The sequence below is a fragment of the Rhinoderma darwinii genome, chromosome 9 (genome assembly GCF_050947455.1).
Source record: "Rhinoderma darwinii isolate aRhiDar2 chromosome 9, aRhiDar2.hap1, whole genome shotgun sequence".
In the NCBI taxonomy this organism is placed as follows: Eukaryota; Metazoa; Chordata; class Amphibia; order Anura; family Rhinodermatidae; genus Rhinoderma; species Rhinoderma darwinii.
In genome coordinates, this window is record NC_134695.1 from 62,181,156 (window position 1) to 62,249,020 (window position 67,865).

At 41.7% G+C, this 67,865-nt stretch overlaps 1 protein-coding gene across 2 annotated transcripts; it reads left to right on the plus strand.

Moving 5' to 3' along the window:
• Positions 1 to 18,813: 18,813 nt before the first annotated feature.
• CHST1 (carbohydrate sulfotransferase 1) lies at positions 18,814 to 58,399 on the plus strand. Of its 2 annotated transcripts, XM_075837027.1 has the most exons (4): positions 18,814 to 19,300; positions 53,227 to 53,340; positions 53,885 to 53,997; positions 56,483 to 58,399. In XM_075837027.1, the coding sequence occupies exon 4, from the start codon at positions 56,534 to 56,536 to the stop codon at positions 57,794 to 57,796; it is 1,263 nt and encodes a 420-aa protein (XP_075693142.1). In that variant the 5' UTR covers positions 18,814 to 19,300; positions 53,227 to 53,340; positions 53,885 to 53,997; positions 56,483 to 56,533; the 3' UTR covers positions 57,797 to 58,399. The 2 variants fall into 2 exon arrangements, with proteins under 2 accessions (XP_075693142.1, XP_075693141.1); XM_075837026.1 differs by lacking the exon at positions 53,227 to 53,340.
• Positions 58,400 to 67,865: the final 9,466 nt, after the last annotated feature.

Sequence of the window (67,865 nt, forward strand, 5' to 3'; positions counted from 1 at the left end):
GCAGCGGAGATGGGGCATCTCGCAAACGGCCCTACATATATACTAAGCAGCTGATGTTCCTGAAGGACATCATGGATATGCGCACGTAAGCGTTTATGCCGTTGCATGAGTGTAATGTGTGTTTGCAAGGTCCTGTCTGCCAACGTGTTGTTGTGGGCAATGTTAGATATTGTAGTCATACTTTTTTTGCTCCTTGTAGAACCACCGACAATTTGGAGGACACCGCAGAGGAGACTGACGTGGGGGAGTCTGTGGCCGAACCCCCTGCTCCCAATATCCTGCCACCCAGCCCCGAGCCGACACCCCAGGAGCCCGCACCAGGCCAGTCAGAACGGCCGGTTGCCTCTCCAGCCCAGGAGCGGCCCGTGCGAGCCCGCAGTCGGCGTGTTCGTGCCCCACAGCCCTCCACAGCTGCCCAGGTGGATACGCGGGTACTGGACTATCTCAGGCGAGCCGCAGAGGAGGATGGGAATGATGCCTTCGGCCGCAGCATTGTCCCCCTCCTACGCCTGGTGCCGATGGACCTTATGGGCCGTCTGCAGGCGTCGATCGTCACATTGATCGACGCTTGCAGACCGCCACACAATCCCCATATGTGTTTCACGGCAATAGAGCAGTGGCGAAATAATTACATGCCGCCACCCACGGCCCAGGTGCCTGGGCAATTCCACCCTGTTCCCCAGATGGTACGGCCGTATCCCTACATGCGCCCTATGGCTCACCAGCTGCCAGGGCACACATTCCACCCACCACATCAGCACCACTATGCTGGCGAGGGACAACCTACCCAGCTCCAGGTCCAGCATAGTGGTGCTGATATGCAGGAATATGCCTCCCCAGGACAAAGATACCAACACCTGTGAGTGTGTTGGTGGGAATATCTTTGGACGGCAATGTTGTGTGTGGTGCAAGGCTGCCCACGTTTGTTGTGTGCGCACGCTGTTGTTTTTTTGTTCGTTACACCATGTTCTTCGTGTGTATGTTCAGGTGCAAAACGTTTTAGTTGGCTCCAAAGCCATCAAGAAAAATAATCATGGTTAATGGTTTGCTTTCATGTTATTATTCATTTAGACCACACAACACAAGGTTTGCCACAATGTTCCTTTGCCTACACTCTCACACACCTCTGGCCTTTTGGACCAATGCATGGCCATGTGATATAAGGTTTTAGTTCATCTGTCGGGGTTTGACATAGCTTGAAAGCGATTGCAAAGTTTAGGTCCTGCCATGGGCCCCGAGGCAAACGAACTACACTTGCACTTGGACGGTCCTAAAGTGTAGTCGGCACAACAGGATATATGGGGAAAGTAACTCAGCAACTGTATAAAGTCCTGCTGAACCCCTGAGAGATGTAAGCTCGCAACGCGCGTCAAGGGTCCTCTGGTTTTGCGCGTCCCTAACCCAACCCCAAACCCACAAATACACACAATAGTTACATGGTCACATGACACGTGGGTAGTGAAGCCGCCAAAGAACATACACCCCTTCAAAGGTCTTCTGGCCCCCACGGTGCTGGTCCAGATGGGCACGCAAAATATGCTGCCAACGTATCACGCACGCGAAGGCCAGAAGAGACAGAACGCCCTTGAGGATTCACCGGGACATTGTCAGTGGTGCCTGCATGTGTCAGGATATATTCTGCATCAAAGTTAGCATCATTAATGCGGCAGAAGTTATGCAGAACTACACCCGCTTGTATAACACGTGTGACATTCGGCATGGACAATTGCATGGTTGAGAGAAATACACGCCACCTGTTTGACATAATGCCAAAGGCACATTCCACACAGCGCCGAGCTCGTCCCAGGCGGAGATTGAACATGCGCCGACGGTCATCCAAGCCCCTTCTTGCAAAGGGACGCATGACTTGCCTAGTGAGTGCAAAGCCCTCATCCGCAACGATAACATACGGGATAGGGGGGCCACTGGAGCCCGGGAGGATGGAAGGTTCCGGCACCGCCAGTCGCCTATTGAGGAGTCGTTTTCCCATTCTTGAAGAACGGAATATGCGTGCATCAGCGGAGCTTCCATACGAGCCAATGTCAACAATAGTGAAACTATAATTGGTGTCCGCCAAGGCTAACAAGACCATAGAAAAAAACTGCTTGTAGTTAAAGTATTGGGAGCCACTGCGTGGGGGCTTTCTCACACGAATGTGTTTGCCGTCTAAGGCACCAATGCAATTCGGAAATTCTGTCGCTCTAAGAAATCCCTCCGAAATACTTAGCCACTGTTCTGTGGTGGGCTGCGGCATGACCGTGCTCTTTAACCTCTGCCACAACACGACACAGGTAGATGTGATAATGAACGAAATGGTGGTCACTCCCAAAAGAAATTCAAAATGCAACGAATGATAGCTATTGCCTGTGGCCAGAAATCTAAGAAAAAACGAGAAAGAAATACAAAGGCAGAACATATGTTAGTGGAGGGCTGGATAAGCAGACAGCGGCATGGTCTAAGTGCAATCCGTTTCACACATACCTCAAGGTCACAAGCAGCCGTTCTTCGGCCGAAATGCAGCGTCTCATGTTGGTATTCTGGTAGGTGAGACCAGAGCGAGTTTGCGCAAGAAGAAGGTCAAACGCGGCCACAGACATGCGGCAGAAGGCACGAAATTTTTCGGGATGCCGCCTTAACTCCTCATACAGGGTATGGAAATGGCCTTTTATAGTACGTTGCGCCACAAGTGGATGAACCCAAATGCGAGTTCTTACAGACGTCCGGTGCTGCAGCATGTGTCGCCGCTCGCCAAACCGACGTGAGATCATCCAGAGAAGAAGCACACGTGCCAGCGATGGCGAAGCCATAATAGTTGGATGTCAAGGCAATTGCAACGTAAAGGGAAAAACACACGCTTGTTTCTGCAGAGGCGGAAAGAAGGTTCAAAACTGGGTTCTACCAGCAAGCAGGGGTTGGGCCAGCTGGCCTATTTGTAGGCAGGCGTCCCAATAATCCCCTCAGCGTTTTTTATGCGCGATGCAAACGCTAGTCCTGCGCGCGTAAAAAACGCAACAAGCCTGCGTATACGCAGACCATACGCAGACCAAACGCAGCGTTTTTTGCGCGCGCAAAACGCACACGCTCGTCTAAATGAGGCCTTAGAATGATGGAAACCGTTGGATCCCCCAGGCTGCTTGTGGTTGCCGGGCCAGGATACAAAGTTTGATGCCCAGCTTAGACATCATTTATATGCCACATTGCCAACCAAATATATATTCATTGCCCTCAACTTGTCACAATGTTGTTCTGTTGATAGAACAAGACTCAATGAAGTTTTAAATAGGGGTTGTCTTCTGCTGGAACTGTGGTGACCATTACTGTTTTAGAACCTGGGCCCATCAGAAGATCCTCTAGTACTCCGGGGGGCCAGTCTGACCCTTCCTGGCACAGACATAAGAATTCATATCATGTTCCTTGTTGTTCAACAAAGCTAATAGACTAAAGTACTAGTAAACCCTGAAACTAGACTACTGAGAAGAAGAAAAGGGTCATCCGGTCTGATCATTCTTGGTAGAAGTACAACATGGACTCATCTAGGATGTTAACATGTCACCGGGTAGTCAGAGCCAGAACCAGGCAAATTAGATTAATTAGCAGCTGCACCATGTAAGGTAAGTATCATAATACATATACTCTTATCTATCTATCTATCTATCTATCTATCTATCTATCTATCTATCTATCTATCTATCTATCTATCTATCTATCTATCTATCTATCTATCTATCTATCTCTCATATCTATCTATCTCATATCTATCTATCTCATATCTATCTATCTATCTATCTATCTATCTATCTATCTATCTATCTATCTATCTATCTATCTATCTATCTATCTATCTATCTATCTATCCATCCATCCATCCATCCATCCATCCATCTAATATCCGTGTCATATAGTGATTATCTGTCTGTCTGTCTGTCTGTCTGTCTGTCTGTCTATCTGTCTGTCTATCTATCTATCTCTCATATCTATCTATCTATCTATCTATCTATCTATCTATCTATCTATCTATCTATCTATCTATCTATCTATCTATCTATCTATCTATCTATCTATCTATCATCTATCTAATCAATACTATCTATCTATCTATCTATCTATCTATCTATCTATCTATCTATCTATCTATCTATCTATCTATCTATCTATCTATCTATCTATCTATCTATCTATCTATCTATCTCTCATATCTATCTATCTCATATCTATCTATCTATCTATCTATCTCATATCTATCTATCTATCTATCCATCCATCCATCCATCCATCCATCCATCCATCTAATATCCGTGTCATATAGTGATTATCTATCTATCTATCTGTCTGTCTGTCTGTCTGTCTGTCTGTCTATCTATCTATCTATCTATCTATCTATCTATCTATCTATCCATCCATCCATCCATCCATCTATCTATCTATCTATCTAATATCCGTGTCATATAGTGATTATCTATCTATCTATCTATCTATCTATCTATCTATCTATCTATCTATCTATCTGTCTGTCTGTCTGTCTGTCTGTCTATCTATCTATCTATCATCTATCTAATCAATACTATCTATCTATCTATCTATCTATCTATCTATCATCTATCTAATCAATACTATCCTATCTATCTATCTATCTATCTATCTATCTATCTATCTATCTATCTATCTATCTATCTATCTATCTATCTATCTATCTATCATATATCTAATCAATACTATCTATCTATCTATCTATCTATCTATCTATCTATCTATCTATCTATCTATCTATCTATCTATCTATCTATCCATTCTAACAATTTAATTTAAAGAAATATAGGACCATTCGGTTATCATGTCATAAAACTTGTGATATCTCCCCTCCATTCTCAGGTCTCTGTCTTTCTTTCCGTTAACCTTGGCCCAATTCTCTGGATTAGATACAGAATCTGGCTGCAGAGATGCAGGAACTGGAGCGTGGAGTTCCTGGCAATGCACAGACAGCCATATAGTGGGTGCCTGTTGCTTAACCCATCGCAGACGTACATGATACTTTGCCGAATGGGTTCCCTACTGAGCTATAACTGACATAAATTAACATATGTAAGCCAACCAGTCATGCTAGAGTCATATCCACTGAACTGTTAAAGGACAGCTTGCTCTATAAAGCAATCTAATAACGGCAAGTAAAAGCCTCAAGAATATATGTGGAGGAGGCTACATTCACTCCATGCATGAAACAAATGATGAGACCCCCAGCTCCCAACCCCAGTATTCCAGATACAATATCTACGATGCCCCCGGATTCTCCAAATTTGACAAATATAAATGGAATGACCAGCCCTCCAACATCCATAAAGTCTTCTTTCAGCAGAAAATACACCAATAACTTCATGTATTGTTGAGGAGTTGTCATATCTAACATTGAAGACCACTCCTCTAAACATCAGCTATCAATAGTAGAAGATAGCTGTCATATTCTTACCTTGTCACTCCTATCTTCCGGATTGGCTTAATAAAGTTCCAGTTGATACCAATATTTTATAACTGGTGCCAAACTGGTCTTGCATTAAAACCACGTAAATACAATTATGGGAGCAGCCATATTGGAGACACACACACTCTGTATAGACAGCGCAGCAGGATGTGTGTGCTTTATGGCAGCTGCAATTGATAGGAGTTAATAGTTAAAACGTGTCTGCAAACTAACGCAGTATTCAGAAAGAGATGGAGTACATCCACCTCCCCCAGAGACTGAAAGGGGGGCTGCATATAGAAACTGTGAGCAGAGATGTAACTTAAAGCTAACTAGAGGTGTATATTGGCCCAATGCAAAATATATATCAGGAACCCGACCACCATATATTATTTTTAATACTGGTGTATTTTTATGCAGCTGAGTGGCTTTAAGGCCCCCTCAAGATCCAGGGCCCGGGTGCGACTGCTACCACTGGACCCTCTATAGCTATGCCCATGCCTGTGAGTATAATGTATAGTGTGTCTGTCCAGCCATGCTTAGACCCTGAGCTGTCCAATACAGCTGTTATTAAATCCCCTGCCCTCTGATATGACTCTGCTCATCATGCACCAGTCTACACAGCAAAGCTGAAAAGCAGGCTTCAGCAAAAAGGTAATGTCAGTCTATTGTGTGTGCTCCAGTGGCCAGTTTGAAAACGGCAATCTTTCAAGATTTTTTTTTAAATATTAATCGCCACATAAAAAAAATATGTTTATAATAAAAACCTGAAGGAAAAAAACCCCAAAAATGATGTCATTTTCTCGGTATACATTTCCTTTAAAATTCCACATGAGTAACATCTACTCATATAACCAGCATATGTAACACTAACACATGCCGCTCTGCATTTCGTCATTGCTTGTTGACCTTGGAATAGTCATATTTCTTCCCTATGTCCCAGACAACAAAGTTCGGGCATAAATAACATCATTATTTCACTTTGGTGATTACGTGGAACATTAAGTTGTCAGTTCTGGTTACCCGTATATTTGGACCTGGGGCACCGGGAAGGTATATAAAGCTCTGACTAATAGAGAGGAGATGTGTACATGGTCTACATGGGAGACGAGAGCTGCCTGCAGCCGAACCGCCGTGTGTTTGTGCTGATTCATACGGATGAAATGCCGCTGATTCCAGACGAGCCTTTTCCCCCTCTACCATGTACACACACTGTGCCCCATTGTATACCTGCAGCCTGATAAAACGTATTTATATGCGCTGCCCTTACATCGGAGCTCTGGAACGAGACAAAATAACTATAGTGGAAAAGTTTCTGACATCACTTCAACTAGAAAAGTTAAGAATGTCGCTCTCTGCGGAGTCCTAACTGCACGTTGACAAATACACTCAGCCCCGGTGCTACATGAATCCCAGTATATACATTATACATGGAGCTTAGAGGCAAATGCTGTGATTTATCTACTCGCAAACATCAATACTTATTTAGTTTTAGGCCTCCGCTACTTGGCCGATTTTATTCTAATGATGAACAATCGCCTTTTATAGAAGTATTGTGAGTAAGGGGGTCACCCTACAACTAGAATGTTAGTAGTAATAATAATAATAGTCCTTTAAAGGAGTTGTATGGGATTACAAAAACATGACTACTTTTTTTTCCAAAAACAGCACCTCTCCTGGTTATAGTTTGGGTCTGGTATTACAACTCAGTCCCATTCAAGTGGGACAAGAGGGGCACTGTTTCTGGAGGAAATCAGCTGTTTCTTTTACAACCCTTTTAAACCCCTCATACCTGGAGTATTTTTTGGTGACAGACACTTTTAACAATTTTCCATACCCTTTAGCGGCCACCAAAAAAAAAAGAGCCCCCCCCCCCCAAAAAAAAAAAAAAGTCACACCACCCTAACCAAAACCAAGCTTGGTAGACCCAAAGCTTTGGGTAACATATCAAAATGACCCTAATGGAAACAAAAATTCAGTTATGTTAGGGCAAGTTCATGCAAAATGGTCAAAAACTATTTTTTTGCCATTCACACAATTTACTACTGATAACGCCAAGAAAGAAAATATTGCTATAAAAATGTTACAAAAATGATATATATAACAGTTTTATTTAGACATTGTATATCACTGTTATTAGATTATGTTTGGAGCTTTTATTTGGACACTGTATGTTGGTATTATGTGAGCACTGTATGGTGGCATTGTGTGGCATTGTGTGGCGCTGATACTTTTAGTTTTGCAGTACATAGCATTATTATTTAGGTGCCTACATGGAAATGTTATTTGGTCAATGTATGGCATCGTTATGTGGGCACTATACTGTATGGCACTTATAATTAGGCAGTTTATGGCATTTTTTTGGTACACTGTATGACTGTACACCATATGAGGGGGCACCAACACAAGGTACTGCACAGAACATCATCCAACATAGGGATGATACCAGGTATGGAAATAGTTATTCAATTTCTATACTTTTTTTTCATAATTCACTATCTAGGTTATATGTTTTATGAATTGTTTGTGTGTGATTTGTTAGTGTATTTGCTGTTATGAGCTCAATTCCTCCACCAACTGAGATTGTTATATACTTTATAATCCTTTGATTTCTCTTCCAGCCAACATTGTTCCGAGACAAGGTGGGAGTCATTGATCGGAAGTCTATCAATACGTCTAGCTTTGTGAAGTGTGTACCTTTTTAGCTTACTTTTACCTCCTATTTCAGCAAAAAAACACATTCGGTTTAGCAGTACAAATGGTAACTATTTAACTTTTTAGTGTGGACGTGCAGTTTTAAGGTCCTCGTACACCGGCCAAGGATAGAATGATCATTTTGCAGTAGGGGTGGTCTCATCATGACTTTTCCTTTTTAAATCTGCTGACCACCACAGAACAAAATTCAGAAAACCCTGAGTAATTAGCTGTTATTGATGTGGTAAATGTCTATCCCTACATCAAATGAATGGCCTACCCTGTTATACTTGGATGTTCAAGTCTGATAGACAACAAGATGCTCTTTGTTAGCTGCAGAGGTATAACTAAAGGGGGTGCAGAGGTTGCGGTCGCACCCTAGCCCATGAGCCTAAGGTGGTGCAAAAGGTTCCTCTGTCCTCTGTTGGCCAGCACCACCGGGTAGTACTGTCACACGGCTTATTTTCGGCCATTTGTCGGGCCATAAACGGCCGAAAACTCGGAAGCAGAACGCCTCCAAACATCTGCCTATTGATTTAAATGGGAAAAACGGCGATGGTCCGTTTTTTTACGTGGCCGTTTTGAAAAACGCCCGCGTAAAAAACGGCTGCGAAAAAGAAGTACCGGTTACTTCTTGGGACGTTTTTGAAGCCGTTTTTCATTGACTGTATAGAAATACATCTCCAAAAATGGCCGTCAAAAACGCAGCGAAAATCGCAAGTGGATTAAAAAAAATTTAAAATCAGGAGCTGTTTTCCATTGAAAACAGCTCCGTATTTTCAGACATTTTTGAGTTCGCGTGTGAACATACTCTTACATTTTGCATTGGGGAGCTTTATGTTATGCCTCTCTTAGCAGGTCTCCCCTCTGGCTAATAGAGGGAGTCCCAAGCGGGGGAAAAAATAAAATCAGAAATTCACATTAAAAAAAAAACAATAGAAAAGCACATAAATAGTCTACACACAATATGGATTATATAAAATACGAACACTGCTGTATTTCACTGTATGCAAACCTTTCCACTGTTATGGCTGTGTTATATGTGGATTTTATAGTCCAACGTATGATCATAAATATTAGTAAATATATTCGGTATTTGCACAACATGAATCAACGTGGTCCACAAATATGTGATATGTAGGACTGGCCCCTGTGCTAGGGCAGGTCGGTATTATTCACACATGGATGTTGTATACTGTATATCTGAGAAGACATCTGAGTTTGAGTTTGTTTGAGGAATCTTAGGGGGATAGATGAAGTGGGGATGAGAAGCAGTAAAAAAGTTTAAGGAACTGAGAGAATGGAGGAGATGACAGAGAACACCCACTGAACCCAGAACTTGCAGCCAGCTCCATAAGCAGACATAAGCTGAAAATAATAGATTCAATGCAGAAATCAGCCAACAGCCCAGCGCATCTTAAACTTCTTCAGGTACACAAAGGTTCACATACCCTTTAAAAAGAAGTGCTTACCCAGTTTAAGTGGACTTAAACTTTAACGGGGGTTATCCAGTTTAGAAAAGAACATTTTCATACACCCTATTAGGGAATTCGGAGTTAATAGAGGGGGTTCATTTGTTCAGGATCCTCATCTCTTGGCCAGAGTATAGGGCGGTTACAAAGAGCGTCTTTCTCTCTGGAGGACCTGTCCTGTCCTGCATTACACATACAAACCATTGATATGAATAGGCACTGTGTAATGCTTATTTTCCCCTGTGGTGGCGCTGCAGGGAAATTAAACACTTACTGACAGGTTTCCCCAGAGATTACAGCTGATCGCTGGTGGTCCCAGCAGGGGGACACTTTGTGATCTTCTTATTGTCATGGGACCTTTCCAACAAGTAAGGATTGTACAAAGCAGACAACCCCTTTAAGGTTAACATCCCAATAGACCATATAACGGTAGAGGGTATTGGTAGTCATAATCCATGCTGCTCTACACAACCACTGGAGAAAACCAGTTTATAATGGGGAATATTTAAGCGATAAATTTTGCTAATGGAAGAAACATATTTAACAAATGTGTCCCTCTAAGGACCACGGAATATTAATGACAGTGCCACGCTTAATGGATTACTCCCTTCAAGGAATGGGGTATATTAATGGATGTGACATGCTTAACGGATTAGTTCCTCATAGGAGCAAAGTATATTAATGGCAATGACATGTTTAACTGATTACTATCTCTAAGGAGTAGAATGCGGTACTAATAGCAAAGTCAAGAAGCACTGCCTACCAACGTAGGCAAATGACATGACGGCACCTCTCTGTAGACTGCTGTCAACATATGTCTGCTGGATGTTCAGTCAAAAACTTCATTATTTGACACGGCTCATGGATCTTTCAAAAATGTTGCCAAAACTGCATACAAATAGTTCTCCGCAGCCTCCATGCAATATTAACAAGTGTCTTTGCCATTCATGTGAAGTTTAGGAGAAGAGATAATGCTCTTCCAGTCCTTCCATTAAGTAGAAATGGAAGGGGGTGTATGACATTACAAAAAAAAGCTGCCCCAGAAACAGTGCCACTCTTTTCCACAGGTTGTATCTGGTATTGCAGCTCAGCCCCATTCACTGTACAAGAGTGGGGTTGTTTTTTTGAAGAAATACGGTACGTTTTTTGTAGTCTCACACACCCATTTTAATTTTCAGTTATTGGAGTTGTAGAATAAATTCATTAAAAATAAAGTTTGGTCAGATATAGAAATTCTCCTTTCAGTTCACATTGATTTTCTTGTCCATAGGGGGCAGTATTGAAGTAGATAGTGGCAAATTAAGATATCAGCTAAGTTTGTTAGACCAATGGTCTTAACAGATCATTTAAGGTGTATTGAACAGCAGTGGGAAACAATGAGGGGGTACATTAATCTTACTAATGCAAACCTCAACTGCTGCAGAACATCTTCTTGAAGAGTTTTGAACAGGAATCCTTCCATCATTCATTGATATAAAATGTCCTCAAATTTTTCAAAAAGAAGAGAGGGAGAAAGAACTACATGTCAGTAACTCTGTGGTTATTACAGGAGATGGAACTTCCTGCAAAAGTGTTCTATGACAGGTAGAGATAAGGAGCGCCTATGTAGTGCCGCTCATCTCTGTATAAATATCAGGTTGTGATATCAGAATGTATTGTTTATACAAATAAAGTTTACCGACAGGTCATTGGAAAATTTCCATTGATGTTTAATATGAAAAACAATTATATTATTATTGATTATTGTACCATGTATATAAAACAGAAACTGTAGGAGTTTAACTTAGGCCTCATGGACACGACCGTATTTTCATCCGTAATTACGGATCAGATAATTACGAATGAAATTGCAGACCTATTCATTTCTCTAGGCCACGGACACCTTTCCGTATATTTACGGATGTTTGTCAGGGCCGTAGAAATTATCCGCAAAATATGGACCATGTCCTATTCTCGTCTGCAATTGCAGCACGAACTTGCCCATAGAAGTCTATGGACACTTACGGGTGGAGTAGCACTAGGCTTGTGCATATACAGAGTTGGCAATGTAAACGAGCAGTGGTGCAGTGTAAAGCATGGAGAATGGGATATCCTCAGAAATAAATTGTAATAACTAGAATCTAATTCAATAGTTCTTCATTGAATAAGTGGAAAATATTATCCACTCATCTCCCTCCCGATGATAATTGGATATTAGAGCACTATGCTGATATATTGCGGTTATTGGGCGGTCAATAATAATATTTCCTCCCAAGACTGATACTGTATTATCGTAAGTGGGAAACAATACAGCGCACGACTCCACCAGCTCATACATGGAGAAGAATTCTGCTCTCATCCATTCTGGTTAATAATTGGACAGAAATGTCACTGGACTCATTACTTATCGGTCGTAATCAATGGTTAATAATGTGTTCATGTCAAGTTACCTAACCTGTAATAAATGGAGATTATATTCATCAAGCCAAGATTAAAGGGGCTGATCTCAGGCTAATACCGACCATTACCTGGGATCTGATTCTCCACATTATGTGCTGGAAATTTGTAATATGTCTATTAGTATTGCTTAGATTATTGGCTGGTTCCAGCGAAAACAATGGGGTCTACTAACAAATGTGTATGTGCAGCTTGAGGGTTTGTTCCCACGGGCCACATAAGCTGCGGATTTTCCGCAACTGAAAATCTGCAGCGTACTCAAAGAAATCCGCTGGTAAATTGCGGCACATATAGCTGCGGAATGCAATGTAGATGCGGTTTTAAGTGCAGAATCACTTGCTATTATTACAATGGATTTCATTCTCCCCATACAAGTCTATAGGGAAAGAACTAAGGGGGAAATTTTTAAGACTGGTGTTTGTAGGTATAGGTGTAAAAATTGTCTAAAAATTACGTTTTTAACCACATGAAACCGCAAAAATCAGATCAAGTGGTGTGGGATGATTGTGCGATGCCTTCTGATCATCGACGTGCCATTTATCAGCACTTGTCGAAAACAGAGAGGAACAGAATCCTTGAATTCAGAGACCTTGGTTTATCACTTCACAACGCGCCTAGGCTGATATGTCAGCGCTGTTCAACGTTGCATGTCCTGGAGGATGGGAGAAGAACAACGAACGGGAATGACAGCAAGAGGTGCGCGGAGGTGAACCTCTGCACGTACGGATCGTCTGATTGGAAGAATGGCGCGCAGTGATCCATTCTGTACTGCAAGTGAAATTGGACGTCACATCCCATGCCTAGGGCGGCTACCAGTGTCGACACAAACCATCAGAAGGCATTTGCAGACATTGGGCTACGAGCCAGACGCCCAGCTACAGGTGTTCCATTAACCACACGCCACCGCTCTCAAAGGCTATCATGGTGCACAGCAAGATGGCAATGAAGGCTGGAATGGAAGTCTATCTTCTTCAGGGATGAGTCCCGCTATTGTCTCGGAAGCAATGATAGCCGGAGATTGGGCTGGAGACCACGTGGGCAACGCCATGAAGAGACTTTCACAAGGGAACGTAACACCTGTGCTACTCCTGGGATTATGGTGTTGGGTGGCATAATGTACGATAGTCGGTCCCTCTAGTCTTAATTTCAGGAACACTAACAGTTCGGCGTTACATTGATTTGGTGGTGGAACCAGTGGTACGGCCATTTCTCCAACAGGACAACGCCAGGCCGCATGTTTCTTGTGCTACTGTGAGCAGCCTGTGTGGCCTAAACTTGCTACCATGGCCTGCAGCGTCTACGGACTTGTCTCCCATCGAGCACATCCGGAACGAGATTGGTTGGCGATTGCAAAAGGAGCTGCCAGCAGCCAATCTTGATGATTTGCGTGCCCAAGTGCATTCAGCGTGGCATAACATTCCTCAAACAACTATTAATGACCTCATTGATAGCACGCCAAGGTGTGTAAGTGCCTGTATTTCTGTGCATGGCGCTCATACTCAATACTGAATAAATCAAGATGTTTTGAATATTTTGTTTCTATTTTTTTATCATTTGTCTATCCATCCTGTGATTTCCACAATTCCAAAACTTTTACTTCTTGGTGTTGCAATTTCAATGTTGAGTGTATATGTCCAATAATAACCCAGTTGGTGTAATTTTGATCACTGTGAATATTGGGGTTTCTGATTCCTGCACCAATTCCGTACTCATTTTGTCCCTTTAAATATGGAGATCGGTTTGATTTGTCTATAAGAAGGTGACTTTACTCTCCTGCTTAAATATTGAAATTGCCCATAATTGTTTATCCAAACTGTGTGCACTACGGAGAGATAGGAGGCCGTGTACATAGCAGATCCCTGTGCAAGCTCCGGCTGATGAGATAGACAGTCAACACACAACTTGTCCGACTGTCACACAGATAAGAAGGGATTTTGTCAGTAGATCTTCATAAAGTGAATTAAAACCCGGCCATCACCTTCCGTGGCAGTAATAGAAATTGCGCTTTGTAGTTCTGATCCGCAAAAACGTATCTGACCTGCTGTATAAAATGGCAGCACTGACAATTTTTTAGGGTCATCGGCCACTAAGCCAGGCACCTTTAATTTAGGGCACCTATAAGAAAGGACTTAGATGGACCATCCGCACCCACTAAGTCCCAATTGAGTAAAAGGTGGCACACAATATATACAAATGCACCACCTCTCACCAAACCCTCTGAAGCATGAAGACGTGCTGATAGCGCTCATATGTAAACCTTTGCATTTTTTTTATTAATGTATTATATGTACATTTTGTATAAAAACATTTGTCTGACTTTTATGAAAGATTTTCTTTACTTTTTGCAGCTTCTATGTGTGCTCTATACAAAGAAGCTGCATAGCTCCGCTGTAAGCCGAGTACCTCAGCTGAGCCGTCGGTCCAGCAGACTGATAGATTTGGCTTACAGTGGAGTATTGCAGCTTCTATGTATAGTGCACACATAGAAGCTGCATCGCAAAAAGTTTAATAATTTTTTTAATAAAAAACAATTTGAAAAATGTTTTTAAAGGGTAACTAAAAGTTCAACAAACTTCTGACATGTCATGTGACATGTCAGTAGATTTCATTGGTGGGGGTCCAAGAACTGAGACCCTCACTAATCACTAAAACGAAGCGGCAGAAGTGCTCGTGTGAACGCTCAACCGCTTCGTTTCTGTTCGGCTTTTTCCAGAAATCAATGTATTGGAGTACAAGAAAGTCTATGAGCCCGTACTCTGATACTTTGGCTTTCCGGAAAAAGCTGAACAGAAACGAAGCGGCTCAGCGCTCACACGAGCACTTCTGCCGCTTCTTTTTAGCGATTGATGTGGGTCTAAGTGCTCAGACCACCACCAATCAAAACTTCTGACATGTCAGAAGTTTGTTGAACGTTTAGTTACCCGTTAAGCACAAAATACATACATATAATAATAATAATAATAATAATAATAATAATAATAATAATAATAAAAAGCTACAAAAGTCTACATAGCGGACTTTCTGGTTTGAACATATCATCAGCCAAAGACGTTGCCTGCATGCTCTAGAGGGCATGCTCTAAGTGTAGAGGCTGCGGCATCACAAAAATAACCCCTTTTTCTGATGGAAGCCGCTAGTCCAGCTTCTGCAAACACCTGACTTTACCAGGGGTAATGATCTCTTGTAGGAGAAGTGTGTAGACAATTTGACTTTGAATGTCTGTCTGGAGTTGAAGATAAATGCACATTCTAGGCGCTCAAGCAATTTGTTGTGTTTTTACTCAGAGTAAATTGAGCAGGATGTGTGACAACCCCGGGTAACATCACATAATGTTTTAAGAGACAGTGGGACTTATCTGAGTAAATCATGTTGTGCTCATATCCAATCTTCAGACAACATACAAGTACAATATCTCCAACCATGTCAAGTTCTTCACTTTTCTCATATCATCCCGGCATTCACAATCCCCTTCCCTTTAGACCATCCCAATCAATCATATTACCTTTTGCCAAGATAAGCGGCGCCAGAGATATCCGGAGCAATTCTTCTATCTATCTATCTATCTATCTATCTATCTATCTATCTATCTATCTATCTATCTATCTATCTATCTATCTATCTATCTATCTATCTATCACAAAAAATAGGCAGCACTCCGTTCAGATAGAGGTGAAAAAAGAGGGTACTTTTATTGTCCCATAAACAGTGGCATTGTGGTCTTATCCCGTTGGCTTGCACCCATAGCATACCGGTGCGGCTGGATCCATTTGTTTTTCTTCTATCTATCTATCTATCTATCTATCTATCTATCTATCTAATTGTGTGAGCCCACCTGCCACGACAAGGCGACCTCTATGAGTTGGGAACCTACGCCGCACATACACCCAGAACTGGGACTAAGCCTACATATACCTGGGGATGGCAGGAAACAGCATCTATCTATCTATCTATCTATCTATCTATCTATCTATCTATCTATCTATCTATCTATCTATCTATCTATCTATCTATCTATCTATCATGAATACATATCACAGTGATGAACACACAATGTATCCAGCCTTTAGTGTTCGCACTCTATCTCTCCTTTCCCAGGCAGACAAACCTGCTGGAGACCTCTGTAAAGGAAGACCGTTATTCCACAAGTTTGTTTTAAGGTGTGGGAGGAAAATATTTCAATGAAAATGCCTAACAATGTTATAATAAAATCCCACAAAACAAAGCATTAACATACAACAGGTAATTTGTAGATTGACCCTTTAATGTTTGTATAAAGATTAGGTAATAAAAAGCTGGCGGATACATAATATTCTGGAAACTGTAATTTACAACCTTATTACCACAAATACTGCTTAAAATTATACAGTATTCATATCAATAACAGCAAATAAAAACCACAGCGCAGAAGAATAGCTTTATTCACTTAAAGGGGCCATATCATGAAGACAACCCCTGTCCATGTGACCTATTAGCACTTACGGAGGTCATAGAGGGGGGGGATTTCTTGCTCAGGACGGCCCTCTATGAGTGATCGTTACTATGATCACTGGTCCTCATGTATTTCCATCATGTCGGCAGCGCGTCTCCCTGTTTACACAGGAAGATGTGCTGCCGACAACGATAATATTTACTTCTGCATAAACTATACGATCAGTCGATGAACCAGCGTTTGCTTGTTCATCGGCTAATCGTTGCCCTGTTTACACAGGGCAATGATCGGGAACGAGCGTTCATATGAACGCTCGTTTGCCTATTCATTGGCCCGTGTAAAAGGGCCTTTAAAATATAGATCTGAAGAGCTAGGACTGTAGTAGGTCTTCATTGTACTTAAAGGGGTTGTCCACTTTGGACAATCCTTTTTTGTTACTAGGGTCCCCCAACTATAAGCTGATCGCAATGTATCTCACCGCAGAGACTTCAGCATGAAGCTATAATCTGTGGGAGAATCTGGTAGCAAGTGCTCAAATTCTCTGCAGCGCCACCACAGGGGTAATGAAGCATTACACAGCACTAACTAAAGTCAATAGGTTAGCTGTGTAATCCACGCTCTTTGTAGCCGCTCTATGCTCTAGATGATAAATGAGGATAGTGAACAGGCAATCCCCCATCGATTTACTCTGGATTCCTATTTAAAAATGGGTTTTCTTAACCAGAGGTAGGAGACGGGGTGGTGGGTGAGTAGGACATGGTGGCTAACTTGTATTTTAGGGTGTGCTCCTAACTGTTGGGCAATGCCAATTGACGCCTCGGAAGTGTTTGTTGGATGGGGGTTTATAGGAAACAGTGTGGTCATGTTCAGTTGAGGTCTTCATCACTTCTTATATACATAGAAAAGGGAAAGGGTCATGCGTGAGGTCCGGTTAGAGCCAAGATGATGTGCTTTTCTTCACGCTCAACAAAAATCCTCCCTTGCAGACTAAATACATTTCAAATGAAGGCATAAAGCCAGACCCCAAGGTGGTAAGAGAGAGACTGACAGAAGTGTAAGGAGATCAGACAATGCCAAACATACAAACCAAGTAAGTAAGAGCACAGGGTTATGTCCCCATCGTACATAGCCCGGGGCTACCGCACAGAGGGACCATCTAAAGTCAACCATAAAACGCAGTATTTAAAAGGGCAAACTTGCTCTGAGGCACAAAACCACTTTAAAGAACAGCAGAAGGTTTAATAATCAATCGAGAACTAAAGTACAAAAAACATAAAATACTTCAACTAGAACTGACCGTGACGTAAGCTAGTTCATGAGGAAAAGCCACCGTATTCTTTGTATACTTCTAGACCACCAATATACATGGAAGGTGAGAGAATTTTCTTCTCAAGTGATCCGTCTAGAAGTTAATTAAGACTATTTTGGAAATCATACTGTCCACACTTAGCCAATCACACTGTCCAACTGGCGCTACCCGATGACATCATCACAGGTGACCTAATTGAATGCTCCATGGCCCTCTAGACCACGTCTGAACCGCAAATTAGTGTTTCTGGTTGCTAACCAGACTTTCTGATATTGAACCCGTCTCCATAGTCTGGATATATCTTGAAGCTTTAGTCTATCTTGAAGCTCCTGGTCCCCAATGCAACGTATCTACCAGGGCTCCCTAACTGTCATGTGCCATTTAAAGTGCTGCTGTCTTCTTATGTGGCAGAGGAGCCAATAATCGCCCTTAGACACCAGGGACCAGGTACGATTGCAACCACAGCAACCCCTAAAGATGTGTCCCTGTTCCTTGGTTCTTCTGACCACCTTCCTAGTATTGACTTTTGGCTATCCTGACCTATGCATCTGTATTTTTCGTTACATCCTTGACTGACAACTTCAGGAGCACATCTGCTGCCAATCTATCCAGCCGCAATCTGGCCGGAAAAGTCCATAACTCAACGAGAGGGTTAAGCGTGAGGAACGGGAGGGTTCCTTCGACTCCTCTCCTTGGTTAGTCGGTGCCAAACCAGTGGTGCTACTTGAGGTTCTACTTTCGATGATCATCGTATTACATAATGGTTACCTTTTCCACCGATCAGATTATCCTGGTGTTTTTGAACCTGCAAATTGGTAATCTGACGAATTATTTCTGAGCTAAATCAAGAACGAGGAATCCAGAACCTGATGAAGCAACATGCGAGAACAGCTGTGTGTTATTTTTGTTTGTCTCCATATTGCTCATAGCCTTTCTCTACTTTTGAACACCTCTTCTCCCTCGCACCTCGCTCCTTTACATCCCTCCATGTGACACTTTCTCACATCCCTCCTCCCTTCCCTTCCCCTCTTTTTTTCCTCCCTGATGTCTCTCGCTCCCTCCCTCCCTTCTTCCTCCCTCCTGTCTCCTTCTCTCTCAGCTGCTCTGCTGTAGCTGTAATATCTCAGTGCCCTGGAAGGAGACGCACATACATTTCAGCAGGACTGCAGTGAGATAGCTGTGGTGCGCTGCATCTCTCTGCTTCCTTTGCCCTCCCTTCCTCTCACCCCCATCACAAGTCACTCTGTGATTTGCAGTGGATACCAGGAGCCATACTTGGGGGGAGGGGGGTCTCCCTGAGAGGGACACTTGACTGGAGCATGATATTCCCAACATATTAAACAAGAGACTAAGGGGCTTGAGGATGGATGAGATTGGTGTAACAGGCTGGGGGTCCAACACTGGCGATGGTGGACAAAATTCTGAGAAGCTGCCACGGTTTTTACTGCAAGCTCAATAAGGATCCCCCTGGTCTTATCCCCCAGCATTCTGCAGCAGAGCCTGGGAAGGTAAGTGGACTGCAGTCCCTGGTGTCTCACTATCTCAGGTCTTGGGGTGGGACATAGGGCAGGACACTTTTTGGCTTCTTAGGTCACCAGGGCCATACGTAGATGTAAGGCGAAAGTCTAGATGCAACAAGCTGATATTGTGCACAGAGCAGTCGTGTTATTATATTACATCTAATTGTCTTTTATGAAATGATAGAAAAAGTAAAAATTTAGAATAAAGGGATTATATATAATTTATCCTATCTATCTATCTATCTATCTATCTATCTATCTATCTATCTATCTATCTATCTATCTATCTATCTATCTATCTATCTATCTATCTATCTATCTATCTCATATCTATCTATCTATCTATCTATCTATCTATCTATCTATCTATCTATCTATCTATCTATCTATCTATCTATCTATCTATCTATCTATCTATCTATCTCTGTAATATATTATCTATCTATCTATCTATCTATCTATCTATCTATCTATCTATCTATCTATCTATCTATCTATCTATCTATCTATCTATCTATCTATCTATCTATCTATCTATCTAGTCTCTGGAATGTTTATCACCCTTTCAGGGTAACACTATCCATAGTTGCAGACCCCATTTACAGACACCCTCCCTGGACACATAACTGTTCCACAAATCCCATTTATTTCATGCTGTTTGCCCTTTGACACATGTAACCACTAAATAGGCGGCCGGAGAGCAATTAAGACAAACCACATTAAGTGATAAATATTTGCAATGACCACAATACATAAGATGCCGGTAGCCGGACTGATAGATAGTCCAAGGAACAATTACATGACAACTGCAGGTCCAATCAGTTCAGTGTCTGTGTTGTCTGGATGACTGAGGTGCATGAATAATATAGGTGAGCTCTATGTATACAACACGCTCCCGCATGGGCTCAGAATAGAATGCCTTTATTATAGCAGCGTATGGACATGTATTATATAGAGTATTGTACATATAAATGGCCTGAACATTCCTAATTCCAGTTGTAAATTCTTGTAAATTTCACAGATGTAGCAGAGTTAATCAATTGTAGCAAAGCTGAATTTGACATTTAAAAATCAAACAAATCACTGCAAATTGTGTTATCCGTAGGTTTACATAGGACTGCAGGTAAACCTACTATAACATCTCAACTCAAAGACTTGCCTTTAGGCATTATGAACAATGTAGAGTTTTATGACAAATTCAACTCTGCTACCTCTGGTTTATGTACAGTTGACTTAATATTAGCTACTCATGACATCCAGTTCAAGCTATGGATTATCCAAAAGGCTTCTTGACATAACAGATGGACTTCTAGGCACAGGCCACCTGCTTTTGGTGCAGTATGTTAAATTAGGGGTGGGCCGGACCCCTGATGTGGTCTGTTAGAAGACCGAGCCTGCAGAAATTGTAATCACAAATGATCTGTTTTATGTCCTGAATGCACCTACTGCAATGGCGATGACAGCGCTGAAAAGTTTGGCTTTGCAGTGGACTTAAACAGAACTTTGTGGTGTAGTATGGATGTAGCAGTGCTGAATATGCCGGTGAACTTTTTTAAGGGCGGTTGCAGTGTTTGGGCATCATGATAACTCTTGTAAAGTTACGTTCTACTAGCAGTTTTGAGTAGAAACACAATGTGACATTACGATGAGTTGTGCCAATTGACATGCTCAGCTCTGCTACATCTACAGCAATGAAGCTAAATCCATCAGAATCATGCAAATTACAATAAAAAGGACATTGTAGTTAATACCAGGGATCACCATGAAAGGATTGGGACTATGAAAAGAATGTGGTAATCGGAGAGATGAACTGGTTTAGGAGTGAGAAGGAGATTTTCTAAGCAGGTAATGGAGATATCATTTTGGATTGTACGAGGGGATAAGCGGTCGGTGTCTGTGGCTTAACAGTAATTGCAGTAAGAATGAAGAGAATGTAGCTGGGGGGGGGGGTCAAATAAAGTCCTTGGCCGACTGATACATTGGAACGAGACTAGTGCTCATGCACACGGCGCCCTATTCCGTACAAGTTCCCACTTGTACGGGACTGTAATGTGGCCCCCATGGAGGTGTATGAGGCCGTACTGTATCTCCGTATGATCCTGACTTCATACGGATTCTGCCGCGTTATATCGGGTGCCATACCTCCGTAATCCGGTGCCATATGGAGCCCCATATGGCGGTACATGGCATGCCTATGGCTCCGTACTACGAGCAGAACATAGTGAAGAGTCTCCGTGCCCATAGTGTCATTACATAGGGAAGTTATAGGTACCGGAGAGTGTTCACGTTACATTGGACAAGGTCCCACAATACTAATAGGCACCTTACACCCGTTTGTATTGCCGCTCGGTGCCCATATGAAGGATGCACCAAGCTCATATTTCGGGCACACATACAATATATACGTTACATTATAGATCTTAAGAGATGAGCGAAGCTTTTATTATCTTCTTGATGAAACTTAATGTCTCGCTTCTTTAAGCCAAACCCTTAGTATATGAAAGATACTTGAGTCACATCATGTAATATCGCCCGGCATGTTATAATATATGTGATAATAATCATCTGATAGTGTATGCAGCGTCGCTGGATATAGAATAATATTTATTACCACGGGCTGAGGAATCTGGAAGCAGCACTTCATCCCTGTCCAAAATAATGCACGAGGGCTGGAGATGAACTTCACACTGTTCTGTCTGTACCCAAGTGGGAAATCAATATTTCCATGTGAGAAGGTTTTATAGGTGGGCGGTTGGGCATGCTTTTTTTAAAGTTTGCTTCATATGGTCCTTCAGTGAGTAAATTAGTAAAGTCTATCTATCTATCTATCTATCTATCTATCTATCTATCTATCTATCTATCTATCTATCTATCTATCTATCTATCTATCTATCTATCTATCTATCTATCTATCTATCTCATATCTATCTATCTATCTATCTATCTATCTATCTATCTATCTATCTATCTCATATCTCTCCATCTATCTATCTATCTATCTATCTATCTATCTATCTATCTATCTATCTATCTATCTATCTATCTATCTATCTATCTATCTCATATCTATCTATCTATCTATCTATCTCATATCTATCTATCTATCTATCTATCTATCTATCTATCTATCTATCTATCTATCTATCTATCTATCTATCTATCTATCTATCTATCTATCTATCTATCTATCTATCTATCTATCTATCTATCTATCTATCTATCTATCTATCTATCTATCTATCTATCTATCTATCTATCTATCTCATATCTATCTATCTATCTATCTATCTATCTATCTATCTATCTATCTATCTATCTATCTATCTATCTATCTATCTATCTACACCACGTTCCAAATTATTATGCAAATGTTATTTTTCGCTGATTTTCCTAAATAGTCGATACAAATGACAGTCAGTATAATCTTCAAGCCATCAACTGTTGGAGTGTAATGCAAATGTTATTGAATAAATCTCCTAATGATAACAGATTTTTTTTTAGAAGTAAAAAACTCAAAATGCACTGTTTCACATTATTATGCACAACAGAGATCAAAACATTGTAAAGGTTGTAAAGAGAAGTAAAATGGTAATTTGTAGAATTTGCAGCATCAGGAGGTCATATTTACAGAAATCAAAAGCTCTTTCAATCAAAAAAGACTTAACAGGCCAAGTTACATGTTAACATAGGACCCCTTCTTTGATATCACCTTCACAATTCTTGCATCCATTGAATTTGTGAGTATTTGGACAGTTTCTGCTTGAATATCTTTGCAGGATGTCAGAATAGCCTCCCAGAGCTTCTGTTTTGATGTGAACTGCCTCCCACCCTCATAGATATTTTGCTTGAGGATGCTCCAAAGGTTCTCAATAGGGTTGAGGTCAGGGGAACATGGGGACCACACCATGAGTTTCTCTCCTTTTAGGCCCATAGCAGCCAATGACACAGAGGTATTCTTTGCAGCATGAGATGGTGCATTGTCATGCATTAAGATAATTTTGCTACGGAAGGCACGGTTCTTCTTTTTGTACCACGGAAGAAAGTGGTCAGTCATAAACTCTACGTACTTTGCAGAGGTCATTTTCACACCGTCAGGGACCCTAAAGGGGCCTACCAGCTCTCTCCCCATGACTCCATCCCAAAACATGACTCCGCCACCTCCTTGCTGACGTCGAAGCCTTGTTGGGACATGGTGGCCATTCACCAACCATCCACTACTCCATCCATCTGGACCATCCAGGGTTGCACGGCACTCATCAGTAAACAACACGGTTTGAAAATCAGTCTTCATGTACTTCTGAGCCCACTGCAACCGTTTCTGCTTGTGAGCATTGTTTAGAGGTGGCCGAATAATAGCTTTATGCACACTTGCAAACCTCTGGAGGATCCTACACCTTGAGGTTCGCGGGACTCCAGGGGCACCAGCGGCTTCAAAAACCTGTTTGCTGCTTTGCAATGGCATTTTAGCAACTGCTCTCCTAATCCTATTAATTTGTCTGGCAGAAACCTTCCTCATTATGCCTTTATCTGAACGAACCTGTCTGTGCTCTGAATCAGCCACAAATCTTTTCACAGTACGATGATCACGCCTAAGTTTTCTTGAAATATCCAATGTTTTCAGACCTTGTCCAAGGTATTGAACTATTTCACGCTTTTCGGCAGCAGAGAGATCCCTTTTCTTTCCCATATTGCTTGAAACCTGTGGCCTGCTTAATAATGTGGAACGTCCTTCTTAGGTAGTTTTCCTTTGATTGGGCACACCTGGCAAACTAATTATCACAGGTGTCTGAGATTGATTACAATGATCCAAAGAGCCCTAAGACACAATACCATCCATGAGTTTCATTGAAAAACAAATAATTAAATATTTATGACACTTAAATCCAATGTGCATAATAATTTGGAACACGGTGTATCTATCATCTATCTATCTATCTATCTATCTATCTATCTATCTATCTATCTATCTATCTATCTATCTATCTATCTATCTATCTATCTATCTATCTATCTATCTATCTCCACTGTATATAAGAATATAAGGTAGAAGATACATACATTTTTAACCAGGACCACAAGTTATTGGACCTTGTTATCTTGGGTAAAAAGGATAAGATACTAATCTGATGTAAATTCTTCTGATCAATCCCGGGGATGTTGGAGAATGTTGCCAGGTGACTGCTACTGACTGGCCCCATCAAGCATCTACTAATGTGGCTAAATGCCCTGGAAGGAGTGTTGGATGGCCAGTTCATATCCCCTGTGGTCAGCCATGTGTGCGGTGAAATTGGAAGGTGATCCAGAGGCTCAATGCCAGATCCAGGCAGCAAGAATGGTGTGTGCTTACAACTTTACAAGATTTTGGCTTCTTTTCTTGGAGGATGTTGAGATTTTTTTAAGAAGTTTGTCTAAAAATGTATTAACCAGATTGGAGTAGCCCCCAGGAGGATCCTCAGCACTGTTCCCTCTAAGAAGTGTGCTCTGGAAAGGAAAGAGTTAACACAGCATACTAATGAGGATTAGCGAGCCCAATCACAGCTCTACCTGCAGAGTTCGGCAATTTTAACTCTATCGTCTCCAGAACGCATAGCAAAAGGTGGCCGTACACTTTAGATAGCTGTTGGCCGAACACGCGTTTGGCCTCCTGGACTTCCATTTACGCATACACGCTGGGCTTGGCAGGTGTTTCAATGGGGAGAGGGGAATAAGTCGCTATCAGACACCTTCTGGCAGCGGCTTATTTCCTGCGAGAACAAAGGATTCGGCATGCCCGATCCTTCTTTCCCCCCGACATCTGCTTTTGGGTGAGTCGGGCCATCCTATACAGATTAGAGAATTGTCTGGTCGAAATCGGCGGGTGTGGCTGATTGTCATCTAATGTGTATGGCCACCTTGAGGGTACAAACCGACCGCGTAAACACTGCAGATTTTCCACAGCGTATTACAGTGGCAGCAGTGTGAGTGAGATTTCAACAAATCTCGTCCCCACACTGCGGAAAAATGGCGCCGAAAAAAAAAGCACATAAATTGACCTGCGGTGCGGTTTCTTCAACTGCAGCATGTCGATTAATGGTGCGTAATCGCAGCTTATCTGTTGCCGGTTTTCCTATTGAATTCAATGAGGTGCATAAACCCGCAACAAAGTGGTGTGTGTTGCGGCGGCATCGCAGCGATTCCGCGGCTAAAATTACAAGTAAGAAAAAAAAATTATAAAGTTATACTTACCCAGAGTTCCCTCCTGCTTCTTCTCCAGTCCGGCCTCCCGAGATGGCGTTGCAGGCCATGTGACCGCTGCAGCCAATCACAGTCAGCAGCGGTCACATGGCCTGCAACGTCATTTAGTGTGGCTGGAACGGTCGTCAGAGGAGGGAGGGGGTAAGCATGTGCGATATGTGCGTTTTTTACCGCAACCACATGAAATATGTACCAAATTGCCGTAAAAAAGTGCACTTTTCAGATGCGGTTTTTCGTTGCAGTTTTGACCACATCTCAACTGCAACATCTGTACAGACCCTTAAGGGTATATTGAAATTGTGCAGTTTTTTGGTGCAGTTTTTGAAGCCACATTTAAGATTGGATTAAAAAAAAAATGGAGAAGTCGAATCTTTACAATATACTTCCCCTCCCTTTACGATCCACTTCTAGTTGTGGCTTCAAAAACTTCACCAAAACTGCACTGTGTGAATAAGGCCTAATGAGGGCCAACCACGAGGTTCAACTAAGACAACCCCAAAGGCAAATCCCTTTCTCATTAGTCCGACATGCTGATATGTATGAAAAAGACATTAAGCACCGTTGACAATACAATAAATAGAGAACATACATTTGGCGGGTCCAATGTACCCAGTCCGACCGACACTGGTGCCACCTTTTTGAGGCGATCAGATCCTGGGGTAAGTGACGAGACATGGCGGACAGTAGTGGATACGCTGGGGAGTTGCAGATCTCTTGGTCATCTTCCACATCCCTGCTCTTTACTGCTCAGCGCCAATTATGATGAACATCTTGGAACGAGTTTGTAAGAAATAATTGTGTCTTTGAGTTGATTCCTCCTCGTTATCATGCATTATTAATTAGGAGTAATGAGTAAAGTAGTGTTGTATTGTCCTTTTTGAAGATGTAATTTCTGCTACAGGATAATGTAACTTCAGATATGTAATTAGCGTCTAATGGTTGGCAGCTTGTTTCGCTCGCCTGGGGTGATGTAACCGGTTTGCCATTTGAAACCTGATAACAATTGGTAAATGACACAAGAACGGGGCCATTTTCTAGATCGCATTTTTAGGCGAGCAAAATAGTTACCCCGACGACGGTGAACTAATGAAGGAATACGCTGTGTTGTAGTAAAGAACAAATGCCAACGCGGCTCGGGACCTGGGAAAAGAAAACCAACTTCTTGTAGGGTATTTGGTAACACAATGTCAATGTACCCCCAAAAACAAGATTAGAAGGGGTGCAGTTCGTTCTCACACTGTAAAGGTGTCTGAAGACACAAAGATGTAACCACAATGGCCCACATGTGCCAAAAATGTGAGGTTTAAAATGTAGAAAAAACTTGGAACATGAACGGCGCTGCTAATTAATAATGACGTCATCCGGCAAGGTCAAGGGTTAAAATCGTAACAAATGAACAAGAAAGATATTTGACGATTGTTACGATTTTAACCCTTGACCTTGCCGGATGACGTCATTAAGGTATTTTGACCCCGGTCGCATTGGCGTTTTTTTTTTAACATCTTGGTGTATTTAAGTGTGGATGTCTGTATACACATTTTATTGGGCCTGAGGAAGATGCCAATGCGGTATCGAAACGCGTAGCCACAATTTTAATAAATAGTTCTTAATTATTCATATTCCTTCATTATTAAATAGCAGCGCCGTTCATGTTCCAAGTTTTTTCGACATTTTACACCTCAAATTTGCGGTGGCCAATTAGTACAACCGGTCTTGGATCCCGACAGCAGCACTTTTCATATCCAGTTTGATTGTTCATATACTGGCGACTTTTATCCATCTGAACTTTGGTGAGCATACCTCTGTTTCTAATTGTCTATACCGTCTTGGATTTATCTGCACTATGTGGCGCCGTGCTTTTTTCCTTTATTTCTCCACATGTACCAAAGACCCTTTAAAGGGCTTATGTGGGGACCAAAAGTGATTAGCAGTGCCGTCACTGCAGTATGTGACTACACTCGCTAATATACGTTCCCCGTCGCGCTGATTCTGAGATTTTCATAGATTTTTATAGCGCTGCCGGGGGACCGGAGGTCTAGTTGCAATGTATATTAGCGAGTATTTTTGGTCCCCACATAACCCCTTTAACACGGGCCAATGACCGGCGAATGGTGTCATTGACCCGTTTAAACAGGGCAGCGATCAGCCAACAAATGAGCAAACGCTCGTTCTTCGGCTGATCGTGTCCTTTATGCAGCCCAAAAAATGGTCGCTTGTCGGCAGCACATCTACCCGTGTGAACAGGGCATGTGCTGCCGATATGATGCAAATGTGTGGGGACGAATGATCGCAATAACCATTGTTCATCCTTATGCATTCTGATCATTGCTCCCTTTGAATTGAGGAAAACTAGCGCCGATGGATAAGCTGTTATCGTCGTTCGGTGCTCGTTACCGGGCCAAAATTTGCCCTTGTATAACCACCTTAAGACTGGCATGCTGTATCTATGCCAATCTTAGTATAGGAGATAGTTGTCATTATTTGTGACAAATGTATTTAAAGGTGCGTGCCTTTTAATTAATTTGGCGCATTTTGCAGAAAATCAAATCTCCGCCTGCTATGACCAGATGTAGATTTGCAAAAAAAATTCTGCCATTTTCAGGCTTTCTATTTAATAAATTTGACTCTCCTTGGAGACCTTGCCCACTTTTCTTGTCACTTTAAAAATTTGGGGAGTAACGAGGAAAGTTTGATCTTTACAGAAAATCTGCAGCACGTTGCAATTTTTTTGTTGCAATTTACTCCAAAAACACCAATATTTGCATAGGTAAATTATTCGGACATTTGTGTAAATAAAGAATATACATTGAAGAATGAAAATGTGCAGAACATTCTAATATGCTTTGTGTTTTAGTTCCCTTACCATTTTCAAGATCTCTGCTTGTAGTCAGTGAATGTAAACATTCATTAACTACATCCAGTGGCTAAATATCTGTTTCGATGATATCCAGCAGACACAGGTGCATGGCTTGTCACAGTGTACTGTATCTTGTAATGAACAATGCCAGTTGGTCAGGATGAGTTTTTTAGTCACTGACAAAAAGAAAAGATATTAAAAGCACAAAAGTCACAGAAATTAAAGGGGTATTCCAGACAAAAAAAATTTATGGCCTATCCTGAGGATAGGCTATCAATAGCTGATGGGTCGGGGTCCGACTCCCAGGGACCCCCATCGATCAACTGTTTTGAAGGGGCCGCAGCGCTCGTAGACTTTTCTCCCATTCACTTCAGTGGGAGAAAAGGCTGCAATACCTGTGAATCGCCGCTAAATGCGTGTCGACGATTCACAGTGAGCAAGTAGAAATGAAGGGGAAGCAGCGCTCGTATGGGCGCTGCGGCCCCTCCAAAACAGCTGATCGGCGGGGGTAGGACATCAATTTTTATTACCTGGAAAACCTCTTTAAGCAAATTTGATGAGTTTTGGAACGCTTTCCCATTGGTTGGAATTGATTGTTTTGGCACCAGTTGTCTTAACCTGTGGATCTCCAGCTGTTGGGAAACTACAACTCCCAGCGTACCCCACAGTCTGCTGCTGGAAGTTGTAGTTTTGCAACAGCTGGGGAGCCACTGCCATAGATGCACAGATTATTGCTCCACCCCGGGGTTGATCTACCCTCCTCTACAAGAACATCTCATGGCTACAAGTATCTAGAGGTCTGCAAACGATCGCCATGAATTGTGTAACCAGATCACGTCCTCACCCACATTGAGCATCATAGAATGCACAAATAATTTGTGCACCCCTCTAGTTTTCATTTGGGGTGAGATAAAGTCATTGTACACCATATAATCCTGTTTATTTGTGGCTGAAATAGGTCTTTCAGTTTATTTGACCTTGCAATCCAGAGTGGAAAGAGCAGATTTGTGATATAACAACAGGTTTGTTAGGAGACTCCAGCACTTCACTTCTCATTACAGTAGGCAGTAGAGTGCGGGAAAGGCATGGCCTGGCATACATTAAAAATGGAAAATCTGGATGAGGTACAAAGATGAGCTGGGGGGGGGGGGTGACATACAGAAAAAATGAGCAAGTCATGAGCTGACAAACAATAAAGCTTGGAAAGGAGGAGTTGGCACATAGGGGATGATCGTGGAGGAAGGACAGGTAAACTAGAGAGGGTGTGGTCTGGAATAGAAGAGCGGGAAGATGTGGTTTGGCACATAGGACAGCATGGAGTGGCTCAATAAGGTGCTGGTTGGTGGTCTCAGGTATCCGGCGCCTCGCTGACTGCAGAACATCCCACATTTGCTGGAGGGTGCGTGGGGGAGTATTCATAGAGCAAACAAGACGATCAAGGTCCCACGGATGCTCAATTGGTTTAGAGTCTGGCGAATTAGGGGGAAGAACTTGGAGGTCTTGGTCGTGCTCTTCCAAACACTGTCAGACATTTCTAGCCGTGTGACATGTCACATTGTCTTGCTGGAAGATTCCACCTGCCCCAGGGAAGACAAACAGAATGTATGAGAGGACGTGACCTGCAACTATGGATTCATACCCCAATACCTGGGTTCAGAGCCTTCCACATGGATGAGTGGCCCAGAGAATGCCATGAAAAAGTTCCCCAGACCATGACGCTGGTTGATTTTCACGGTGAGCTGCTCCACTGTAGAGTGTCATTCGGCCCTCGCGCACCTTCGTAGCCGACGTTCACCTCTCACATCAATGGTACGTGGTGCTCCGCAGTTTCCACGTTGGTTATTCCCAATGGTGCCATTTGTCCACTCACAATACACTTTCACCACAGCAGCACGTGAACAGTTCACAAACTGCGCTGTGTGAGAAATACTGCCACCACTCGAAAGCCAATAATTATCCCTTTATGCAACTCTGATAAATCGCCCCTTTTACCCATGGGAACAACGAGTCATATGTGATCAGACAGCCTATCGCACACCTTATATACCCACCAACAGGGCCAGACCCTAACAAAAAAACAGCCCTGGCACACAAGCCCCAGCAGCCAACACACTCTGTCTAAAACCGGCCCTGGCCCTCAGCCCCCCAGTCACAGCACACAGCGCATGTCGGTCGATTCGGTCCAAAGTGATTTCTGTGGAATGTCAGATTACCGCACTTTTTTATGAGGTGAAAATGCGTTCCGGTGGAGCAGCGAGCTCACAGCTTATGTTCTTAACATTCAGCTTTCCCCCTTTACCATAAAGCAACACCTACAGGGTGACGGAAGGTGATACTTGATTGAGTGATAAGTATATTGCTGAAATCTGCAATAATGTTCTATAAAAGAGAACTGGTTCAGGCGCATAAGTAACTTTCTTATGCAGCATCCTCCTCACTACACCACCTCCACCCAGCGAGGTATCCTCTCAGACAAGGCCACACTTCAGGATTTGAACCAGGGCCCACACAGAAGACACTGCTTAAGCACCAGACCACCAGCTCAGGTTGATCTCAGAGCTTTCTTATTGTCCCCATAAGACCAAATGTAAATGTCACTTCCAGCAGGAATAAGAACATGTCATCTTAGGAAGAATTTGTTGCCAACAGTTGAAAACAGAGGTAGCGCACTGGTAAAGATCTATACTAATAAAGTCGAGGCGTGAGCACCATGTGAGTTCTATCTCCGGGATCTCCAGCCTTAAAATTAGTTAGCCGCCCTGCTGTCATGTCTCAATATCATCCAAAGTTTTTCTTGTTGACGGTCCGATTACCCTTTCTTAAAAGTGGTGAAAAACATGTCCTTGTAAGGCTGCCGCGCAGCTAGCTCACAGCTTGTATGATCCATGTTGAGTGCAGGAATCACTTCTGTACAACGTGGGTTCGAACCCCCATGTTGTCCTCCTGGTGACCTTGGGCTGCTTCCTCTTTCCCAAAGTGCCACCTATGAAGGGATGGATTCTGATAGCTGTTTGAGTGATGAGTATATTGCTGAAATCTGCAATAGTCTACTATATAACTACAGCGGTCTCAAAAGAGACAGCTGCATAAGTAGCTTTCTTTACATAATTAAGTTTCCTATGCAGCAACAATCTCACTGCGCTGCCTCCACACCACTATAAACACCACCCAGCAAAGTACCATTTTGGACAATCCACACACCAGGTTTTGAACCAGGGGCAGCACAGAAGACACTCACTGTTTAGAGCACAGCTTAAGCACCTGACCACCATCTCAGGGTGATCTCAGGGTGATCTCAGGGTGATCTCAGGGTGATCTCAGGGTGATCTCAGGGTGATCTCAGGGTGATCTCAGGTTTTTCTTATTGTTCCCATAAGACCAAATGTAATCGTCACTTCCAGCAGGAATAAGAACATTTCATCTTTGGAAGAGTTTGTAGCTGGCTCGCAACAGCAGAGGTAGTGAACTGGTAATGTTCTCTGCTGGTGAATTAGAGGAGTCAGGAACATACGGGCTCTATTCCCAGGATCTCCTCCTTGTGTCTCAGTTTTGAAAGTCTTTCACCAGTGCAGGTTCACAAGGCGAGGCACCCTTTTAAAGGAGAAACGCATTGCCCTGTTGAGCGTCGGCTGCTTGCCAAAACGTTGTCACCTTCAATCACAAGCAACAAACTCGTATAAGTAACAAGCCCGCCATCTTCCACACATGCAGCATGCTTTGAACCCAGGCACATGGGTGAAATCCAAAGCAAACCTGGCCTAAGCACTTATGCCCCAAGCCATTGCATGATCATGCCCCAATGTGATCTAACGTGATCTTTAGCCCGAAGCACCCCAGTCACAGCGCTCTCATGAGACGATGTGGTCAAAAGTGACTTCTATTGAAAGTCAGATTACCGTGCTTTTTTTTATGAGGTGAGAAATGTGATGTGGTGGAGCCGTCGTCCTGCAGCTTATGTGTTCAGTCACAACAGTAAATGCCACCAGCACCTTATTAGTAAAACACATTATCGTCGACAGCTGAGAAAGATATTCGCAGGACTGACGGGCTTCTTTAAAAATGTATATTTCTTGTTAAAGAATGGCAGAAGGAGACATCATGTCTCCACAGGAGTGCTTCTTTAAGGGGTGTAGGAACCTCAATATAAATCAAGTAGAAAAAGAAATGACAATCAAATTACAAAGACGTGTTTTGTTTTTTTCTTTTTAAAGACGATCTTGACAGCAAATATAAAGCAAGAACATTTTTATTATTTTTACATAGAAAGAAACCAAACAACAGGAGGCAAAGATGATCATTTTAGGCACAACTCCGAGCAGTAAAGCTCATTTAAAGTGCATATGGTCTTGTCCCCCCCTCATCACCTTCATTTATTAACCCTTCTTCTCCACACTGTACAGTTGTTTATACTTCTTATTCTTACTAAAGTTACTGCACAAATATTATACAAGAGAACGGTGTCAGTAACATCTAGAGAAGCCGAGTAGTTCATTAAAGGGGTTTTCCACCTTCTGACAACTGATGACCTATCGACCGGATAGGTCATCAGTACATGCGCTGTGGGGGTCCGACCCCCCACATATCAGCTGGTCCGGTGCCTCTGTACACTGGACTTACATGCGGAAGCAGTTGGCTTCGGCCACGGAATAGGAGCCAAGCTTCTAAAGCATGGCCGCTATGCTATGAACGGAGCCAACTGCTTCCAGCTCCGTCCATCGCATTATGTGCCATAACATCCGGTGCCCGCAGGCACTGGTGTAGAACCGATCCCGTAGCTTAATCCTCTTTAGAAGATGGTCCTGGCACTTGCTGGACTTTCTTGGCTGCCCTGAAGCTTTCTTCACAGCAATCGAACCTTTCTTCTTAAAGTTACTGATAATCGAATAAACGGTTAAAGGGGTTTTCCACACACACACATGCAACCCACAGGCTGGACACATGCTGCAATCGTGGCACTCACACCTAAGACACATGCGCATGCACACCACTCACACTTATGACTCATGCGCAGTACATATATACAGCACCAGAACCAAGCTCAGTACATATATACAGCACCAGAACAAAGTTCAGTACATAAATACAGCATCAGAACAAAGCTCAGCACATAGATACAGCACCAGGACAAATACAGCTCAATTTAGTGCAACCCCTGCCGTATAGGTTTGTATGGCGTAAAACTACAGCTCCCAGCACGGACCGAACAATGGTAAGGATATGCTGGGAGTTGCTGTTTCACAAAAAAACAAACATACCACCCATCATCTCGCTGCAGAGCATACAGCGACTACAGTGCTGATTAGAGGCAGATAAAACATTTACACTAAGTGACTCACTAGTGACGATCTCAGATTCTAGTTGTTCTTTTTCTCTTTTCTTCTCCATCCCGTCCAGACCTCTATGATGACTTCTCCCGGACACGACCCATTTCTGCAGAGTTTGCCGCTCAGAGGTCTTCAGTTTCTCACTATTCAAACTAGGGATGCACGATGCATCGAAACTTCGATACTCTGCATCCCCAAACGGTTCGATACCATTATTTCATGTATTTTGATACTTAGCTGTGCGGCCGCACAGCTAAGTATAGTAATACATGAATGTATGAGAGCGGGGCTGGAGTTGTGTAATACAGTCATTGCCCCGCTCCTGAGTCCTGATAACAAGTGCGCACTGTCAGGATGATGCGATGCGGCCAGCGCTGCACTAATGAGCGGCGGCACTGAAGACGGAACATGGCGGGCGCACTGCAAAACACCCCCATGTCCTGTCTTCAGTGCCTGCGCCGCCGCTCATTAGTGCAGCGCCGGCCGCATCACCTCATGCTGACTGCGCGCGCACTTCCTGTCAGGAGCGGGGCAATGGCTGCATTACACAGCCGCAGCCCCGCTCTATAACAGCGGAGATCAGAGAAACCACTCATCGCATTTAGGGGAAAGTGAGGAGGGGGGATGCCCTGTATCGCGTCACAGGAATCCCTGTGATGCGATTGAGGGACATACCATATATGGGCAGACAGCTCAGGGTCCATTGAAGGACCCCAGGGCTGTCTTACCATATTTCCTGTTAGGGCATACTTTGGTAGGTCCTAACAACTGCCTGTGTACTATCAGTACACATGCTAATGTACTGTAATATAGATATATGCCAGTACATTAAAGTTTAAAAATAAAGTAAAAACAAAATAATATTAAATAAAATAAAAATACGCATACACCTTTTTTACAATAAACATTAAAATAAGTCTCAATACATAAAACATCCACACATATTGGGTATTGGCGCGGCCGTAATAAACTTCACAACTATTTTTTTGCATCATTTATGATGTGTACGCTGTAAAAAAATAAAATAAAAACTGCTTTCTATCACTTATTAATGTGACGCGCGAGGTGCGATGAATTTAACCTCCATGTGCCTCACATTAATAGTAATTAACCCCATCATGTACCTTACATATTAACCCATTATGACTGAGAAACATGATGGGTTTAATTACTATTAATGTGAGGCACATTCAAAATTCTTCATCGCACCTCGCGCCTCACATCAGAAAATGGAAGAACTTTTTTTTTTTTATTATTGTTGGCAAAGTATCGAATTGGTATTGAAATCGCAATACTAAACGAAGTATAGGTATCGAAGTCCAAATTCTGGTATCGTGACATCCCTAATTCAAACATTTCTGCACCTATAAACGAAGATAAAATTCTCATGGTGGCACACACTGTACCCCTAAATATAATAGCTTCATACACTGCACCTCTAATTATAATAGCACCATACACTGTGTCCCTGATTATAATAGCACCATACAGTGTCCCTGATTATAACCGGACCATACATTGTGTCCCATACACACAGACTGCTCCCCGTAGATAGTGCCCCCATAGAGCCCCCTGTAGATAGTGCCCCACATATAGCGCCCCCTGTATATAGTGCCCCACATATAGCCCCCCTGTAGATGGTGCCCCACATTACGTCGTCGCGCCGCTAGCATCGTTGAAAGGAGCTGATTGGCAGGGCAAGTCATTGTAAGGCAGGTACATTTAGTGCAGGAGAGGGTGGCGGCAGCTGGTTTCAGTGGCGCCCCCACCCAGGGCTGATTCTAGCTTTTCTGCTGCCTGAGGCGAAAATTGAAATGGCGCCCCGCAGATTTTGATTGGCATCCTCCTGACTGTTCTACATTACTAGCAGCCTTCTCCATTGCCTTGTACTCCCTTGGCATGCGCGGTGCAGCGATGAAGCCGGGCAGAGTACACCTCGCTGAATGGTGCGTGCTCATGGAGTACAAGGCAATGGAGCATCCAAGAAAGTTGGAGGAGACTGGTAGTGATGTATAAGTCAGGTGGATGTCAACCAAGCATAGAAAGGTGGGTTTACAGTTAGGACTGTGTCACTCTACAGGATAGCGGCACCGACCCATGACCCTTAATAGAGTAATTAGCATATTGTGTGCACTATTTTAAAAGTTGATTTTATGGATTTTACTGTATCTGAAACAAACATACAGGGGAATGTTTGGAAATATTGTCAGGTCATGTATTACTCAATAGCGAGCGCCGCATCTGAGTGGTTTAGGAGAGAGGGAGGGAGCTCCCTCTCTCTCTCCCACCAACACCCGGCGATAAGATCGCCGAGTGTCTGTGTCTCGAATGGCAGCCGGGGGCCTAATAAAGGCCCTGAGGTCTGCCTGTAGTGAATGCCTGCTAGGTCATACCAGACGCATGTCCTAGCAGATGCCTGTCCGTTTTACACGGCCAGGCATAATACACTCCAATACAGAAATATTGCAGTGTATTATAAATGCGATCGGATAATCGCATAGTGAAGTCCCCTAGTGGGACTAGTAAAAAAGTAAAAAAAATTTGAATAAAAAGTAAAAAAAATAAAAAGTGAACAAAAACTGAATTAAAAACCCACTTTTCCCCTTACAAACTGCTTTATTATTTAAAAAAACTAAATAAAGTAAAAAAGTTACACATATTTGGTCCGTAACGACCCCAACTATAAAGCAATTACATAATTTAACCCGCATGGTGAACGTCGTAAAAAATATAATAAAGAATAATGCAAAAATTGCGGTTTTCTTTGAATCCTGCCTTAAAAATAATGTGATAGAAATTAATCAAAATGTCGCATCTACTCCAAAATGGTACCAATAAAAACTACAAGTCGTCCCGCAAAAAAAAGCACTCAAAAAACTGCATCGGCGGAAAAATAAAAAAGTTATGGCTCTTCAGATATGGAGACACAAAGACAAATAATTTTGAAAAAAAAGTGTTTTCACTGTGTAAAAGTAGTAAAACATACAGAATCTATATAAATTTGGTATCATTGCAATCGTAACAACCCGCTGAATAAAGTTATTGTGTTATTTATACCACACAGTAAACAGCGTAAATTAAGGATGTAAAAAAATGCAGCGAAATTGCAGGTTTTTTCTATTCCCTGTACACACTGATAATATATTCCGTTCAGTTAAATTCTAAAGTCACCGCCTGAAAAGGACGATGAAAAATATTTTTATTGTTTAAATTCTAAAATTGCTTCTTGAAGCCCAAAGTAACAAATACAGGCACAAGCAAGTTATCAGAGATATGAGAAATGTCTATGGGTGATAGGATGTGAATCCACTCATAGACCACGATCTCTCCTTATGGAATAACAAATGCACTGAAACCACTTGCTGCAGAGTAATACTTTTATTTTTAGATTCTACCCACAAAAAAAGTTAATTAAAGTTAACCAATAAATTCTATGTACCCCAACATGGTGCTATTAAAACTATATATATATATATACACACACACACACTATATACACATACACACACATACACTATATATGCACATGTACACATCACAGACACACACAAATATGCACATTACATGCACACATTATAACATATAAAGTACAGATTGTAAACACACATGCACTTACTTTTTATGTAGGATATTTGTGAAGGGAGTTCAGCAGGTTGATGGGGTGAGATTCTTCACTCCAGCACTTCTCTTGCTCACAGTCTGACACAGAGCCCGTCGCCAGTCTCCCCTCCCCCTTCCTCACGTCCCGACTGGTAACAGCAGCAGGAGGGGAGGTTGTGTGAAGAGTAGGGAGGGGGCTGGAGGGGGAGATTTGTTAGATAGCAGCACAGACCACGGCTGCTATTACAGTCGGACAGCAGTTCTTAGCTGCTGTGCCGCCCCCTTAGAAATGCCGTACCCTGCCGCCTGAGACACTGAACGTTTGGGCAACCAGCAGGCGGCCCACTGTTCACCGACCCATCTGGCATTTGCCAAAACGGCCAGATGACCAGTCCAGCCCTGCCCACCAAGTCAGCCCACGACACATCACTTTCCTTCATGGGCTACGCGCTGCCGATGTCGAAAGTAGGATGTGGTCATAATAATGTGACTCGACTGTATATGTTTCAGAAGGGTAAATTATCATGAAGCTAGTAACATACATGACTGTTGCCTCTATGAAACCTGATGTTTGTAGTAAATCTGTTTAAATGTTGTAAACAAAAAATAAAAATCCACATTTCGACTGGATTTTCTTGAATCCGTAGGTTCACAATAGGTTTTACTATCTCAAAACAATCCACCATTGGAAGCAGAGTGGGTCGGCACGCTGCATTAGTATATAGGAATAAACCAGTTTATATGAGTACCCGTCCTCATAGACGGTGTATAGAATTGATAAGTGACACAGTTTGCTCTTACTGGAGACTTGCAGTTTACAGAGAATTACAGGAGATTATTGTAGATTTAGTAGAGCGATAATATCTGAGCGACATCGCATAGGTGATTATTTTAATAGATCTACAAGGGCTTTACAAATGTCTCCTATATTCTGAATATTAAAGATTATTTTCACCTTAGAGCATCATTTTATTATAGATATATATATGAAAAACTTTGTAAATATGTTTCTTTACTTGTCTTGCACTGATCCTGAGTTATACAGACGTATTATACTCCAGAGCTGCATTCACAATTCTACTGGTTGTCATTATTGGAAAGAGTCAACAAGCTTGACGTCAGTCGTAACCTAAACGGCTTAGCAGAGCTTCTATATTGCACTCTGTTTTTCTACATCAGATTACTGTACAGTGCCTGGTGGAAAGACTACTCATCCCAGTATTTAAATCAACAGCTCCTTGCAGACTCTGCGCTAGCAAGGACTTCTGGATGAAGTTGTGATGCCTGCAGAATTCTGAATGCAGCTCTGAAGTCTAATACGTATTTAGAAGCAATGCAGGATAAGCAGTATACTGTATGTACAAAAGGCTTCAACTTTTATATGTAGATGAAAGAGGTTGTCTAAAATGGACAACCCCTATTCATATGGCCTATTTGGACAAATGGATGTGCAGCACTTTGGACCCCTCTGTGAGCCAGAACGGAGAACTGCTAATAAGCAGTGGGTCTCACTCTGACGGACTTGGGCAGTCCATGTATTTCATGGGCAGCCGTTCATCTAAATGATCAGGTGATGGCAACTTCCCTCAGCAAAATTCGCACTCAGGATCCAGACCCATGTTGATCGGCTGATCGCCGCGATAGATTCCATATCGGTTGTCTTTAATGAGAAAACCCAATGGTGTTCAAAGGTGAACAAAAACCTCACGTTTTCACAGCTTTGGACAATCCCTACTTGTTAAAAGGCAATCTGTCCTCCTTCTGGGACCCCCTAGAGATAACCTGGAATCTGTGGGGAAACCTAGCAGTAAGTATTCAATTTTACTGCAGCGCCCACACAGGAGAAATTAAGTATTACACAATGTCTTTCATATCAATGGGTTTTCTGTGTAATGCAGGACAGGACAGTCCTCCAGAGAGACATAGAGAGAGAGAGAGAGACGCTCTTTGTAACCGCTCTCCACTCTGTGTGTAGGTGGAATAATAGGTTTGGCAGGGCAACATATATATTTGGGAATATTGGTGGCTATGCATTCCTGGAGGAGTAGTCTTATTGATAATTCCTTGCAAAAACCTTTGAGTTACCAGTTTCATCCCCAGATTTCCAGAACATATCTATATACGTGACATTAGCTGGCTTCCAGCACCCTTCCATCTTCTCATCCAACGCCGTCTGTTTTGTCCTATATCTAGAAGTGCAACCACTTCACAGCCCCATTATAGAGCATTAGTTGCTGCAGCCATTGCTTTGGCTTTTTTGACATTGGAAACTTGTGATGACATCCCATACTTTTGCGTGGGAGATGCTGTCATGTAGACCTTGCTTTTCGAGACATTTCCTGAGCTTATTATACGTGACTATACGTAAGGAGGTTTTATCTAAAATTGGGTCTGAAAAAGAAGAAAAAGTACAGGAAGTAGGTCAGGGACAGGGACAGTCCTTCCAAACTGGACTATTGAGAGGTGGGGATGAAGAGTACGCTGGATCTATACAAATCCACGCATTTGACTTAGAAAATTATTTTCTTCTATTATATCTCTTTCTGTGCTAGAAAAATGAAATCTGGGTGCTGATTGTTGATATGTGGCCCAGTGGCCCTATGATAAAGCTGCCAGGGTACAGGAACAGAAAGTGATGCCATGGGGACGATGTGTACATTATTATAAATACACTAAAGGGAGAGGCATAACCTAATGTTCCTAGGATCCAATGCCACATCTGTCCCAGGGCCCCCATCTACCATGTGTCCGTTATAATCTAATAATAGTGGTGTCTTCTTCTTAGAGGGGCCTGGGTGTGCACCCCTATCACTATGCCTCTGCTGAAGGGGTCTAGATATTCCGGTAGTTCTCCTTTAAAGGGATTTCTCCGCAATAACCATTTATCAGTAGACATTACTGGGGCCCTACCGGCAGGGGCTTATAGCTATGGGGGGTGCAGCGGTAGATGGTCCGCTGCCACATAAGAAATCACCAGTATTGCAAATGGCACATGGTAGGTAGGGGGGTGCTGTGAAAGATTTTGCATTAGGGCCCCAGGAACTTCAAGTTATGCCTTTACCCACCAATCATTAGTACAGGGTACAGAGTTTCCCTTTTTCTCCTCACCAGCACGACCGCGGTTTGGAGGATTTTGCATGAAGCGGCGCGCCCAATCAACTCTATAGGAAACGGCTGAGCGCTCCAACTGAAATAATATTTTGCTTATTCTTGAACTGTTTGCTGTCAGAAACCGTGACTTTCTCTTTGTTATTTTCCTGTTTACTTATTGTTATTTTGTATCTAATTTCTAAACCAAGAAATGATTGTACAGATACATGACTAATTATGTAAATATTCCTAAAGTGCTATGGATGCAGGTGAAGCGTTCTCATGTGCAGATGTAGATCTAATTGAGCCTGTGTGAATTTTATGGACTTAATGAATCGCAAAACAGGAAATTAGCAAATTTCCCAAATATGACTTTGATAAATAAACACTAAAAGCCTGAACATAATGATGGATCAGTGGGCATTTAAAGGAGATAATCTTGGTAGAGTAGATTTCAAAGGAGATGGGTTATTTGGTCCCGGCATATTTACCTATTGGCATATTGGTAAAATCGTCTTCTGTTGGCAAAGCCATTGTTAAATACTGGTGTCTTCTTATGTAGCAGAGGGGCATTTGACCCACTCAGGCACTAATGCCCAGATAAGAATTCTACCTCGGCACCCCTTATAGCTACACCCCTGTTGAATATGGCCCATATAAACAGGTCCTGCATAAACAGTGCCAGGGGAGTTCCCCATAAAGTGTTAGCTGAGTGCCCCCTGATAAACAGTGCCAGCAAAGTGACTTCCATAAATAAAACAGATTGCCACTTTATCTGTGCCAGCGCAGTGTCTACCGTCAAGCAGCCATAGAATTAAATGTTAAATTATTTAAGCTTGCATCTGCCACTAGGGGGAGCTCAATGAATACAATATGCAGATTACCTATCAGGGGACAAAAACGTATTCCAGAATTGGGTGACTTGATAACTGCGAAGGCAGAGTACATATCCTAATGTACCACTTTACATGTGTTGGTTCACATGTATTTAGGTGGTCAGTGGTGGAAGGAGGTTAGGCAGAGTAGGCAGCTGCCTAGGGCACCATAGAGAGGGGCTGCAATTTATGGATTAAGAAAAAAAAAACCTCTGATTTCATTGTACAACCTATTTGATGCCGTATCCGAGCGTCTTTTAATGCTGTAGGTGCCAGTGTTCAATGCTCGCTTCCCTTGACTACATTGAGTAAACCAAGATACGTTGTAGGGTGCCCAGTCGCCCCAGCATTGAGGAATACACCTGTGCAAAGGTAAATTGGGAGTATGTATTACAAGTAAAAACACTGGGGACGGGGGCAGGAGAAATCAGTAATTGCCCATTTGACAGCTATCATACTGAACCGAGAGGTGGGGGCACATTCTGAAACCCTGCCTTGGGCACCAAAAGAACTTGTCCCCCCTGAAGATGTTCATATGCACTCGGCATTATATCTGAGGCTCTCATCCATAGGCTTCGTCATTGTCACGACGCGTCTGTGGACCCACTGGGCCGTACCACCTTGGCGGTATGGCAGCTGGCCAACAGGGCGCAGGTCAATGTCTATAGTTCGTATAGGGTACCTGTGGCAGCTCGGACAGTAGCAAGGCAGGCTTGGCTGGGACTAGGCAGCAGGTAGACGTCAGGTGAAGTGAAGCAGGTCAGGCGTGGTATACAGCATGGCACGGCTCAGCACAGTACTCGACCGTGATAGTGTGGAATGCAGGGAACAGGAACAGGAACACACTAGGAGGCCATCACATAGACAAACTAGGGAAAGAACAACAACGCTCAGGCATCAAAGCAGGGGGCTGGACCACTCTTATAGTCCAGGGTACTCACGGCCTGATATTTATCAAAGTCCGGTGCGCGCGCTGCCCCTTTAAGAGCGGGCACGAGCGTGCATGCACACCCCATGGGATCCGGCTAAGGTGAGTCTAAGCGAGTGCTGGCGTTTCCTGAGGAGGAGGTAGGGGCCAGCGCTTGCCGACTCGTGGCTGCGGCTGTCAGAGGGAGATTGGAGCTGACGGCCCGCAGCCACGGACATGACAATCATGCACATGGTAGAGCTGTATGCACAGAGCCTTTATGGTGACACATAAAGTTACGCACTATGGAGCCATAGGCACTCAATGCGCCATATAGTGCCTCTGTACTGCACTGTATTAACAGAGATATTCAATCATTTAGGGCTGAATACGGCCATAATGCAGTAATATGAAATGAATGGAATATGGAGGTATAGTAGGATCACATAAACTTCTATCAGTGCCGTATATTACGGCTCTGTACAACTCGGTGCCCCGTTCCTGATGCGGGCGCCAGATGTTATGCAGGGTATGCAGTAATCGGAGCTGGAAACAGATGGCTATGACTAGTACTTTTGCTCCTATTCACTTGAACAGTACTGCAGCTAAGGCCGCTATTCCCTGATCGGAGCCATCTGCTACCAGCATGGACACCTGGTGCCCGGAGGCAGCCGGAGCAGCTGATCGGTGTGGGGTCCGGGTGTCGGACCCCCACCGATCATATAATAATGACCCATCTTGTGGATAGGTCAGCAGTTGTCAGTGCCTGGACTACCCTTTTAATTTTGATATGGGGTCCCTCTCCCCAGGGGGCCTAACAGCAGTGGTGTTCTGTGCCTCTATGGCTGATCCGACACTACTGCTACATATAATAAACATGGTTCTGATTCATTGGCTTTGAATAGCTATTATTACACAATTAGAACGTGACTGATTGTTGCTACAAATGTATAATGAAACAATTTATGGAAATAAAGTTGATGTAGCTCAATGAAAACGTCGGAGGAGTCTGCATTCATCTCCGCACTTAGCTTTTCCTACTTTGTTTACGCTGAGATTTTTAAAGTGCTTTTCTCAACCTCAGAAATACGCAAATAATTTTTTTAACGAACATCACACTATTTTATTTCTTAATGTTAGTCGTGTGGTTAAAAATAAAATAAATTGTTAGACACTTATGGCATTTTCACAGCATGGTTTGGGTGCCCCCCGACCCCCATATAGTAAACTGCAGCAGCCGGTGTATCCAGACAGAAACTGAATGCAGAGGTGACCATGTGGCTCTCCCCATTGAAGTTTATGTGTGTTATGCTGCACATTGATATGCCATGGGAAAAGCCCTTTAAAAGATTATGACTGCCTGCAATTCCCACTAGGGGGAGCAGTGGAGTTTACTGAAGACAGATGTATTATTGAGTTCATTGTATGAATCAGTATACAGTAAGCTCTCCCTAGTTGTGACGGCAGGAAGCCAGAATTGTTTAATTTCATTCTATAACTATGTAAAGGGAAGTAGGTAATTTGGAGTTCTATGTATATATTGTGAAAATAATCAGCACAGAACCCGATATAGATTTAGACGGGGGAAGGTGTGACAGAAAATTACATCCAGTCCTCAAAGTGACATGCCAGTGGCTTCTTTTTTGAAACTAGGGAGCACAAGACTGTTGTTTTATTCACAGGGGAAGGGTGATGCCCGATGTGTAACCGCACAGGTTGTAAAATGTAAAAAGCATCCCTGGCAGTGTAGGATCTAGTCTTTGTGCCACTTATAATTCTATATGGAATTGCCCCTAAACAGTGAATGACATTTTTCAAATTAACTTGTCATTCCCCCCCCTTTTCTACCATATCGGTTTTATGAAACCATGCAAGAAATATCGCTGCTATGATGTGCCAAGCTAAGAGGCCCTTACTGGGCATCCATGTCCTTTGCAAATCTATAGCCTACTGTGCTATATCAATGCTACATCACGGGTTAGAACGAAATCTCATGAGAAATCTATGCACATAATATCTTGAAGTCCTTTGATTATTTTTTTTACAGTGTGTTATACTTTGTTCTCCAATTATATGGCAGCGGTGTACCTACCATAGAGGCACATGGTTAGAAAGTGCACTGAACTGCTCCTGCTGCTTCCTTTCAGGATTTAAAGAGGCTCTGTCACCAGATTCTCAAACCCCTATCTCCTATTGCATGGGATCGGCGCTGCAATGTAGAGAACAGTAACGTTTTGTTTTTTTAAAAACGTTCATTTTTGGCCAAGTTATGAGCTATTTTATATATATGCAAATGAGGTTTGAAATGGACAGCTGGGCGTTTTTTTTTTCGTTATGTCCAACTGGGCGTGTATTGTGTTTTTAACTGGGCGTGTTTACGTGTATGACGCTGACCAATCAGTGACCAGTCAGCATCATACACTCATCTCCATTGATTTACACAGCAGTGATCTGCAGCCGCATACACAGAGATTAACGTTACTGCAGTGTTCTGATAATGAATACACATGATCATCCAGCCTGGACGTCATGTGTATTCAGAATCCTGACACTTCTGACTCTTTTCTTTGAGATTTTCAGCAAGGGAAACGAAATCTCGTTTACCTCCGTAATCTCGCGAGATTTCGTTTCCCTTGCTAGAAATCTCAAAGAAAAGAGTCAGAAGTGTCAGGATTCTGAATACACATGACGTCCAGGCTGGATGATCATGTGTATTCATTATCAGGACACTTGATTAACGTTAATCTCTGTTTATGATGTGTATGATGCTGACTGGTCACTGATTGGTCAGCGTCATACACATAAACACGCCCAGTTAAAAACACAATACACGCCCAGTTGGACATAACGAAAAAAAAAACGCCCAGTTGTCCATTTCAAAGCTCATTTGCATATATATAAAATAGCTCATAACTTGGCCAAAAATTAGCGTTTAAAAAAAAAAAAAAAAAAAGTTGCTGTAATCTACATTGCAGCGCCGATCACATGCAATAGGAGATAGGGATTAGAGAATCTGGTGACAGAGCCTCTTTAATCTTGTTTACCTGCAGCCACCACTAGAGGGAGCTCACTGTCTACAGATTTATACAGCTCCCAATTAGTTCAATGGGAGCTGTTTAATTCCATATGCTGTGAGCTCCCCCTAGTATTGGCCGCAGTCATAGTATTTTATCATTTCATTCTATCAAGTTATGAAAGGAAAGTTGGGAATTGGAGGTCTATGTTAGAAAAAAGGACTCAGACGCCTAGAAAGATACACACACAGCATGTACAATTTTAGTTGCAATAGTAACTTTTGCCCACTTGGGGATAGGCTCCATTTATAATTTGTCAATGGGGCTCCATGATCTCTGCATATGCCCCTGTTACCAGTTATTATCATGCTGGTTAGGGTACCTGCACAGAAGCGTAACTTGAAGTTCCAAGGCCCAAATGCAAAAACTGTAACAGAGCCTAAACGATCACACATCATTTATAGTAGATACCCTCAAATGGGGCAGAGGGACCTTCAGCAGTGATCAGCTGTTCGGATGCAGCGCCCAGCGGGACATTTACAGACTGCCCGGGACAGCGGGACATTTACAGACCACCCGGGACAGCGGTGAGAAACCGGGACTGTCCCGCCGGATCCGGGACGGTTGGGAGGTATGGCCTAATAGTTACACCCCTGCATTGACATAAGGGGAGATGTGCCTCTAGGGCTATTTGTCTGCTATTGCTATTCTGGAAAAACCCGAGCGAGGCGAAATCTACGCACCCCTACAATTTATGATTAGCATTTAATCTCAATTTGCTGTAGGTTTTTTTGTTTTTATTCATTGGCATTCTCCAGGTCCCTTTAATTCATTCAGAATGACTAAAATGATGATATAATCACGCTACATAATTACCACAAATGATTCAGTAGCACGTGAAAATTTAGAGACAGATTCTAAGAAGTGACTGGTAGATAAAATCTGCCAAATGTGAATCATTTTACTTAATTTAGTTACATGTTCATCAATTAGTAAAAAAAAAAAGGAAAAAAATGCGTCATCCTCTTGTCATTTAAAAAAAGATAGTAGTGGAGCCCCCTAGTGTTTAGGGTATGTAATTGGATATTGTTTTAAAAAATCTGAAAATATCTTCTAGAATATTTTTACTGACCACAATGATATAATCATGTGCATTGCTAATGTCTCAAATGATTGTATATGGTGTGACTGTAGGACAATATTGTGGTATATAATGTGACTGAATTGCATTTTTGCAGTATATAGTGGCTGTGTGACTGTATGACAGTGGTGTTAAATATATTGTGTGACTGTATGAAAATGCTGTAGTATACTGGGCGTCAGTATAAGGTCTTATTCACATGAACGTGTTATACGTCCGTGCTACGCGCGTGATTTTCACGAGCGTCGCACGGACCTATGTTAGTGAATGGGGCCGTTCAGACTGTCAGCGAATTTCACGCAGCGTGTGTCTGCTGCGTAAAACTCACGACATGTCCTATACTTGGCCATGTTTCGCGCAGCACGCACCCATTGAAGTCAATGGGTGCGTGCAAATCACGCACGGCACACGGAAGCACTTCCGGGTGCCGCGCGTGATGCGCGCTACAGTAGTAAAATAAATGAATGAAAACAGAAAAGCACCACGTGCAAACATAAAACCAGAGTGTCATAATCACGCAGCCGCGCACCATATGCTGATGACACACGGACCTTTTGCGTGCGCAAAACGCAGCGTTTTTTGCGCGCGCAATACGGACAGGTCCGTGTGAATAAGGCCTAACAGTGTTTATATATAGATATAGCAGTTGGATAAATGGAAAAACACAGCACACCTCACATCACTGAAAATCAGGCCATGTGCACGTTACCACGACCAAGGACGAATCAGCTCCTTAGACGTGAAATGGATAGCGAATCTGTAGAACAAGTAACAGCACCAGGACCAAAAAGTTATATATAGATATATATATATATATAAAAACTAGGAGGAAACAGCAGCACTCACAACAGTAAAAAAAAATAATAAGTGGGTGCCCAGCAAGTAATCCCGATCCAAGGACTATATAAATATAAGAAGATGTTCTTGCAGCATATATATTCAAATATATATACTATATAGCATACTATGTGGGACTGTATGACAGAGATTTTGTACGCTGTGTGACTTGACAGTGTTGTAGTACATTGTGTGCGACTATGATATTGTAGTACACTGTGTGTGACAGTATTGCAGTATACTATATGTAACTGTATAACAGTATTGTATATAACGTGTGATTGTATTACAGATTTGTAGTATAATGTTTGTGACTGTATGACAGTATTGCAGTATACTATATGTGACTTATATGTGTGAGTGTGTGTGTGTGTGTGTGTGTGTGACTATAATGAGTTGTATCATACTATGTTTGACTGTATATTGTAGTGCACTGTATGTGACTGTATGACTGTGTTGTAGTATACTGTATGTGACTGTATGATATTGTAGTATACTGTATGTGACTGTATGACAGTGTTATATATAACGTGTGGCTGTATGACAAAGTTGTAGTATACTATTTGTGACTGTATAATATTGTAGTATACTGTGTGTGACTGACTGATATTGTTACTATATGACTGTATGACAGTGTTGTAGTATACTATGTGTGACTATGCTTTTGTAGTATACTGTATGTGACTATATAACAGTGGTGTAGTATACTATGTATAACTGTATGATATTGTAATATACTGTATGTGACTGTATGACAGTATTGCAGTATACTATGTGTGTCTGTATAAGAGTGTTGTTAGATAAAACATTATAACATGTGACTATAATATTGTAGTATACTGTGTGTGACTGTATGATATTGTTAAATACTGTATGTGACTGTATGATATTGTAGTATACAGTTTGTGACTTTAGGACAGTGTTGTAGTATACAGTATGTGACTGTGTGACAGTGTTGTAGTATACTATGTGTGACTGTATGATATTGTAGTATACTGTATGTAACTGTATGACAGTGTTGTAGTATACTAGCTGTGACTGTATGATATTGTAGTGTACTGTATGTGAGTGCATGACAGTCTTGTAGTATAGTTTGTGTGACTATATGATATTGTAGTATACTGTATGTGACTGTATGACCATGATATAGTATACTATGTGTGACTGTATGATATTGTAGTGTACTGTATGTAACTGTATGATCCGTGTTGTAGTACACTATGTGTGACTGTATGATATTGTAGTGCACTGTATGTGACTGTATGACCGTATTATAGTATACTATATGTGACTGTATGATATTGTAGTATACTGTATGTAACTGTATGACAGTGTTGTAGTATACTAGCTGTGACTGTGTGATATTGTAGTGTACTGTATGTGAGTGCATGACAGTCTTGTAGTATAGTTTGTGTGACTATATGATATTGTAGTGCACTGTATGTGACTGTATGACCGTGTTATAGTATACTATATGTGACTGTATGATATTGTAGTACACTGTATGTAACTGAATTACAGTGTTGTAGTATACTATGTGTGACTGTATAATATTGTAGTATACTATGTGTGACTGTATGATATTGTAGTATACTGTATGTAACTGTATGACAGTGTTGTAGTATACTATGTGTGACTGTATAATATTGTAGTATACTGTGTGACTGTATGATATTGTAGTATACTGTATGTAACTGTATGACCCGTGTTATAGTATACTATGTGTGACTGTATAATATTGTAGTACACTGTATGTAACTGTATAACAGTGTTGTAGTATACTATGTGTGACTGTATAATATTGTAGTATACTATGTGTGACTGTATGATATTGTAGTATACTGTATGTAACTGTATGACAGTGTTGTAGTATACTATGTGTGACTGTATAATATTGTAGTATACTGTGTGACTGTATGATATTGTAGTATACTGTATGTAACTGTATGACCCGTGTTATAGTATACTATGTGTGACTGTATAATATTGTAGTACACTGTATGTAACTGTATAACAGTGTTGTAGTATACTATGTGTGACTGTATAATATTGTAGTATACTGTGTGTGACTGTATGATAATGTTGTAGCATAGGGGGGGATTGCATAACATAATTACAGAGCACAGAGTGTGACTGTATGAGAATATTGCTGTACATAGGCCTGCATTGGATGTGAGTCAGCTGTTACTTGTACATTCTGTCTTCTAATAAGAAGCGGAAATTTCCAACTCTCTCTGTCTGTTGGAGCAGGATAGCTTTTCCCTGTTTGCGCAGGTCTGTGTGGCGCTAGTTGAATAGACTGTTCTGTCAAGTGCAGGAAGAGGAATACTTACTAATAGATAGCATTGTCAATATTGAGCAACTGACTGCAAGCCCCCAGGGCATTATAGCTCATATAGTACATTACTCCACACTCAATAACTCTTCCTACCCTGGACTCTTTAACACATGGTAAGAAGCAGGGGACAGATAGAAGGGAATACAACATTTGTTTGTAGTCTGTAACCAATAAGACACATAGTTCTGCATAGCAGCTGTATACACAAAACTGTACATTTTTATGTTTTTTTATTTAGTTTGGAGCAGTGAAGCAAAAAACAAATCGGTTGCAAAAATGGACCTTCCCTCGACATAAAAAAGTTAGATCAGTCATTACTTGTTAATAAATATGATGCATGTTGAAAGTGTCAAATTTGTGTATACATGTGTGTACGTTAAAAAATATCTGTAAAATGCAACTGAATGTGTGTGCATATATACTGTATGTATCTGTTTATGACTTGTATGTGTGTGTATATATATATATATATATATATATATATGCAGCACCGGATTTATGTCTCAGGAATCTGTAGTCAGTGATCGTCATGCTCTTTAGGCTCCACCCATCAAGTAGGCCACACCTACCGTCATGTACGGTTTCAAAATGTTTACCTACTCTTATAAAATAAAGCAGAACATCAGGGTAAACTCCTCACAATCTGTAGCGCCCTCTATAGCCTTCCCCTTGTCCCTCCATGAATGTCCTCCTCTCACCACCACAGCACTGAGAGTCTAATTAACATATAAAATCTACAATTTACATAGGAGTATACACTATTCAATGTACCCATATGTAAGTTCTCCCATTAGCAGGGGCCCTTCCATTAGGGCACCTATAGGCAGAAGCCTATTGTGCCTATAGGTAAATCTGGCCCTGCATGTATCTGTGCAAGTCTGTATATATTCATGTCTATATTTGAGAATTTATGCATTTATATACTACAGTATATGTATCTGGGTGTTTATGTAAATTAGTTTTTTGTAGGCCACGGTTAAGGGGGTCATACAAGACACTGCCATACAAGTGGAAGTGTGTTGGAGGGGCTTGTGAGTCAAGAGGACTTGTTGCGTAAGTGCCAATTATTGGGGGTACGATGGCAGAGGGGGTATTTATTATATTTTTTTTAGTATGGGCGACTCCTGCCTATGTACTTTCATTTGCATACATGGACAACATTCATAATAGTGGACATATTAAATAAAAGTTTAAGGATGATTTGCAGTTGATTTGCCAATTTCAGTGGAGCTGATATCATTTCATTAGTGGAGGAGATGTAAGGGTGAGTACGCAGCGAGCTACAGGCAGCCGCTGCACAAAGTCTGCATTGTAATGGCTTCAGCAGTAGCAGCAGACCTAGGAAAGATACACGGGGGAAAACGGCCTGAACACAGACCCTGCTGTTGAAACTGAGGTTTCCAAAGTAAAGGGTATTCAGGATTACAGTGACCTGGTTGTAGATGCCAAGACCCAGATATAGATCAGGGAAATGACTCACATAGGACAAGTATTTACATGAAGATGGCGGCAGATTTTACGCGAGGGTCAAAAAAATGTAAAATAATATTATATAATAGAGTTTATGGAGGTGGAAGGGGCAGTATATCTGAAAACTGTTAGTCTTGGGGCAAGCAGAAGAAGAAGAAGAAGAAGAAGAAGAAGAAGCAGCATTATGCCAAGGGCATACCATAGAGTTGAGGGGCCTCCATTGAAAATATTAAAATAAACCCCCTTCTAGTGCTGGTTCACACCACTGTCCACCTAACCACCTAGGACAGGACGTAAGCGCTCCCTTCCATATTTCTTGAGTTAATTCTCCATTCTCTTGCAAATGTTATATGGCCTTTGAATAGGTTAAAATATGGAAATTAGCCAACCTGGGCTGGGCCCCTCTTTAAAGGGGTCTTATTGCAGCTGCATGGGCTACCTCTATGGTATGTATGTCCATGAGGAGGGTCAACTTTCCCATAATTAGAGAAGAGAAAGTCAAGAATTATCTGTAAAATTACAGTTGTGGACAATATATCCTCCCAGTCTTATAGATGAGCATATACTGTATGGGAAGGAGTCTAGAAGGAATGGTAAGGAGCTGGCTAGTAATCCTATTCTCTTGATGGTCTAGATGCCAACATCCTAGTGTCAGTCCTCTCAGTACAGAGACCTCCAGTAAAAAAAAACTAAACCCTGTCCTGGACAATTCTGATCTTCCATGAAGCCGAGAAACTTCTTGGCAAGCCTCATCCTTTAGGGACTTGAGGGTCAGTACTGTCCTATGGAAATCAGGATGGTTGGGTATGTGCTACAGGTGATCAAACACTTCAAAGAACTTCAATTAAGAGCGATTCTACTTCTTTATACAATCACAATTATACTACAACCATCACCATCAAGAGTTAATAAAAATTGCTGGGCCCCATAGCAAACCTTTGAATGCCCTCCCCATCCCACCCAAGCATTTACTAGTCCCTGACCTCAGAAAAAATCAATTAGACCCCAGACCGGACCTAAAAAAATAAATTCAGACCACAAACATGACCTCTATATCTCCTTACGGCACCTCGCTCCAGAGAACTGGCCGGTGTCAGGACACTCAGTCTGTGGCCAGAGGTGAAGACACTGGAGCGAGGAGCGGTAAGAGAAACCGGTCATTATCTATTCGATCAGATCCAATATATAACATCTGGTGCCGGGCCGCCTTGAATCCCCAGGCCTCATCGCAACCTTTATGGCTACTAAACCAGTAGTTACACCCCTGATCACCTTCATATAGCAAGGTCCAGCAGTCATTGGAGAAAAATCTTGAAGACTTGCTATGGTTTTGGATTCCTAGTTATAGGTTTTTGAGTCACTATAATGAAATCTTAGCCAATTTTTATAGCACTGAGCAGATAAAAAAAATTCTAAATGTTTGTTATATCACATTTATGATATAATACTTTACAGTATTCACATTGGCATTGAGAGAACATGTTTCATTCTTTCTGTGATTTGGTCCCTATGGTGATATGCACTGGTACGTTATACAACAGCTCTAATAGACGTATTCAAAGTGTATATAAAATATCAGAATATTATCCTATATGAATCATAAAAGACATTTAAAGAGGTTCTTCTGCTTTTTGAAAAAAAAAATCGAATTAACAAAGATTTGATTAAATCCCTAATTAATACAAATCTAATTAAGATATAGTCATTATTATCAACCCTTATACTTGCATGTCAGTGACAATGTAACCTCCTCCTGATTACTTTAGTAATCTGACACAGACAGGTTGCAGACTGGTTGCTATGGACAGGCTGCCTGACAACCCCATAGAAAAGGCTGTTGCTTTTGGTCACTATATCTATAGCAACTAGTCTGTCTAGGTCTGAGAGAAGAGATGAGAAAATGCAGATTTAGAAGTTGTCTTATGTGGCACAGGGGTCTTTAGGCCTCCTCAGTAACCATGGCGTAGGTGAGGCCGCTGCCACTTCTGCACCCCTATAGCTACGCCCCTGTCTGGAGGTGTATGATCTTCTGTTTATACTGATTTAGAAAGTGTAACACCCATCTTAAAAAGGTCATCTCAAAATCAGAGAGAGAGCCTATGGACGTTATAGTGGTGAGCTGCTAACAAAGAGCTTCTCTCGCTCTGGTGGACCCGGCATGTCCATGTATTACATGGTTGGCCATTTATTTGAATAACTCACGTGTAATACTACATTTCTCCTGCAGGGGGAATGTAAGACCCGCCGCATCTTCCCTCGGTGATCACAGCTGATCACCAAGCATTCTGAAGCCGGACATACTGTGGTCAGATTGCCGGGCCGGCTTCATTTCTATAACTTAGTAAGTGATACTTTGTCATTTTGTGGCAACATATTTAGTGCAATAAATCCTAAATGTCATAAATTTCTTGTTTTTTCATGCACAAGAAATCTTTAGAAGGGCAATTATATTTACTATATAAAGTCACAGAAGTATGTATATGTATAAATGTAATAAAAACAGATATACTGTATAGAATCTATAAATTGGGACGTTAGAATACACTGTTCTTATAAAAGCAGGACTACCCCAATACTTTATTGGCAGTTGTATCATCTATCTATCTATCTATCTATCTATCTATCTATCTATCTATCTATCTATCTATCTATCTATCTATCTATCTATCTAATGACAGATGCATCACTAAATGTAAAAGGAATATATTCACCAGGGGGATCCAGACAGAATGCACTTTATACGTTGCTGCGGAGGGGAATGGATTTTATACGTTGCTGCGGAGGGGAATGGACTTGCATGGGTCACTTTCTGGTCACCAGGCTGTCACTATGAAACATTTCTCTTTTTAAAATAAATGACCTTGTTATGTTTTTTCTTTTGCTAGAGGTGACTTATTGGAAGAGAGACTCTCAATATAGAGTTGAACAAAGATTTATTCCAAGACTTTCACCCTTCATTACTACCAAGGCCAAGGCAGCCAGATTTGCCTATTTTATGGTAAGCACCTTAAAGGGGTTATTCCATGAATAATTTTTATACTGTAAGTGCTGAAATGCTATTAATAGCTGTGTTGGTTTTTTTCAGGTTTTTTTTTGTAGTTTGCAGTGTTTTTAGCATAAAATATAGCATTTTCATGACTTGTATCCCTCTTGGTACTAATCTGGGGGATGGGCTCTGAGCAGAATCAGTTTACTCCCCTGTCTTGTAGATGACAATATAGTCCCTCTTTACTTTACCTGCAGAAGGAGTCTTACCAGCTACACAACTGAAGAGTGTAAACGTGAAAACGTGCCCGTAAATACGGGTGCAAAACGGGTCGAATACGTGTGACACCGGACCCGTATTTACGCCAGTATTTACGGGTGGGAAAAAATACGGTCGTGTGCATGAGGCCTTATATTACTTTTCTCCTGCAGTGGCCACTGAACAACAATAGGGAAAATTAGCAGCCTGCGCATCACTTTCTGGTAAAATCGCAGCGGCAACTCTTAGATTGTCTATAATGCAGCAACCCCTTTAAATACATTAATAATGTGCCCAGATCTTGCAGAAAAAACATGAAACTCATTTTACAAGCTAATATGGAGGAATATATTGCAAAGAGTGGAGGAATTATAAAGACAGTCCCTTTAGCTTCTATGGGGACTTTGAATAGAGTGCCGGGTCAACTCATTTTGGCCCCTCCTCATTTTCCTTCATTATGTCACGAAAGCCTAAAAAAATGGTAAAACAAAAAGACGAAATTTATTTTCAATGCAAAAAATAAATAAAAAAACTTCTTATCAAATTCTCTAGTAATGCACATAAAACACACACAAGGTTGTGTTTTTTACGCTAGAAAAGTGCAGAAAAATAGAGCAATCCCCGAAACGACTCCGTACCTTGCTGAAGGTATCCATATTATATGTGGCACCTTGATGTCTTTGATGATTCTCAGGACATTGCTGTAAGTGAACCTTGAGATATCCCTTCACACTAAAGTGCAAGTAAGAAGTGAGAAGAACATCTCATTACTTTGGAGGTGGTGGGGAATATGATTCCTTTACAGGGAGGAAAAGATTTTTTTTCTGCTACCCATTAAATGAGCCTTTTCCCCGGCGCGTAGTCCATAAAACTGAAATCTTTTTATGTGTGATTCTTATAGAGGATTTTAACAAGGTTGTATAAAGAGCAACCCCGGCATAAGGTGCCTTTTGTTCTTTGTTGCCCAGTTAAAAACTCTAAAGTAAAATGTTATCAGTAAGACCATTACACCAAGTGTTGTCAAAAAGTCTCAAAATATCTCCTAACAAGGTATATGTAACCCTATGGGTAATTGGAAATAAAAGAGAACAAAAAGCATCCCTTTTATAAGGGTGCCTTACAGGTGCCGTTAGTCGTATTTTATCAGGTGCAATTGTGCCCTACAAATAGCCCAAAAGTGAGAATTGATTGGAGGGGTTAAAAAACAGCACCCACAAAAGGCGAAACTTTAAGCTCATGGGTCCCCGTGCAAAATCTCTATTAACCCTCCAAAAATCACATGCCGTTTGTAGTACTGCGATACACTGATGTAGCAGAAGGGCCCACTTTGTCACCTGGCGCGACTACAAAAACTGCACCACTTATAGCTTTGTTCCTACCCACAAAGGTCACCACTAGAAATGTTAATGAGCCTACTAATACCCTCTGATTGATAGTTTGATGGGCAGACACTACTAGGGCACTGGTGATGGATGCCCTCATCTAAAAATGTTTGTCCACCGAATATATCAACAATTGCGTTACTTTATGGCTATGACACTGGTAAAGTGAATGTCCAGTTTGGATAACTCCTGGTAATAGGCCACCAGCTGACCACAGGGGATGACGGTCTCATTTCTGGAACCCCCCATTTAATGCATGGGGTGCGCTGTCCTAAAGATCGAGAGCTACACTTAGAGCCAGTGTAGAGCCACTACAAAGTGCAGCACTCGATCTTTAGGACAATGCACCCCATGCATTAAATGGGGGTTCCAGCAATGGGACCATCATCCCCTGTGGGCATTATGTAATGGCTCTACACTAGCTCTGTGGCTGATAGAGAAGGGTCCAAATTTGGCCACTCTCTGATAGGGTAAAGGTAAAGAAATTGTCCAAGGCAGACAAACTTTTTAACTTTGAATCCTACAAGGATAAGTAATCCATACACCTATATTTTTTACATTACAATTTTATTTGTTCAGCATAAGGTGACCTTAAGTCATTAGGAGTGTAAAGGATTCCTTTAGACTTTACAATGAAAACCTGTTTCAACCGCTGTATTAGCTAGAGAGCACCCAAAAATGTCAGTGATGTTGCCTAGCAACAGATACTGCAGCCAGCAGGTGACTACACTGGATTTCCATACTCCTGTAGAGACCTCTATTAAAGTGCCGGTGTCGTGTATTGATGATGAGAGAGAGAGAGGTAATAGTTGTATTTCTTTTATATAATGGATTATTTTGTTGTGTCCTTCCTATAGGTAGAGTAAACAACAGAATACATTGAAGAGGCTCAATGACGGTTTCCAGCCATGCAATGTTCTTGGAAGGCTGTCCTCTTACTAGCGCTAGCCTCAATTGCTATTCAGTACACAGCCATCCGGACCTTTACCACCAAATCCTTTCACATGTGCCCAATCCCCAATCCAAATAACTGTAGCCCTGGGCAAGACCCTACAGAATCTCCTGATCGCCTCTGTGAAGATGGTCAGTTGATGACCTCTAATATTTCAAGAAAGACTCATATCCTTATCTTGGCGACCACTCGTAGTGGATCTTCCTTTGTAGGACAACTCTTTAATCAACACACAGATGTCTTCTACTTGTTTGAGCCACTTTACCATGTCCAGTTTACCCTGATACCCAAAATGACTCCTAGTAAGAGCGTTACTGATAGGCGAGTGATGTTGGGTGCAAGTAGAGACCTTTTAAGAAGTCTTTATGACTGTGACTTGTATTTCATGGAAAACTACGTTAAGCCACAGCCAGTCAACCATACTACAGACAGGTTATTCAGAAGAGGTGCCAGCAAAGCTCTGTGTTCTCCCCCAGTCTGTGATGCACTGGGACCCACCGATATTTATCTAGAAGAGGGTGACTGTATCAAGAAGTGTGGAAGCTTAAATCTGACTCTGGCAATGGAGTCTTGCAAAGAGCATGGACATGTGGCTATCAAAACGGTGCGAGTTCCAGAGGTTAATGACTTACGAGCATTGGTGGAAGATCCCCGGCTGAACTTAAAGGTGATCCAGTTGGTAAGGGACCCAAGAGGCATCTTGGCTTCTCGTAGTGAGACATTCAGGGACACATATAGGTTGTGGAGGATCTGGAGGGCCACTGGTCGTAGACCATACAATTTAGACTCAACCCAGCTGACAACAGTCTGTGAGGACTTCTTAAATTCTGTGTCTACAGGGTTAAGCCGGCCACTGTGGCTAAAGGGTCGATACATGCTCTTGAGATACGAAGATCTGGCTAGAAACCCTATGAAAAAGATGGAGGAGATCTATGACTTTGTGGGTATTCCACTGGATGCCAACGTGGAAAGATGGATCCTGAATAACACCCGAGGAGACCAATCCTCGGCCAAACACAAATATGGCACAGTAAGAAACTCTGCCGCCACAGCCGAAAGCTGGAGACTAACATTATCATATGACATTGTAGAATTCACCCAGAATGCCTGTCGACAAGTACTGGTCCAACTGGGTTACAAAACTGTGAGTTCTTCCCAGGACTTGAGAAACCTTTCCTACAGCCTCATTGAGGACAGATCTTTTACCCCTTTTTTGTGATGGTTAATTTAATGGTAACTAAAGACTGAAGATATTACACACAACAGAGAGAATAATGTTGGAAAGAAAACTATATTTTTCTTGTTTCTTGCTTTTGGGGGAAAAAAAAAAGTTGCACTACCAAGGGAGGGGTAATAAAGCACATGAAACAAAATGGGGGATTATTACTCTGCGAAACTTGAAAATGTTTTAATAGTTGAGTTCAATATGAAAAATGGCCCATACTGTTCTCCATCCACACGGCAAACAATGCAGTAGAAGTGTCTCCATTGTGATGATGAGGGACTTCAAGGGACGTTAACCATGAGACGTTTTATGGAGAGCCATTGGTTGATCAGCGAGTGCCATAACCCTATCAAGCTAACTTCCATAATATAAGGATATTTAGAGGGTCACCATATGTCAAAATAGTTTCTTATTTCTTGTGTGGCTGCAGAGGGTGTTATAATGTTTACATAAACCAAAACACAAGGTATGAAGTGTACGATTGCTACGACTGTCTGGTCTATACTGTATGGGGGCTCCGGCTGAAGGGAATTTGCACAAATTTTTTCGATCATGTTGTATTATTTATAAATGTTTATAAAGATGCATTGAAGATGATTATTGTGTCTTTTATGTCCTGGATCAGTAGAACAATAGGAACAATTGTCTTGGATTTATATATGTGACATTTCAAAAATAAAGAGGAAGTCAGCAATAAATATAATGTTTCATAAATGGTAAAACAAAATTTGTGTTGCCAGGAATTTTCTAATTTTTTAGGGTTTTCCCCTTTAGATGTTTCAAAACATTAAAGGGGTTATAATAGGATATGCCCTCAATGTCTGATCAGTGGGGGTCTGATCGATGCGACCATCTGCAGATTGCTAGAATGAAGTGAAAGTGGCACAAGGAAAGCACAGAGAACCTAAGTCTTCTGTTGGCTCCGTTTGGCTTTTTCCATATCCCACATGGTCTGCCGTTGACTATAATGGGCTGACCATGCATCTTTTTGGAAAAGGTCAGAGCAGCACCTACGGAAGAGGCATGGTGCTTTCCTTGTGCCCCTGTGTCGCAGCTATCAGCAGTAGTTACCCCACCAATCGGACATTGATAGGATATCTTAGCATTATGCCATCAATGTCTATACTGAGAGAACCAGGACTGATTATAGGAAGGGCACATGGGGCATGTCCCACGGGGCCCTCTCCACCTTGAGGACCTATCAGGTCTCCAAAATCGATCCCTCCTGATAGTCGTTTGGTGATCCTATCCATCCGAGAAGAGGTGAAGTGGTGGCCAATTGTGCGTGATCTTGGAACCAGAGGTGGGATGAGGACCACCACCAACCTTAATCTGGCCCAGGAGACAACCCCTACATTACACAATCCCTTCTGCAAGTTTGACTCAATACATTGATTTATGTTTTTTGATTCCTTACATAATTGTAGGCTGGTATTAATTCTGGAAGTTCTGCCAAAAACAAGATGAGCTAAAACCTCCAAATGCTATTGCAGCAAGAAAACAACAAAAAACACACTATGGAAGGAAAAGATACCGAAGCCAATAGATCTCAGGACAATGTTTTACAAGAATTGAGTTGTGACCATCATTGGTAATTTAAAATAAAAAAATCCATATACTAAAATTCTTAGGTGGAGCTTTAAGACATCTCTTGATCTAAAACATGGTTTTCTGATCTTGTGAATTTAAAACGTAATAAAAAAAATGGTAACCTGAGTAAACATGTGATGATAGAATATGCTCCCATCGGAAGGGGTTGTCTCGTCATGACAAGCCCTGTCCATATTCCCTATTATGGCACATGGACATCATAGTGGGGGGAAAGGGGGCTGCTTGGGACCTGAATCTATGAGCCAAAGCGGAGAGTCTTTTAGTCTGAAGCCATTTCTAGGATGCTCGGGCCAGGGTCGTACTTATATCTCATGCTTCCCTAGGCACTGAGATTGAATATGCCCCCCCTTAGTCGCTTGCCGCTTTTCTCAGCACAAACAATGTATTTAATTTGTGTCGGGAAAAAGGGGCACAGTTTTATACTCACATTTGTTTTTAAAATAAAGTTTTGTTAAACATTGTCAAAACTATTTTAGGCAAATCCTAGTGTTTAGTAGGGTTGGACAGGATCACAAATATCCTCATGATAACAAATTTGCGGCGATAGAGATCACCATATATATATATCGCAATATGTAGCTCAGTTCCCAATATAATGAAAAAACATTACAAAATGATAAAAAATACAGGTATAAACATATAAGCACACTCGCTATATACATGCACACTCATTACTTTATTACGTCACAACACAGCCGCTCATTGTCCGTTTGGCTGTGACATGAATTGTTTACGTCAACCTCACGTGCGCGGTGAAAACCGCAAGAAGAACTCACACGTCACTGCACACAAGCTGCCTCTGCCCAGACAAAGCACCTCTTACCCTGGTGGATTCTTAAGCGACTGACCGCAGTGTTCCCCTAAGTTCTGCAGCCCTAGACCTCCCGCCCTTGGGGTTCTTGTCACAAATATGGCCCTGTTTATGACTCTGTCAAATCACAATGAAAGACATAATTTCCGAATTGAGAGGAATTGGAACAGTGGAGAATCTTTCCAGAATTGGACGGCCCGACAAAATTACTCTAAGCCTTAACTCATCCGGGAAGTCCCAAAACATCTAAGAATAACATCCAAACCACTACAGACTATTCTGACCTCTGCTAAGGTAAGTATTTATGATGTCATGTCATGATAAGGAATGGATAGTTTCATTGGGTCCATTTTAGCTATACTGTGACATCACTATGACCATTATTCCATTACTGAGACATCACTGTGTGCATTCTCTTACTACTGAGATATCACTGTTTGGATGATTCATGAGCTGTAGCTTTACAGAGATGGATATCCCTGCATTGTCTGTGAATTCACTGTGTGCAGTCTTTATGCTGTGACATCAATGTTCATTATCATGTTACTGTGACATGTGTCTATAATCCCTGTACTGTGACATCAATGTGTGCATCAGCCGATTTGTGACATTACTGTGTGATGTTCACTCTGTAAAGTGACATCACTGTGTGCTTTAATGTGACATTACTATGTGCATTCTTGTACTGTAAAATTACTTTATTTTCACCCTGTACTGTGACATCACTGTGTGCATTATCCCTGTACTGTGATATCACTTTTTATTATCCCTGGACTGTGATATCCCTACGTGCATTATCACTCTATTGTGTCATCATTGTTTAGTATCCCTGTACTGTAATATCACTGTGTGCATTATTCCCGTGCTGTGACATCATTGTTTATTATCCCTGTACTGTAATATCACGGTGTGCATTATCCCTGTGCTGTGACATCAGTTTATTATCCCTGTATTGTAATATCATGGTGTGCATTATCCCCATTCTGTGGCATGAGTTTATTATCCCTGTACTGTAATATCACTATGTGCATTATTCCCGTGCTGTAACATTATTATTATCCCTGTACTGTAATATCACTGTGTGTATTATCCCCATTCTGTGACATTATTGTTTAGTATCCCTGTACTGTAATATCACTGTGTGCATTATTCCCGTGCTGTGACATCAGTTTATTATTCCTGTACTGTAATATCACTCTGTGCATTATCCTCGTTCTGTGACATCAGTTTATTATCCCTGTACTGTAATATCACTGTGTGCATTATCCTCGTTCTGTGACATCAGTTTATTATCCCTGTACTGTAATATCACTGTGTGCATTATCCTCATTCTGTGACATCAGTTTATTATCCCTGTACTGTAATATCACTGTGTGCATTATCCTCGTTCTGTGACATTAGTTTATTATCCCTGTACTGTAATATCACTGTGTGCATTATCCTCGTTCTGTGACATCAGTTTATTATCCCTGTACTGTAATATCACTGTGTGCATTATCCTCATTCTGTGACATTAGTTTATTATCCCTGTACTGTAATATCACTGTGTGCATTATGCTGATGCATAAAAAAACAACAAAAAACTTCACAGATTGCAGAGCAAATCAATTGCTGCTGAATGTAGTAATAGTGGAACCGGACCCTATTCCAATTTTTAGCAAAAAGTAGTATCCAAATGCATCCCAACATATGCCAAAAGAGTGTCCTTTTGACATACGTTCAACAGCTTAAGATCTGGATCCTGTTTCTTGACAGTGTTGTAGTCGGCCAGGCTATTCAATACTATAAAGCACATTAAGATATAAGTTATTTTGCAGTGAAGGTTAACGGCGGACGTATGCAACTGTTTTAGCATATAGTTGCAAATATTTAAAAAAAAAAACAAGAAAAAAAACATACCGCAACTGTTTGTCCCACACACGGAGTGAATAGAGCCTAAGAGAACAGGAACATCCAGGGGCTCATTCATCTTTTCCACGACTACAAGAGTAACTGCATAGAAGCTGTAATAGAAGTAACACTGGTGGAATTGGTGGATCTCATGAATTCCATATAGAGAATTAGGATCGCATGAGAGTCTTTGCTCTTTTAGAATTGTTATATCTCTGTCCTGGCTGCAAAATGACTGACTAAGGCCTCGTTCACATCTGCGTCGGGACTCTGTTCATTTGGTTCCGTTGGCTCTTTCCATCAGGGGAACCCATGAACGGAATTCAAACTGAAACAATAGATTTCCGTTTGCACCACTATTGATTTCAATGGTGACGGATCCGGTGCAAATGGTTTTCGTTTGTCACTGTTGTGTAAGGGTTCCGTCGTTTTGACGCGATCAATACCGTAGTCGACTGCGCTAATCATTCTTTCAAAACGATGGAACCCTTACACAACCGTGACAAACAGAAATCAATGGCGATGCTGACAGAAAGGTGCGACGGAACCCATGAACGGAGCCCCGGTGCAGATGTGAACGCAGCCTAACCTATGAGCGCATTATGTAACCAGCTCTTCTTCTCCAGGTGCTGGGGCTATAGCTGCTTTGTTGTATGGGTTAGGTCGCTTTACATGGTAAATTTGGCCTAATCATGATGTATTGTCTATAGGTGCCGCACAGTAACAGTTATATGCAGTTATCTAGGAATGAGCCAAGTAACTTTCTTAAGGTTAAAGGGTGTCATAAATACGCCTTTTTAAATTAAAGGCGGTGATCAGCTGATGACCATGGTTCCAGCTTCTGATATTGCTTGGGGAAGTTAAAGCTGACATATATTTGGGAAATGTAGTATTACATGCTGGGCATTCGGGCTAGTGGGTAGGCTCCACTAGAGCGTGAGTTGCTCTTTGCTCGGGCTAATAGGCGGTGGTCCCATGCTGGGACATCCTCTATGATGTCCATAAAGGATATGAAACGAAGTTGTCTTTATGAGACAACCCCTTTAATATGATAGTCTCAGTTTTCACTTCTATTTAGTGCAGGTTGGTGCATCCTATGGGCATAGCATGTCATCACTTGGCAGATATCCTGGTGTGGCCAAATTGTTTAAAGGGGTTATCCACAGGATAGGTGATTAATGTCTGATCACTGGGTCCCCACTGCTGGGTCTCCCGCCGATCACTAGAATAAGGGTGTCCGAGCCCCCCGTTCCTCCTTACCGCATGACCGAGTACAGCGCTCGGCAGTTTCTATCGGCCCTATAGACATAAAAGATGGAGCGGCAGGGCAATAAATGGGGGCTCGAACCCCCATTATAGTGAACGCTGGGGTTCCCAGCGATCAGACATTTATCACTTTTCCTGTGGATAGGTGATTTATGTCCTTCGTGTGATACCAAGTCATTGGTTCGGCCTTCGTAGGTTTGGATTCTAAATTAATGGCCTCACTGACAGTGTCTTTAAATAGCCAAGGAGAAAAAGAGATGAAAAATTAATCCTATGCCAATAACTTTTCTTAATGAAACGCTTTGGAAAATTCAGTCAACTCAAAAGTTAAATTGTGACAAATTCTAGAAAAGAAGAAAGAGGAAATACAATGAAAATTCTTTGCTTTTAGATCACCTATAAATTAAAATTTGAGCTCTAAGGAGACAGCCGACGAATCCATCATCCAACAAAGAAAGCGGTTCCCTTAACAAAGGAGTCCTCATCCAGAAGATAACAAGCTTTTGCAGGAACTGAACACAGCCAAGTTATTTTCTTCTTTATTTGCATAAAATACAGAGAGGCGGAATAGTTCCCATAAAAAGCTTGAAAAGAGGCAACAAAAATGCTTAATGGTGAATCACGAAGGACAAAAAAAAGAATGGCTCTCACATCTTCTCAAGTATTGTGGGTCTCATACAGTATCTCCCGAAATAATAGACTACATTTTGTAAGAAGTGGTTGACTTGGCGGAGAACGAGGGACAAGAGAAAACATTCAATTTATTACATTCAAGGTTCTTTACATCTTACTCATCTTAACATATATTATCTTTGACAAAAACACATCTCTGCATGGACTTCCGAGAAGAGCACAATGACATGACTTCTAGTAGAGAAGATGGTGAACTTGCCAGTGACAGCTGCAAGAACATGGTAATCTGAAGAATATCTTGACCTAGAAGAATCATGCCTCGGAGTGACAGCCCAACAGAAAGCCAGATATCATTAAATCATCTCAAGGTCTTTGAGTTAGTCTTGTATGTGTCCAGCATGTGCTGAATAATGGAAACTTCTCTCAACTTGACCAGCCTTGAATCCAGATTTTACTCTACAGTCTTCCATAAGTCACGCATTTTATGCCGTGGTTTTTAAGGGAAGGATGTTGGCTTGAATGTTAGGCTTAACTGTAAGACAATTATTGACTTAGCCAGGTCCTACCCAAAATATGCAGATACAAGTCTAAAATTTCCCAAGTTTTTTGCATGGTAGGCTATAGCCTGAATGTCTAATTGTCAGGGCTGTGCGCCATATTTCCCATTTCCATATGAATCTGTAAGAAAAATCTTCGGAATGCCTCCGACAGTAGGGTCCATAGACTGCAATGGGTCCATTATGGCTCCATACAGGGAGTTTAAATATGCCTGTGAATCATAATGAGCCCTTGCTGCCTCTCCTGACCTTAAACTGTCTTTAACCCTTTCCCAACCACATCATGTAAATTAATTGATTGGTCCCTCGTGCCGAGTTTAATGGCACTGTGCACTACTTCACTCAGTGCCTTCAGCAGGATCGGGCACTTACACGGATAGCCTGATCCTGTACTGTGGTAAGGAACTGAAATAATCAGTTCCCGGTAAACATAGTGCTCATATTGAGCGTAGTGTCTTTGAATACAGAAGAGCTGTTTCTGCCTTTCGGCTGTTTCTTGGGGAACACCGTAATGATGTCACAGGGATTCCCTCTGAAGAGAGGGCTTTTAAGCATGCAGAAAAGACACGAACTGTGTCCCCTCTGCATGTCTGTGTATACAGATCCCTGATAACAGTGATCTAATAATCTGCTACCATAAGATTACTGTGTTTATCGATCTATATATGGAGACAACAAGGGACACATAGATCATGTGTTCCCTGCTAAGCTGTGCCCCCAACGTAAAAAAATAAAATAAAAAATAATAACACTAAAATGTAAACAAATATAAAAACAAAAATAAAAATAAATAAAATAATAAAATATGTAAAAAAATATATAAAATAAAAAATAAAAATGCCACCTCCCCTAAAAAAGTGCACATCTCTCCAAACCCACAAGCACTCATTTCAGACATTCTTCTTGACACAAACGCGTTTTGCATGGACGTCAGATGCTCAGGCATTAATACGTTCCTGTCAGGTAGAAAGTTACCGCAAACATAAAATAATTACCCCCAGCAACCATTAGGCGGGATTCCCATATTGCGTCTTTGTTACGGGTTTTGATGCAGATTTTTGAGGCAAAGCCAGTAGTTGATCCGGGAGGAAAGAGAAGTTCTTCCTTTGTATTTCCCATTCCTTTTAGGTGGAAAACCCAGCCAGAAATTACGCAGTGTTCATGCTGTGTGTGGATGTACCCTTAAAAGACTCCCTCCAGGTTCTTAAGAGGCGTAGTTTTTATATATATATGATGCGTGAACTATCTCCATTGTGGAACTTCATCTATGACTATGGATCATCCAGTCATTCTAGTCTAGTGGCTTCCAGTCAGTGAATTGATGCCTCCTGCTATAACGCTACAGTGTACTACCTGGTACTTAGATAGAATATGTAATGACTGCAGCATCAGGCGATCTGTTAGATATAATATTGGTGATCTGGCTGCAATATTAACAGAAGATGACAATTTAATAAAGACGACAATGAGAAAAAATAAATTAAACTGATTCCAGATATTCATTGCGGAAAAGGAGATGTCACTGCTGATTAAGATACAAAGAGGATCAGCGATGTTATTACCACCCATTGTCAGCTACTGTGAGCTGCAACTTTTTTATTTTATGTATTATATTGAGATCAGAGCAGGTAAAGGCTGGGCTGTCAGGCTGAAATGAGCGGAGATAACGTACTGGGTGATATCTTTTGATTCAACTCGGTTGCTGCATTGTCAAACTCATACAGGAATCACAGACAGGAGGCTCTTAGTTTCCCATAATGCTCTACGTTAAGGCATAGACTAATCTAAATAGATGCAAAATCTGTGCTGATTAATTTCTTAGTAAAATGAGCTCCAACCGCTATAAAAAAAATATGCTAATACAAAGCTCCAAATCCTCTGCATAGAGACATAGATAAATTCTAAACTTCTGACTGCCTGCAGCCACCACTAGGTGGAGCTTGTGAGCTTACTGCAAACTACTTGTACATTGAACTTAAAAAGAACACAGTTTTTGTCAATGGAGTGGTGCGAGGGCTTATTTTTTGCGGGGAGAGTTGTAGTTTCTATTGGCACCAATTGAAGTATAATGTACTGGGAAACGGGGAAAAAATTCTTTGCAGGGTGGAATTGGAAAAAATTGGGTTTCGTTTTTACGGCTTTGACAACTTAACTTTATTCTGCGTCTCAATACGATTACGGTGATGCCAAATTTATACCGTTTTTTTCATATTTTACTACTTTTACAAAGAAAAATGTTTTGTTTCACCACATTCTGAGAGCCGTACCTTATTTTATTTTTTCGTCAATTGAGCGTTATGAGGGCTTACTTTTTGCGGGACGAGTTGTAGTTTTTATTGGTACCAATTTTTGGTACATATAATTTTTTGATCACTCTTTATTACTTTTTTTTAGCGCTAAGGTGACCAAAAAACAAAGATTCTGGTGTTTTTAAAGAATGTTTTTTACACTGTTCACCGTGGCAGTTAAATAATGGTATATTGTAATAGTTCAGACTTTTACGGACGAGGCCATACCAATTTGTTTATTTTTTTTACATTGTGCCTGGGGAAAAATGGGAAAAGGTGTTTTTTTGGAACGTTTTATATTTTTTTTTACATTCCTGATCAATGTATTTAAGTTTTTTTTACACTTTTTATTTGTCTCCCTCGGGGACTTGAACCAACCATCGTAAGATCGCTGGTACAATACACCAATGTATTGCAGTATATTGTCATTTTTACAGGCTTCTGCTAAGCCCTGCCAGAGGCAGACAGAAGTCAGAGCTGGGATCCTTCATTACGCCTCCAGGCTGCCATGACAACCATCGGCAACTCGCGACCGTGAACGATTTAAATGCCGCGGTCGCTATTAACCGTGGCATTTAACTAGTTAAACGGCCAGAAACAGAGCAATCTCTGTTTATGGCAGTTAGAGCAGCGTGTCAGCTGTGAAACACAGCTGACACTTGCAGCATGTGGAGCGGGCTCAGCGCGTGAGCCCACTCTACACTTCCCCCCTCCGCTCCATGTCATACAGTTTTGACATGCGGCTCCCTCTAGTGGTGGCTGCAGGTAGACAAATTTGTTTTATTTTACTGCATCTATTCAGAGTATTTGGAGCTCTGTATCAGAAAAAACAGATCTCCCAAGTGTTCTGAAATATATGAAGAAATTAATTAGCACATAATTTTGGATCTAAAAAGAGCATAACCATATACACTATATACTTTATAATTAAAATAAATCAGCTGTTTATCTCATGGAAAGTCCATCCGTTTTTTTTTCAAAGTTTTGCATTTTACAGACCTGTTGTT

Excerpts from the sequence above, each read along its gene's own strand:
- CHST1 (XM_075837027.1), top strand. The coding sequence starts at position 56,534 with ATGCAATGTTCTTGGAAGGCTGTCCTCTTACTAGCGCTAGCCTCAATT.